The 69,849-nt window shown below is 45.9% G+C and overlaps 3 protein-coding genes across 7 annotated transcripts in view; 1 reads left to right on the top strand and 2 right to left on the bottom strand.

Annotated features, from left to right (window-relative positions):
- The window catches only part of PPP1R3F (protein phosphatase 1 regulatory subunit 3F), a 23,673-nt gene extending 3,654 nt beyond the window's left edge, over positions 1-20,019 (bottom strand). The window contains exons 1-3 of one of the 4 annotated variants that reach the window (XM_049872544.1): positions 18,863-20,019; positions 8,945-8,982; positions 8,620-8,699 (exon numbers count right to left, since the gene is read on the bottom strand). In XM_049872544.1, the coding sequence (XP_049728501.1) occupies positions 8,620-8,699; positions 8,945-8,982; positions 18,863-19,854 (1,110 nt within the window). In that variant the 5' untranslated portion in view covers positions 19,855-20,019. Of the gene's footprint in view, positions 1-8,619; positions 8,703-8,926; positions 8,983-18,862 lie in introns of all 4 variants that reach the window. The other 3 variants (XM_049872543.1, XM_049872542.1, XM_049872541.1) reach the window with 3 other exon arrangements.
- A 5,019-nt stretch (positions 20,020-25,038) lies between these two features.
- Positions 25,039-38,379, top strand: FOXP3 (forkhead box P3). The gene is made up of 12 exons (XM_049872345.1): positions 25,039-25,088; positions 31,644-31,875; positions 32,607-32,711; positions 32,811-32,949; positions 33,363-33,450; positions 33,524-33,622; positions 34,696-34,783; positions 34,941-35,021; positions 35,688-35,838; positions 36,481-36,557; positions 37,936-38,037; positions 38,230-38,379. Exons 2-12 carry the CDS (start codon positions 31,666-31,668, stop codon positions 38,377-38,379), a joined length of 1,290 nt encoding a protein of 429 aa, XP_049728302.1. The 5' UTR covers positions 25,039-25,088; positions 31,644-31,665.
- Positions 38,380-38,613: 234 nt separating this feature from the next.
- CCDC22 (coiled-coil domain containing 22) lies at positions 38,614-59,369 on the bottom strand. 2 transcript variants are annotated; one of them, XM_049872344.1, is made up of 17 exons: positions 59,135-59,369; positions 57,932-58,109; positions 45,857-45,989; positions 44,956-45,062; positions 44,746-44,812; positions 44,480-44,619; positions 43,011-43,205; positions 42,377-42,439; positions 42,168-42,287; positions 41,441-41,560; positions 41,243-41,359; positions 41,037-41,138; positions 40,846-40,953; positions 40,495-40,590; positions 40,180-40,239; positions 40,026-40,100; positions 38,614-39,574 (listed from the first exon to the last, which is right to left on the bottom strand). In XM_049872344.1, exons 1-17 carry the CDS (start codon positions 59,182-59,184, stop codon positions 39,461-39,463), a joined length of 1,845 nt encoding a protein of 614 aa, XP_049728301.1. In that variant the 5' UTR covers positions 59,185-59,369; the 3' UTR covers positions 38,614-39,460. The 2 variants fall into 2 exon arrangements, with proteins under 2 accessions (XP_049728301.1, XP_049728300.1); XM_049872343.1 differs by having other exon boundaries at positions 44,480-44,658; positions 59,135-59,368.
- Between the last annotated feature and the right edge of the window lie 10,480 nt (positions 59,370-69,849).

Genomic DNA, 69,849 nt, shown 5'->3' on the forward strand with positions numbered 1-69,849 from the left:
AGATAAAGTAGGGTTGGACACATGCTGATATTTGTTGAAGCTGGGTAATGGGTATATATTGGCTCATTACGCTCATTTTCTCTACCTTTATACGTTTGAATTTTTTATAATAAAAAGCTTACATACATGCACAGACACACATACATTAACATACATCTCCACTACTGGTGGACTCTGGCTACTTCTCTCTACCTTCCCTGCCACCACGGTCATCACTTGCCTGAACTGCTGAAGTAGCCACCTCCTCACCTGTCTCCTACTTCCACCCTAAACCCTACTGTCTATTTTCCACACATTAGCCAGAGGGATCCTGTAAATCCTAAATCATATCACATCCCTCCTCTGCTCACAAATCTCCTGTGACACCCCCTCACTCACAGTAAAAAATCAAAGTCCTCACCATGGCCCACAAGGCCCTATGCGATCTGTTCCCTGCCACCTCTCTGACCCCACCTCTTATCACTCTCCCCCTACTGACTCTGCTCCAGGCACAGTGGCCTCTTCACTGTTCCTCGCACACAGTAGTCATGGCTCAACCTCAGGAACTGTGCACTTGCCTGGAATGTTCTCCTACTTTTCCACATGGCTCACTCTTCTCACCTTTTTCGGATCTTTGCTCAAAGTTTGCTTATCACTAAGGCCTTCCCTGGCTACCCTATTTAAAGTTGCAAAACCTCCCCCTAACATACATACTCCCTATCCCCTTTTCCTGATTTTTTTCATTAGCACTCATCATCATCTAAAATACCATATATTTTAACTATTCATTTTATTATGTCTCACTCCACTAAAATGTAAGTCCTATCAAGACAGGGTTTTTATCCACTACTGTATTTCTAGTGTCCAAAACAGTGCTTGGCACAGAGCAAGCACTCAGTAAATATTTGATAACAAATGAAACTTCTATAAGCCCACAAGTGTGTCCTTTATCACCACTCTTATTCAACATTGTATTGGAAGTCCTGGCAAGAGCAATAAGGTAAGAAAAGGAAATAAAGGGTATCCATGTTGGTAAGGGAAAAGTAAAACTATCCCTATTCATAGATGATATGATCCTATACATAGAAAATCCAAAGGACTCCACAAGAAAGCTATTGGAACTAATAGAAGCATTCAGGAAAGTACCAGGATACAAGATTAACATACAAAGATCAGTTGGATTTCTCTACATCAACAAAGACAATTGTGAAAAGGAAATCAGGAAAACAATACCATTTACAATAGCCCCCCAAAAGATGAAATACTTAGGAATAAATCTAACCAGAAATGTAAAAGACTTACACAAAGAAAACTACAAAACACTACTGTGAGAAACCAAAAGAGAGCTACATAAATAGAAAAACATACAATATTCTTGGACAGGAAGACTTAACATTGTGAAAGTCAATATTACCCAAAAGCAATATATAGACATAATGAAATCCCAATCCAAATCCCAACAGCATTCGTCACCAAGATGGAAAAACTAATCACTAACTTTATATGGAAGGGAAAGAGGTCCTGAATAAGTAAAGCTTTATTTAAAAAAAGAAGAACAAAGTAGGAGGCCTCACACTACCTGATCTCAGAACCTACTATATAGTCACAGTAGTTAAAAACTGGTACAATAGACACATAGAGCAATGGAACAAACTTAAGAACTCAGACATAAATCCATCTGCCTGTAGACAGCTGATCTTCGACAAAGGACCAAAGTTTATTGAATGGGGAAGAGACAGTCTCTTCAACAAATGGTGCTGTCAAAATTGGATATCTACTATTTCTAGAAAAATGAAACAGGATCCATACCTCACACCATACACAAAAATGAACTCAAAATGAGCACAATAAAAATTATTAAAAAAAAAACTAACTCAAAATGGATCAAAGACCTAACTAAATATAAAACCTAAAACTATAAAGATCGTGGAGGAAAATCAGGGACAATGCTAGGGGCCCTAATATACGGCATAAATAGAATACCAAACATAACTAAAAGAAGATGAAATAAATAAATGGGACTTCTCAAAAATTAAACCCTTATAAAGACAACACACAATACAGGAGAGGTCAGCACAACTCGACTAAACCAAAAGCAAAGAAGTTTCCTGAATAAACTGAATGCTTCAAAGGCCAGTGTAGCAGGGGCAGGGGTTTGGGGACCATGGTTTCAGGGGACATCTAAGTCAACTGGAATAATAAAATCTATTAAGAAAACATTCTGCATTGCACTTTGGAGAGTGGCGCCTGGGGCCTTAAATGCTAGCAAGCGGCCATCTAAGATGCATCAATTGGTCTCAACCCACCTAGAGCAAAGGAGAATGACGAACACCAAAGACACAAGGTACTTATGAGCCCAAGAGACAGAAAGGGCCACATAAACCAGAGACTACATCAGCCAGAGGCCAGAAGAACTAGATGGCACCCAGCTACAACCGATGACTGCCCTGACAGGGAACACAACAGAGAAACCCTGAGGAAGTAGGAGAGCAGTGGGATGCAGACCCCAAATTCTCGTAAAAAGACCAAACTTAATGGTCTGACTGAGACGAGAAGGACTCCAGAAGTCATGGTTCCCAGACCTTCTGTTAGCCCAAGAGAGGAACCATTCCCAAGACCAACTCTTCAGACAGGGTTTGGACTGGACAATGGGATAGAAAATGATGCTGATGAAGAATGAGCTTCTTGGATCAAGTAGACACACGAGACTATGTTGGCAGAGCGGGTCAAAAGCTGGCAGAATAAACAGAGAGTGGAGGGAAGGAGTGTGCTGTCTCATTACGGGGAGGGCAACTAGGAGTACACAGCAAGGTGTATATAAATTTTTGTATGAGAGTCCGACTTGATTTGTAAACTTTCACTTAAAGCACAATAAAAATTAAATTAAAAAAAATTAAACCCTTATGCTCAACAAGACTTTCCCAAAAGTGTAAAAAGAGAACCTACAGGTTGGGAAAAAAATTTTGTCTATGACATATCCCACAAGGGTCTAATCTCTAAAATTTATAGAAAACATTAACACCTCAAAAAAAAACAAGACAAATAATCCAATTAAAAAATGGGCAAAGCATATGAACAGACACTTCACCAGAGAAGACATTCAAGCTGCTAACAAACATATGAAGAAATGCCCGTGATCATGAGCAATTAAACCAAAAAAACCAAACCCAGTGCTGTCGAGTCGATTCCGACTCATAGCGACCCTATAGGACAGAGTAGAACTGCCCCATAGAGTTTCCAGGGAGCGCCTGGCAGATTTGAACTGCTGACCTCTTGGTTAGCAGCCGTAGCACTTAACCACTAAGCCACCACGGTCTCCCATGAGCAATTAGATGTAAATCAAAACTACAGTGAGATACCATCTCACCCCAACATTACTGGCATAAATCAAAAAAACAGAAAATAACAAATGCTGGTGAAGATGTGAGGAGATTGGAACTCTTATACACTGCTGGTGGGAATGCAAAATGGTACAACCACTGTGGAAAATGTTATGGTGCCTCCTCAAAAAGCTAGGAAATAGAAATATCTTATGATCCAGCAATCCCACTCCTAGGTATATACCCTAAAGAAATAAGAGCCATGACACGAATAGACATGTTCACTGCAGCATTATTCACAAGAGCAAAAAGGTGGAAGCAACCTAAGTGCTCATCAACAGATGAATGGATTAATAAACTGTGATATATACACACAATGGAATACTACACAACAATAAAGAATAATGACAAATCCTCAAAACATCTCACAACATGGATGAACTTGTAGGGCATTATGCTGAGTTGAATCAGTCAATTGCAAGAAGACAATTATTGTATACCCGTTGCTGTCAAGTCAACTTCGACTCACAGCGACCCAACAGGGCACAGTAGAACTGCTCCATAGGGTTTCCAAGAAGTACCTAGTGGATTCGAGCTGCCAACCCTTTGGTTAGCAGCCATAGCTCTTAACCACTACGCCACAATTACTGTGTAAGACTGCTATTATAAAGTAACAACAGAACGTTTACACACAGGGGAAAAAAAAAACCTCTTTGATGGTTACCAGGGATGGGAGGGGAAAGGAGGGAAAATTACCACAGAGATAGTAGACACCTGTTAATATTGGTGAAGGGAAAAGCAATTTACAATATGGGAGAAGTCAGCACAACACAACCAAGGCAAGAGAGGACACAGAGGAACTCAAGAATAAAGGTCAATTAGGGTAACTACTATAGTATAGACAATCCTGCAACAATAGAAGCAACAAACAATAATCTACAAATGGACACATAGATAGATAGATATGCCAAGAGGTGAGGAAGGGCATAAGGAAACACACCCACCGGCAGATACAGGTTCTGTGGTGGAAATTTCTAAATACATGACTGTAGGTGCTCCTCATATATTAATATAAACAATAGAGCACACAAGTGGCACAGTCAGGGAAACCTCTTAGACATAACTAAACACCTCACAGGATGAAGTTCCTAGGTTCAAAGGCAAAGGACCAGACTTGGGGGACATCTATGTCAATTGGCACAACATAGTTCTTAAAGACAATATTCTACATCTTACTTTGGTGAGTAGCGTCTGAGGTCTTAAAGGCTTGTGAGCAGCCATCTAAGATACAACTCTCTGTCTCTTCTAGTCCAGAGCAAAGGAGAGGGAAAAAAACTAAAGACTCAGGGAAGCAATTAGTCCAAAGGACTAATGAACTACATGAACCTACACAATCCTAAGACCAGGAGAATTAGATGGTCCCTGGCTACCAATACCAACCACTCTGACTGGGATTACAACAGAGGGTCCTGGACAGAGCAGGAGAAAAATGCAGAACAAAAGATCAAATTTACAAAAAAGACCAGACTTACTGGTCTGACAGAGACTAGAAGAACCCTGGAGACTATGGTCCCCGGACATCCTCATAACTCAGAATTGAAGCCACTCCAGAAGTTCACCTTTCAGCCAAAGATTAGGCAGGCCTGTAAAACAAACATGGGTCTGTCAGTTTGTCATACTGCAGGGGCTTGTGCATTGCTGTGATGCTGGAAGCTATGCCACTGGTATTCAAATACCAGCACAGTCACCCATAACAGACAGGTTTCAGCTGTTTCCAGACTAAGACAGACTAGGAAGAAGGACCCAGCAGTCTACTTCTGAAAATATTTTACCAAGTGAAAACCCTTATGAATAGCAGCAGAACATTGTTTGATATAATGCTGGAAGATGAGCCCCTCAGGTTGGAAGGCACTCAAGATACAACTGGGGAAGAGGTGCCTCCTCAAAGTATAGTCGACCGACCCTAATGACATGGATGGAGCCAAGCTTTCGAGATCTTCATTTGCCGATGTGGCTCGACCCAAAATGAGAAGAAACAGCTGCAAACATCCAATAATAATTGGAACAAAGTTCAAAGTATGAATCTAGGAAAACTGGAAGTTGTCAAAAGTGAAATGGAATGCATAAACATTGATATCCTAGGCATTTAGTGACCTGAAATGGACTGGAAATGGCCCTTTTGAATCGGACGATCATATGGTCTACTTACTATGCCAGGAACGAAAACTTGAAGAGGGAGGGCGTTGCGTTCATCATTAATAATTATATTTCAAGATCTATCGCTGTCAGTGATAGGATAATATTCATATGGCTACAAGGAAGACCAGTTAATATGACCATTATTCAAATTTACCTACCAACCACTAAGGCCAAAGATGAAGATATTGAAGATTTTTACCAACTTCTGCAGTCTGAAATTGATCGAACATACAATCAGTATGCATTGATAATTACTGGAGATTGGAATGCGAAAGTTGGACATTCAAAGAAGACGGTTTGGTAGTTGGAAAATATGGCCTTGATGATAGAAACAATGCTGGAGATTGCATGATAAAATTTTGCAAGACCAACGACTTCTTCATTGCAAATACCATCTCTTACCAACATAAATTGTGACTATACACATGGACCTCACCAGGCAGAAGACACAGGAATCAAATCAACTACATCTGTGGAAAGAGACAATGGAAAAGCTCAATATCATCAGTCAGAACAAGGCCAGGGGCCAATTGCAGAAAAGACCATCAATTGCTCATAGGCAAGTTCAAGTTGAAACTGAAGAAAATTAGAACAAGTCCACGAGAGCCAAAGTACAACCTTGAGTATATCCCACCTGAATTTACAGACCATCTCAAGAACAGATTTGACAAGTTGAACACTAACAACCAAAGACCAGACGAGTTGTGGAATGACATCAAGGACATCATACATGAAGAAAGCAAGAGGTCATTAAAAAGACAGGAAAGAAAGCAAAGAGTAAAACGGATGTCAGAAGAGACTCTGAAACTTGCTCTTGAACATCAAGTAGCTAAAGCGAAAGGAAGAAATGATGGAGTAAAAGAGTTGAACAGAAGATTTCAAAGACAAAGTATTATAATGGCATGTGCAAAGACCTGGAGATGGAAAACCAAAAGGGAAGAACATGCTCTGTATTTCTCAAGCTAAAGGAACTAAAGAAAAAATTCTAGCCTCGAGTTGCAATACTGAAGGATTCTACGGGAAAAATATTAAACAACTCAGGAAGTATCAAAAGAAGATGGAAGGAATACACAGTTACTATACGAAAAAGAATTGGTCAACATTCAACCGTTTCAGGAGGTACCATGTGAGCAGGAACCAATGATACTGAAGGAAGAAGTTCAAGCTGCACTGAAGGTACTGGCGAAAAACAAGGCTCCAGGAATTGATGGAATACCAATTGAGATGTTTTAACAAATGGATGCAGCACTGGAAGGGCTCGCTCGTTTAGGCCAAGAAATTTGCAAGACAGCTACCTGGCCAACCAACTGGAAGAGATCTATATTTATGCCTATTCCCAAGAAAGGTGATCCCACCAAATGTGGAAATTATCAAAAAACATCATTAATATCACACACAAGTAAAATTTTGCTGAAGATCATTCAAAAGCAGCTGCAGCAGCATATCAACAGGGAACGGCTGGATTCAGAAGGGGATGCAGAACCAGGGATATCGTTGCTCATGTCAGATGGATTCTGGCTGAAAGCAGAGAATACCAGAAAGATGTCTACCTGTGTTTTACTGACTATGCAAAGGCATTCAACTGTGTGGATCATAACAAATTATGGATAACACTGCAAAGAATGGGAACTCCAGAACACTTAAATATACTCACGAGGAACCTGTACATAGAACAAGAGGCAGTTGCTCAAACAGAACAAGAGGATACTTCATGGTTTAAAGTCAGGAAAGGTGTGCATCAGGGTTATATCCTTTCACCATACCTATTCAATCTGTATGCTGAGCAAATAATCCAAGAAGCTGGACTATATGAAGAAGGATGGTGCATTAGGATTGGAGGAAGACTCATTAACAACCTGCGTTATGCAGATGACACAACCTTGCTGGCTGAAAGTGAAGAGGACTTGAAGCACTTACTGATAAAAATCAAAGACCACAGCCTTCAGTATGGATTACACCTCAACACAAAGAAAACAAAAATCCTCACAACTGGACTGATGAGCAACATCATGATAAATGGGGAAAAGATTGAAGTTGTCAAGAATTTCATCTTAGTTGGATCCACAATCAACACCCATGGAAGTACCATTCAAGAAATCAAAAGACGCATTGCATTGGGCAAATCTGGTGCAAAAGACCTCTTGAAAGTGTTTAAAAGCAAAGATGTCACCTTTAATTAAGGTGTGCCTGACCCAAGCCATGGTGTTTTCAATCGCCTCCTATGCATGTAAAAGCTGGACAAGGAAAAAGGAAGACCGAAGAAGAATTGACGCCTTTGAATTGTGGTGTTGGAGAAGAATACTGAATATACCACGGACTGCCAAAAGAACAAACAAATCTGTCTTAGAAGAAGTACAATCAGAATGCTCGTTAGAATCAAGGATGGCAAGACTACATCTCACATACTCTGAACATGTTGTCAGGAGGGATCAGTCCCTGGAGAAGGATATAATGCTTGGTAACATAGAGGGTCAGCAAAAAAGAGGAAGACCCTCAATGAGTTGGATTGACACAGTGGCTTCAACAATGGGCTTAAGCATAAAAACGATTGTGAGGATGGCGCAGGACCAGAAAGCGTTTCATTCTGTTGTACATAGGTCACAATGAGTTGGAATCAACTCCACGGCACCACACAACAACATAAAACAAACAATAACACTCTGAGGAACATGCTTCTTAGATCGATCAAGTATAAGAGATCAAATGGGCAACACCTGCCCAAAAACAAAGATGAGAAAGCAGGAAAGGACAGGAAAACTGGATAAATGGACATGGGGAACCCTGGGTAGAAAGGGAATGGGGAGAGTGCTGACAATACAAGATTGCAACCAATGTCACAAAATAATTTGTGTATAAATTTTTGAATGAGAACCTAATTTGCTCTGTAAACTTTCACCTAAAGCACAATAAAGAAAAATCTTAACACAAAAAAAAAATTTCTATAAGCCCAGGTGAATAATTGCATTCTACCCCTTACCCATGAGGTTCTGATTTCTGTGACCTCCCTCTAACCTAGGGTGGACCCAGAGTGAGTCAGCTCCTACCACCCAGCTACCCAGCTGTGGCCATACTGTGAGCCTCCTACTGAGCTGCCCCCCAGAGGCTACAAAGGCCTGCTTACCTGAAGTGTCATCTGGGGCCATGGACGTAGAGGGGTGGGGGCCACCAGGGGACCCACTGACTCCTGGACATCAGGATACTCTGCTGAAGAAAAGAGAAAGGCAGCATCGGGGCAAGGCAGATTTACAAGCAGGCCTGATTTGGTTACGTAAATCTGCTATTTTAGCCAATCAGCAGTTTTGCCTCTGAAGCCTTCTATGAGTCGAAGGCAAGCGATCCCTCTTAATTTTTATAGAAATAAAAAAGGCGGTGGGGGGGAAGAAATGGTAAATATGAGCTAAAACTCCCACAGCTTGCCAATTGCTTACCCACAGCAGGGACATTACCATCTATGCTCTTCATCCTCAGCTCTTCCTCGTGAGGCCTGTGGGGCAAAGAAGAGAGTGCATGGGTCTGACACCCTGAAGGGTCAGTTCTGCTACCACTAGCACCTTCTGAGCCTCTGAGGTGGCACCATCTTCACCTGACAGCTGCTGTTTTCTTTTCTGCTGTGTCTTTTTATCGCCTGATTATAAACCTCCTACATACTCATCATTGTAGAAAATTTGTAAAATACAGGGAAGTATAAAGAAGGAAAAAAAATCACATATCAGCCATAGGCTACCAACATATCATTTTTAAAAATTTCATTCCAGGCATTCTACGCATTTTCTAAAATCATTTAGATTCTACGTAGATTCATATGTGGTTTTGTCCACTGAAGAAGAAACATCATTATACTTTTGTAAACATTTTACTTTTTTAGACTGAGCAGCTAGGTTTTTTTCCCTTCTTTTTGCTATCACAAATCAAGCTTCCACAAGCATCTTTGGGTACAATTTTATCAATATTTTGCATCATTTCTTTAGGATATATTCCTGCCTGTGGAGCAAACCACCTTTTCCAAGAAAAGGCAGGGGCAGAAGGCTGTGGGGCACAAGCAGCAGCAGAGAGGAGGGAAAGCAAATGGAGAGTGGGAAGGGGTCAGCAAGAAAAGGAAGTAACCTGAGATCAGAGTCATGGGCTCCTACTCCCCACCCCCAATATCAGCCTGGCAAGTCACTTGATCTTCCTCAGCCTCACCTTCCTCAACTGTAAAATGAAGCACGGGGGAGCCAAAAGAAATGAGGGTGTAAAACCCCTAACATCAGGGCCTGGCCTGGAGCAGGGACTGAATCAACAGTAGATATTTATTGGTCTTGTTTCCTCCTTCACCAGGCAATTCAGATGCCAAGACCTGAGTGACCTAAGCCAAGGGTATTTCAGCCACATCCTGCCAGGGGTGAGGGCACAGGCATGTGTGGAAATCACTGCTCTTATTCTCACAACTGAGTATCAAATATCTAGAGATGAAGGCAAATGAGGGAAGCATTAACTAAAACATGTTCAGAGAGCTGAGAGGAGGTGAGGCAATTGCTCAGATCCTGTTCTTCATAAAAGTCAACATGATGATGTTGACGTTTCTGGAAATGGTTGAAACCTTGCGAAAACTCGTAATTAATTACCTTCATAGAAACAGGATATCACTAAAAAACCCTTATATATAGTATGCAGTCAGCACTGTTCTAAGTGCTCTACATTTATTACTCTTCACAACAACCCAATGAGATAAAACCCAACCCAGTGCCGTCAAGTCGGGTACTTATAATTATCTGAAGTAGGCAGTACTATTATCCCCATCTTACAGGTGATGCAACTGAGGCTGAGTAAATGTCTCAAGGTTATGTAGCCAGGATCCAAATCCAGGCCTTCTGGCTCCCAAGTCCATGTTCGTAACCAACAAACTCCTGCTTCTTGGAGGAGGGAACTGGGATCTTACCCCAACCCCATCTATAATCCTTTCTAGGAGCAGAGGGAGGCATCAATAATAGGCTCCCTCCTCCCGCCTTCATGCAGTACTTCCTTTGGACCTGATTTTTCCCCACATATTTACTCCCAGTTTCCCTGCCTTCTTGAGACATGTGGCTAGGAGACAACTAGACACAGAAGAAGCTGCAAGAACTGCTTTTTATTAGTAGACTAGGGGAGAAAGCTTGAACCACGTACACGGGCGTAACGTACAGAAGCATTGGAAGGGACCGTCCATCTTTCTCTGTGGACCAGAGCTCACACATACCACCAAGCCCAAGCCCATTGCCATCAAGTAGATTCCGACTCATAGGGACCCTATAGGACAGAGTAGAACTCCCCATAGAGTTTCCAAGGAGCACATGGTGGATTTGAACTGCTGACCTTTTGGTTAGCAGCCGTAGCCACTGCACTACCAGGTTTTCCACACATACCACCAGCGTTATCTAAATCAGACTACTACAGGGCCTGGAGTAAGGGACTCTGAGAGCCCAGCCAGCTCCTGTACATCACAGATGAGAAACGGGGGCTCACAGCAAGAGGTCCTGTACCAGTCACTCAGTGGATTTAAAATCCAGGTCTTTGGATTTATGACTAAGCACGATTTCTACTGGGCTGCTTACTGACTCATTTTGTTGGTGTAGTGTAGTCCTTCATTACTGAAAATATCATCTTCCTAGGATCTTCTAAATCAAGCCTCTTCAAGAAGACCCACAGACAGAAAGCCAGCCCTTGCTCCCAGGGACACCAGGCTCACCTTCCCCTGCCATCTGGCCCAGTTCTAACATGTACAACAACCAGGTTTCTAAAAGCCACTACAGAGTCATAGATGCATGTGAAAGAGAAATGCGAAACTCAGGAAGTAGCCAGCCAACATGAAAAGAACTCCACAATTCAACTGGAGGAAGAAGAGAGAAAAAAAGCAAATGCCAAATAAATTCTTCCTCTCCCAGAGCATCTCTTTAACAGAAGAGGAGAGAGAAAGGAGGGGGACATCCAAACATCAGGTCAAGCGATTCGGCCAATCCCAAGATCCATGAATGAGCAGAAGTAAACAGGTCACTCTCCCCTTCTCCAAAGTCACAGAGATGAAAGCAGGAGGCACATTTATTATTGTTCACTTCTTCCAACGTGGGCCCTTCTCACTGATACAAGTCATTTGAAAACCTTCACATATATCACTCAGAGCAACACCCTTCCCTTTTTACAAACGTGGTATCTGAGGCTCAAGGAACTGAGTCTCTATATCCACTAACTACATACCACACTGCTAACATCTAAAGACAGCTCCATTTTGAAAAGAGTTTGAAATTGTGGGTTAAAAAATAAAACCCACTAAATATCCCTGAATTGCCTTTTACGGTACAAATTCCGGGGCAGCTATAACTTTAATCAAAATGAGGATAGTAAGAGAAATCAAGTAAAAACGTATACTGACTCACTAATCAGTAACAGAGAAGAGGGGTTCTTACAAAAATGGGGAGAGAGGAGATTAAGAACAAAACTGTACCTACTGTGCGTGCCTATTGATTTTCAAGAAGGAAACCTGATCTTTGGCACCAGTCACACAAATGCTACATGGCATCTCCTCAAGGGCAGTGGGCAGCAGTGGGCCAAGAGAGCATGGTACCAGTGTACACAGACCTGGGCACATTTTGGACACGAATTAGCCTTCTCAGATGGTGCTTGGGAAGATTAATCAAAATGGTGCGGCCACAGAAGGAGCCATCTCAGGCCTGCACACCAGTCTCCTGAGCATGACAATTCCTCCTGCCATCAGGAAACTTGAAGGCTGCTGACCTAAGACAGTACAGGAGAAAACCAGGCAGTGAGAGCAAAGAGGTGCCATCGCCCCCAGTCTTGGCCAGCCAAGACAGAACAGAAAGGTGAATTGCCAGAGACAGAGAGTGAGCCAGCAAGAGAAGCAAACCCCATGGAGAGAAGCAAAGCAGACTTTTGGAGCAGTCACTTCACTGCCCTCACCGCCACAGCCGCCCAAGGCCTCTCTTAACACCCTCAACATTCATGTTTTCAAAGAACTTCGCCAGCCCAAAGTGGGTCATGAGCTGAAACCCAAAGGGAAACTCAGCAGACCCCAGCAACTCTGTAGTCAACCTGAAGATAATGCTGACTCCCTGAGGGACAGGTAGCTTCAGAGACCTGCCCCACAATACTCAGAATCCTGGTTACCCTGAGCCATCTTTCTGAAAAGAACAGGGTTTGAAGGTGGCTGTGAAAACCACCACCAAATTACGTGGGGCATTGCTTTGCCCGCCCCAACAGTCTGTGTCAGCCTCGACTCCAAGATTCGCAGACAGTTCAGGGGTGGGGGGAGAGTTTATTGTGCTATAAGCTTCTTTCACCACAGTGCCTTAATTATTTTGGCCATGTCCCACAGTAAGAAATACCTTTTACATCACAACCCAGCACACCCATACATGTGTAAATATATATACATGTAACTGAAAAAAGTTCAAAAACAGTATTTACCTTTACTATATTTTCTCTTTTATATGTGACACACTGATATTTCCTGTTATTCCTTTTTAGTATTTGTTTGATCCAGTATATTGGTTTCGCATTTCAATAAAGGGTCATGACATGCAATTCTGAACAACCCCCGTTTCACCACCTAGCAGCTGTGTAACCTCAGGCAAGTTACTTAACCTCTCTATGCCTGTTTCCTCATCAGTAAAGAGAGGATAATAGCAATACCTACCTCAGAAAGTTGAGAGGACTGAGTAAATACTGGAAATTCACCTGCAAAGTGATTAGCACACAGTAATCCCCTCCAAATTCGCACTGAGGGAATAGGAGGCTCTGAAAAGGAAAGCAACCTGCCCAGCACTGCCCAACTGGTAAGACATATCACCCAGCCTCGTGCAGCAGTTAAAAGCTGGGGCGCTAGAGCAGGACCACCCTGGCTCTGCCACTTTCTTAGCATGTGTCCCCATCCCACGTCCTTAACTATGATGCCCTACCGGTTTTCTGCAGAATAAAGGAGGATCACTTTCACAGTAAATTCGTACTCTCCCAACAACTAAGATAATCTCTGACCCGTCCTGTTTCAACTTTGGTTATTCTGGGTTTCCAATTTAGATATCAAGTTGGGTCCTATCCATTCCCTTCCAAGCGTACCTAAAAAATACTGAGGCTTTACTGTGCATCAGCCCCAGTGCCTGGCCCTGAAGACACAATGGTGAGCACACCCATCTATGAAGCTTACAATTTACTGTTGAGAGAAACATTTAAAAAAAAACTCACACTCATTCTTTCAGCAAACATTTATTGAGCACCTGTTAAGTGCCAAGCACCATGGCAGGCCCTGTAAGAATACAGTAGTGAACAAAAGTAGACCATGTCCCTACCCCTCACGGAGCTTACAGTCTAGCAGGGCAGAAAGATAGTCATCCAAAAATCCCCTAATGAAAGTCTAACTACAGTCCACGCCCTTAGAAACAGAAAGAATTCCCTAGAACAGGGAGCCTTGGCCCAGACTGCAGGGTCAGGGAGGGCTTAAGGATCCACAGGAGGAAAATGAGCTGGGGGTGGGTAGGGCAGTAACAGCCTGTTCAGCAACACCGTGGGGAAAGTGATGAATTCCATCTTAAACAAGGTGAGTTTGAGCCATCTTTGGGACATCAGCCAAGTGGACACACCAAATTTGCATATATGAGGCTGAAGGAAACAGCATGGAGAAAGAGAGGGACAGAGAGGTAAGAGGAAAAGCAGCAGAGTGTGGTCCCACAGATGGCAAAGAAGAGAGTGTTTTTAAGTAGGAGTGGTAAACCACTTCAAGACGAAAATCAAACTATGTGGAATTTGGCAGACGCAGGGCGCTGAAGAATACATGGAGATGAGGATGTGAGGAAGGCAAGTGCAGACAATTCTTTATGGGTGGGGGAGGGTGACTAGGTGCTGTCCTGGAGCAGCGGGAAGAAAACATGGGGCCAAAGAATACTTTTTTAAGACAGTAGAGACGTTAGCATATATAAAGAACGGTCAATAGGGAGGATGGAAGTGAAGAGGGCAATTGAAAACATGCCCGGAAAGAAAGGGTAATCTGTCAGGTTCTAGAACAATGGCAGAAAATGGGACCTAGAGCACAAGTGGAGGGGCTGCTCTCAGGGAGGAAAAGGGACCCCTTCTCACCTCCAATACAGAGGAGGGAATTCAGTTTGCAAACTGTGGGGAGTTCCATTCCTTATGGATTCTATTTGTTTTGTGAAGTAGCAGATGAAGTCTGAAGGTAAAGAATATTTGAGACACATAAGAGACAACAGTGGATCTGAAAAATACAGTAGGACTGCCAGGCAGGTGGAAAATGATCCTGATTTTGTAGTGATGTTAATCTGCTCTGCTGTATGACAGTCTCTAACAGGGCTTGTCTGCTTAGCTGTCACCAGTACTATGAAAAAAACTGGGGGTCTGAGGAGGTTGGAATGGACAGACTTCCCTAAGGAAGTCCTCTTCAAACTGAAGGATCAACACAAGCTGACGCAGGGGAGTTAAGACAAACATTCCTGGTGAAGAAAACAATAAGCAAAGGCCTTGTGCAGGAAGGAGCAAGGTCCCTTGGTAACAGAAAAACCACAGTGACAGGAGCTTAGAAGGCAGAGAGTGGTGTAAGCAGACACTAGAAGCAGGTGGAGGGCAGATGGGAAGGGGGCAAGAGGAGTGCTCGAAGGCCATAGTGAGGCTTTCCTGGTCTTTATTTTTAAGAAAAATAGGATACTTCCCAACGGTTTTAAACCAAGGCAGACAAGGAGTGCTCCTTCCCACACCAGCCCTGAGACTTTGGACTCTGGAAGCCTCAGTCTGTTCATCCAGGAAAAAGGGATAAAAATGGTCTATTTCACAGGGAATGTTGGCAGAATTAAATGAGACTTTGCATCAAAGTACTCAGCAAAGTATTTAGCAAAGAGCAGGGTCTCTGCCAGTTTTCTTACAACCAAACCTTCTATACCTGCTCTTCCCACCCAGTCCCACCACATAGCCCTTTGATGTCATAGGACCGGTCTGCATGTCTTTTTTCCTTCTTGAACCTAGCACTGGGCTCAGAACATAAATGCTTGTTGATGGGTTAACTCTAAGCTTAAGGATTACCAAACCTGGTCCAGCAACCCAAGGAATGCAGCCATTTGGGTTTCTGAGATGTTCCTCAGTGCCTACCACAGAGCGTCTCTCATGCCCCCACCTAATGTAGCTGTGCCCAGCACACAGTGGGCCTGCAGCCAACATTTCCTGAATGTGAAGCCCTCTACAATGGGGCTCCCATAAGTAAAGAATATCCCCTTAGATCCTCCACCATTTCCCAAGAGGGTTGGGTCACAGGAGGCAGCTGTTCTTCAACAGTACTCTAAGTCACCAGCAGCACACAGGTTTTAAAAGAACATTAAGTTAAAATATACTCGCCAAGAAAGCCACCAACCTACAAAGAAAACCTTATCGCTGATCTTGCAATGAGCACCAACCTCCACTTTGCAAGAGCTGAGATCAAAAGATAAAGAAGCTATCAAAAAACCATCTGCCCACTTAAAATAATATCACAAGTCATGTTGGGAACCACAGACCTGGGGCGATACCAAAACAATTGTCTGAACGGGCTGCTTCAATTTCTCCTTAAAACCACCCATGTATTTTTAAAGAAAAACACCCTCTCCACCCACCATGGCCCTGCAAGGTTTTGATTTCTCTGTTCCCTTCCCTTCACACTCTTTAAAATGACCAAACTCTGGTACCCAAATTATCATGTATTACAGTCAGGGCTCCCACGACAGCTAGCTGGGATGATGACGTGGGAAAAGTAATAGAAATGAAGACAATTGTGGGAGTGGGGAGCTGGAAATGCTCTATATCTTAATCTGCATGGTTGTTACAGAAGTACATACATATGAAAAAAAATCCACTGAGCCATATACTTTAGTACATGTTACTGTACATATAAAACAAAACGGTGGGGGAAATGAAGGTGAAAGGAAAGCATGACATGCTGGGAACACCAGGCATGAAATCCAGAATCTGCAGGAATCCTGTCAGGCGTTCAAGAAGATCAGCAGTAAAAACTTCCCTACCATCTTTTACTTGGTCCTGTCACTCACTCGCTGAGTAACCTCGAGCAAGTTTGTTCACCTCTCCGAGCTACATCAGTTTCCCCCTCTATTAAACGGGGATAATCATAACACCTACACCACACAGCATGCACAGCAGGACTCAGTGGGAATGAACTTGTAGCTATTAGTAGATCAGTAAACGCTGGCCACTACTATCTTTTGCAGATACCGCTATACTTCAGTTAACCTGTCCCATGTTTGCTGTGTCTAATCCAACCAAAATGACTATCATTCCTCTTAGACAGATGAGGAAACAGGCAAGACCACACAGCTGGTGATGAGCAGAGTTTAGGAGGGGAATCCAGGAAACTGCATGTAACTCCCCACATAGTTATACAGTGAAACCTGTGAGAGCCAGAACTAAACAGGACTGTTTTGTTTTTGAGTCTCTGCCTTTGACAGAGTGCAGTCTTACCACTTGCCTATCACTATTAGAAGATATTTGAGTGTTCCTTCTCTGACAAGTGTCTGCCTTACACAGGTTCCGACTTTCGCAGGTTTTACTGTACTAGTCAACACCTATATGCCACTACGAGCCAGGCTTGGTTTTGAGTGCTTTTACTCATATCCTATGAGGCAGGTACTATAATTATCTCCATTTTACAGATGAGGGCATTGACGCACAGCGTAATTAAATGACTTGGCCAAGGTCACAAAGCCTTGTGGCACGGCTGGGATGTGAATCCAGGCAATCTGATGCCAGGATTCACACCTTTACCACCATAAGGAAAGTCATGCTGCCTGCACCCCTGAGACTAAGTCTCAGGTTAAGGTGGGGGCTCACAGGTCAGTAAGTGGGTGTTTGCCAGCTTGCTTACCTACCCAGGCACATCTGCCCACAAGCCCAGAGCTGGATCTTTCTGAACCACTTGCAGCCTACAAAGGCCCTGCCAGGACCAAAAGAACAGCAGATTCCACAAACATCTTGCTGCAGCCAGCTTCGGATCACAAGCATATACAAGGCCCAAATAGCACATTCTCATTACCAATCCTCCTTGGTGGCTGCAGTGGTTAAGAGCAAGGCTGCTAACCAAAAGGTCTGCAATTCGAATCCACCAGGTGCTCTTTGGAAACCATATGGGGCAGTTATATTCGTCCTATGTGGTCACTATGAGTCGGAATCAACTCAAAGGCAATGGGTTAATCCTCCCAGGAGCAGGTTAATGTATGCATTTCCCACATGTGCAGGGAGAACCTGCTTAACCCAGGAACCAGGCTAGACTTGGGTGACCCCAAAAAGAATCAGGTTAGCTACTGTCCTTAAGGAACTCATAGCTTGATGGAGGAAACCTAGAATCTCAGATCAGGGCCTCCTGGAGGTGTAACTGGTTCTTTCTCCCAGACCCCGAATGATCACATATAGTATGGCAAAACACAGGGGACAGAAGCTTCAAGTCCAGGCCCCATGTGGTTCTGATTCTGCCAGAGCCACTGCTTCCCTGTGAGAGCATGGGCTCAGGTTCTTACCTCCACAGGAGGCCTCAAAGCATAACAGTAAGGAGAATGCACAGGCTTCAAGGTCAAGCGCCATCACTTCCTCAACCAATCGCTCCACCTCTGGAACCTTGGTTTCTTGCTCTGTCAAATGGGGATCAGAATTCCTACACACTACACTGGGAAGGCCCTTGATTCACACTATCATGTCACTGAAGTTCTCTCCAGGGTACCCATTGGCCATCATTTACACCAAGCTCACTCACACCTCAGGACCTTTACACTTACTGTTCCCTCTGCCTAGAACACCCTTGCCCCCATGTGTATATAGCCGCTCTTCTTTATCATTCAGGACTCAGTTTAAATGGTATCTCCTCACAAAAGTGCCCTTTTTTCTCCAAACTCTCTCCCCCCCTATCTGTGCATAACTTCTCTTTATCATCCACAACTCACCTCCTCAAACACCCTTCCTGAACAACCTGCATAAAGCAACAATTCCCTCCCAGTCTATACCCTTACCCTATTTTATTTTCCTCTCCACAGTTAACCTTATCCCTATTTGTCTTATCTTGTTTGTTGTTTTTTTAAACTGTCTCCTATAAGAGCCTGTATGATCCTTGAGGGCAGGGAAGATGTCTGTCTTGTTCAGGGCTTTTTACCATGGAACTCAACAAATACTTATTGAAATGAGTGAAACCCCAACAATTAAAACCGTGCCAGCACATGTCTGGCCTCCATTACTCTTTGACTGACTGACTGCGCCCTCCTCCCTGTCCTGGGGAGCACGCCTGAGGAGTTTCTGGGCCAGGATGCTTGTCCTCCATTCTAACAGAACTCTGCGTGGGCGGAGGTGGCGCTGGCAGACATTACCTGCGCCTCACCGGCTTCATGCAGCTCTTCAGCTGCCTGGCCTCAGCCTCCACCGGACCCTGGCACTCAGGCTGTGGCTCCAGCTGCTGCTGCTGCTGGGGCAGCCCTTCGGCATCAGTGGGTGTGGGAGCGGGTGCGATCCGGAGTAGAACTGTATAGTTGCGGCCGTGGTTGTTGGCCCAGAAAGTGCCCTCAGGGGTCTCATAGCGCACCACGAAGTCCAGGCGCGCCCCATCGCCCGCGCCCTCAGCAAAGGGCAGCTGGAAGGCAAAGCGGTCAGTGCGGCCGCCGTCATCGGGCGAGGAGGCAGACACCTGGCCAGGGCCCAGGCCAAGGCCCGGATCCAGGATGGGATCTCCTGGCGCTGTTCCTCCCGTTCCTGCCCCCGGCGGGCTGCGCGGTACATATCGCGCTGGGTGGTCGTAAAAGGAAGCCCAGCCGTCGTGTGAAGCCCGCACGTGCACCGCCTTCTCGAACGAGCGGTTCAGCACACGTACCAACCCGCGCAATACCGGCGGGCGCCCCCCAGGCACCCACACCCCGGCACCCCCGGGTACTGCTCCAGGAGGCGGCAGCAGCGCCTCCAGCTCCACCATGACGCGCCCCAAGCGCTCCAGACGGCCCAGCGCGGGCGGCAGCGAAAATGTGGGCACCAGATAAAACCCCCGGTCAGCGGGGATGGGGAACTGCGGCGAGGGCTCGGGGCAAGGCTCCTCTTCCTCCTCCCCTTCATCCCCATCCTCGCCATCGTCGTCCTCGTCAACCACGCCGCCGCCGCCATCTTGCCCGGTCGCCGCCATCTTGCCCACCCCGGGCCCGCCCCACGGCCGGTAGCGGCGCAGTTGCGCCAGCGGCAGCCCCAGGGCCTCGTCGGCGAACAGCACTCTCCGCGGGGCCGCCGCCGCCTCGGCCGAGGTGCGGGGCTCCCCCGTGGCTGGCGAGGGGGGCGCGGGATGCCGCAGCAAGGGCTCCACAGGGGCCGTGCGCGCCATATTGGCGGCGGCGGCGGCGGCGGCGGCGGCGGCACCGACGGCACCGGCGGCGGGACCACCGGGGGCAGGGCCTGAAGGGGAGGGCAGCCAATGAGAAGGCCAGCGCGGGAGGGGTATGGCTCACTGGGGGCGGAGGCGGTCAGATGAAGACAGTATAGCAGGCAGCCAATGGGGAGCTGCGTGCGGGCTACGTAACGGCGAAATGAGGGCGGGAGTAGCACGAAGCCAATGGGGATGCCCGAAAGTGGACGGTATAGGAGATGGGATGATTAGGGAATCAATGGAGAGGCGGGAATGGAGTGGTCGGAAACGGAATGAAAAGAGCAGAAGTGGGACAGCCAATGGAAAGTCTGAGAGGGAGTGGTATGTGGGCGGCGGGGAAAGTGGACCGGCTACAGGCGATGGAGGCAGCAGGGAGTGAATGGAGAGGCCCAAAAAGTAAGAGATCGGTGAGTTGCATAGGCAGTGGGATGGAAGCTAGAGACAGCGAACAGCCAATGGGGAGCCGCGCCTAGTTGGCGTAGAGGCGGGATGACGATGATGGCTGCTGCCGGCCAATGGGGAGTCTTGTGAGCGTGCACTTCTCTTTGAAGAGGTGGTGACAGAATGGAACTACCAATAGGGAGGCTAGAAGTAGCCCAAGAGGCGATGTGTGAGCGGCCACAGTGGCTGGACCAGAGGGAGCAGAGCCAATGGGGGTGGCGGATGGAGGGGGAGTGAGGCCGAGAGAAGGCGGAGAGCCAATGGGGGACCCATTGTGAGGGCAATGAGCCTTCAAGGGGCAGTGCTAGGACGGAATGAACCAATTCGGAGACAGAAAGTGTAACGGAGGAAGGGAAGTCGTGGAGGTGGGACGGGAAACAGCACACGCAACGGGGCCGGGGAGGGTGTGGACGGTGTAGGAAGGGATGAATAGCCAATGAGAAGGACATGGTGCTTCAGCAGAACCGGGACTATTGGGTGGTCGGGGCGATGGAACCTAGGATGCAGGCAGCCAATTGGAAGAGCATACCCCTTGTGGTTGACCTTAGCTTCTCCCCAGCCTTCCACAACTCCGCATTGCACCTGGCCCATGAATGCCCACAGACCCTGAGGGTCTGGACTGCACATTAGTGTGAGACCTAAGAAAGCAAAGAGGGCTGGTTGATTGAACACGGGAAATCCAGGGTGGAAAGGAGTGTGCTGTCACATTATAGGGAGAACAACTAGGGTCACATAACAATGTGTGTATACATTTTTGCATGAGAAACTAACTTGAACTGTAAACTTTCGCTGAAAGTACAATTAAAAAAAAGAAGAAAGCAAAAACAGTCCCCCTGTCCCAGTTACTGGGTTACCCCTTCCTACCTCCCAGCCTTTGCTTGAATGGTGCCACCATCGGAGAATGCTCCCAGCATTCTTCAGGACTGGAGGCCATTGTTGAATGAATGGCCAAATTGAGATTTTGGCGGATTAGCTTCTTCTTACTTCAGCTCAGCAAACACTGATCCTGACTGTATGCTGCCAGGAGTTAACTGGGCATGTTGGTAAACACTGGTTAAATCACAAATCAAAGCCCTGCCCTCTCTGCCCAGCCCTGCACTCCACACTCCACAGTGGCCTCACTACCCTTCTTTGTGTCCCCTGTCTTTGCTCCCACTGGTTCCTCTTCAGAGAGTGATGTTCCTCCTACTTCCTCCACCTAGCATACGCCTACTACCCCTTTGAGATCTCACCTCCTGTGGGAACTGAGTTGTAGCTTTTGTCTACTGTTGGGCCAAACGCGTCCATTCATACATTTCCCTCCCTTCTGTGAGGATTTCTTGAACACCTACTATATGACAGTTTCTGAGCATGCTTTTATCTCATCTAACCCTCACAGGGTCCCTAGATGGGAAGCGATCCCCCAGCAGACTTCTACCTCCTCAGGTCTGTGGATGGGGTCACAGGTTAGGAAGAAATATGTTCAACTGCAAGTAACAGGAAACTCACAAAATAAGGAGGACTTATCCAAGATAGAACGTAGGCAGTCCAAGAACTCATTCTTGCCCACCCTTTTTGGGTACTGTCAGTGTCTTGGTTTGGCCCCAAGACTCATCCGTCAGCAAATTCTATCAGCTCCCCATTGACAATAGATCCAGAATCCAAACCGTCCTTACCACCTCCACTGCCAGCACCATCACCACTCACCTGGGCTACGCAGTAGCCTCCTCCTCATTGGGCCCCCTGCTTCCACCCTTGCCCTCCAGGTTCCATTCTACACTCAACAGCCAGGGGATCCTGTTAAATCCTAAGTCAGATCCTGTCCCTCTGCTCAGAACCTTCCCATAGCTCCTACCTCACTCCGAATAAAAGCCCAAGTCCCTACCATGGTCAACAAGGTCCTGCATGGCCTAACCCCCTAGTCTCCTTTCTAACCTCACCTCCTACCCTCTCCCTCTTAACCACACCAGCCTCCTTAGTAGGCCTTGAACGAATCAGGCACACTCCCACCTCAGGGCCTTTGCACGGTTTCCTCTGGAGTTACCCAGGTATCTACAAGGCGCCCTCCCTTACCTCCTTCAAGTCTTTGTCAAAGGTCCCCTTCTCTGGGGACTTTCTCTGACCTCTCTGTTTAATCCTGCCCTCTCTTTCCCTACTCTCAGCCCTTTCAATCCCCTTCCCCAAAGCCATCCACAAGGGAGGGTACAGTCCACTATAGAGAGGAAGCGGTGACCTCTACCCCTTTCTGCCCACCTGGTCCCCCAGCCCTCATTCTCAAGGCTCCTGGCTCTTGCAACATCACCATTGCCCCTCCCTGGCTTTCGCCCTGCTCAAGTAGCCTCCTGGGACTCTGGATCCCCACCCTCACTCAGTTTTTCTCCTACCTCTCTGGCCACTCCCTCTCAAGGAGGAAGTGATAGTAAGGGAGAGACAGTCTGGACAGGGTGTAAGGAGGATGCAGCCCACATTCCTGAGACCCTGAGAGAGAAAACCAACTCCCTCCCCTGGGATGAGACAGGTCCTGGGACAGGGAACAAAGCCTCGGCTTCTGCAGCTGGCCTGGTTTATAGTTACACAGGAAGTGTAAGGAATGTTCAGACACAAGTCCATGAAGAGCAGGGAGTCATTAACCTTGGGGGCATCCCTACAGTTGGCTCCCCAGGGTTCCTTCTTGATAAGCACACCCCACACCTCCTCCTTTACTCCCTCCCACATGCCACAACATCTGTTAAGTACCTACTGTACACAGAGTCCCTTCAGGTCCCCAAGCTGGGGATCTTATCTGAACCTTGGTGCCTCCCCTGGCTGCCCAGCACACACGGACCATCCTTGCGTCTCAGAAGTACCCCACCAACTCAGAAGCTTGCACCAGTGAAAGTTTTGTTTTGAACTAATGGTAGAAGGGGTTCGGTTGGCTGATTTTTTTTTAGGTCTTTTTTTTTTCTATTCACCTTTTTTCCCCTTGTTTTCACAAAGCCAGACCATCAGGCCCACTCTGGACTTTTTCAGGAGAGTGAGTCTGAGTTTAGGAAAGGCTCTCCTTTTTTTCAGGGTTTGGGAGGTGAGGGAGGAAAAGAGGACAGGCTCAGAGGTGAAGGGGTGGACCTTGGCTACTAGGTGTGTACTATGTGAATAAAAAGCTGTTTCCAATTTCTCTTCCCCAGGCCTGAAGCCAGTCTCGAAGAAGGGTTGGAGTGAATGTTGGATGACTAGAACCCTGGGCCATGCAGGGTGTTGGGGAGGCAAGGGCTGGGAGTCTCAGCCATGGGCTGTCCGGAGAAGCCCATGGGGCTGGTCTCACATGTTGATCATTGGTTGGAGGGGTTGCCCGCCGTGGTGAGGAAATGCAATCGCCAATTCTTGGACAACCTTAAAACTTCACAAGCTTCAAGCCTCAGAGGACTCTCCAAATCCAAGAACCTGCCAGTCATGGCATCCTAGAATTTAAAACTTGAGACCGTTGGGCTCAGGGAAACCTGGGGCTTTCAAAGCCTGGCATCGAGGAAGGCAGGTCCCCCACTCTCCAGCGCTATGATCTTGGGCAAGTTACTTGACTACTTTGCATCTCTGTTTTCCCATTCTGAATAATGGCAATGATAATGAGATGGACCTCACAGGGCCACGAGGAGGATTAAATATCATCATTTGTAAGAAATGTTCAGCGCTGTGTCTGGCACATGAAAACTTCAAGATAAACATCAGCTATGGGGATGATGGCATACATTTGGAATCCCAAATCCTTGGAAACTGGGATTTTTTGAAGCAGAAACTGCAAAGGCTGAGGGCCTCAGAAGCATCAGGGCCTCAGAAGCCTTCATGCGAGAGGGCTGGGTCTCAAGGGGCCTCTGGGACTCATGCGAATGGATGTATTAATTCTGGGAGCCTGGTTGGGACCTTCCCAGTAGGGTAGCCACCAGGTCAGAGCTCTCGGGCCCTAAGACACAATGAAGCAAGGCTTTTCTCTCTTTCCTCACTCAGTGACTCTCAGTGGATTTGGGGAATCAGTAATTCTGAGACTCTTCTATTCCATGAATTGTGGGGGGTGGAGGTGAACTCCCTTGCCTCTTTCTCCATGAAATAACGTATATGCATGCCCCTCATCCTCTGTGGAAAGATGGGTGGCAGGAGCTTCCAGAGTTCCCCCTACCTGGGCAGTGAGAGTGAGAATGACCATATCAATTTCACCTATGGAGAAACTGAGGCGAGGCCTCTGGAAACCCAAACCTATTCTGTTTCTTTCCTTGGTGTTTCCTGGGCCTCGGTTCCTCTCTTTCCTCACAGACCCTCACATATTCCCTCACAGGTGTGTCTCTACTGGTCCCAGGATATCCCTGTGATTTATTTGGGTTGTTTTCCCTTGCTGTTTTTTTTTTTTCTCTGTACATACTTTTGTTTCAAAAACTGGAGTTTTCTCATGAGCCCTGCTATCTCATTGATACTTCTCACCTCTGTGGTGAGGGGAAGAAATCATATTTTCAGATGACTCGTAAAGGGCAAAGAAAAAACCCAAAATTTCAAAATTTCCATTTAAGTCTCATAATCAAGAAGCGGAGAAACAGAGAGAAAACTACAAGAACCCCCCCCCAACACACACCCCGTGATTATCAGCACACTCACTCATCAAAAAAAAAAAAATTGGATTATTAGAAGAGAGAGGTCTGTGGCTTCCACGCCGTGGTTTTTCTTCTCGGTATAAAAGCAAAGTTGTTTTTGATATGTGACAGTTTCCCACAAGCCAGGCTGATCCTTTTCTGTCAGTCCACATCACCAAGGTGAGTGCCCTCCGTTCGCCCCCACCAGATGTGGGCCCTGTTGGAGGAGATAACAGTGAGGTAGGCATTGGGGGGTCAGGGGCCCTCCAGTACAGTCAAAATGTGCACAGCTACTGTATTCCTGGTCAGGTAAGGTATTTTTAAAAAAATAATAGTATTAAATGCCAGAAGACTGATCGTTGAATTACTTAATGCTTGGGAAGAGGCAAAAATAAATAAATTGATGGACTGATACATAGATAGATAGGTAGGATTTTTAAAATACATCAAGTGTGAATTTCAGAGCTTTGAACAAATTGCAACCCTGTCCAGATGTAACTGGAAATTCCAACTGCATCTCCTCTTCTCTCGAGTCCCCCATCCCTCAGTCTCTCTGCACACTCTCTCTTGCTCTTTCGTGTTTCTCTGCCCCCTCTTTCTGTCTCCGTCTCTGTTTCTCTCACTCAGACTCTCCATCCCTCTGTCTCTGTTTTCCCTGTCTCCATCTTTACCACACACCGTCTATCTTTTTTCTTCCATCTCTCTCCCAAGCTGTCTTTCCCTTTCTCTAATCTTTCCTTCCCCCACCTGCCTCCCCACCCATCAGCCAGCACAGAGATTTGTACACTGTTGAAGCTTTGTGTTGAGTATCTTGGAGGAGAGCATTTACATTTTACAAAAATGATTATCAACTCTGCTCCAGTAGAAGGAGGATTGTAAGCTGTCAACTTAGGCTGAGCGCTTATCTGAACTTCTGCTTGCATCATGAGAGAAGACCCTCCTGGGAGGCACTTCATGCCCTTGTCAAATATGATTTAGGTGTGAGGTCTTGCCCCAGGACTGTATGTGTGTGGTCAGAATCCATGTCCAGGAAAAGAGCAGGCCATTCAGGGCAGGGTGAGCTCCCCATCTTTGCAGGCTTAGCTCATTAAGTGTTAGGTATGATTATTTTTTTAACCAAATTAGAATAACACTGTATACTGGGTTTCTTCCTGCTTTTTCAGTTAATAGTAGCATTTTTGTAGATGATTAAAAATTTCATGATTGTTAAGAACGTCCACACATTGGCGTGAACCATGATTGGTTCGGCCAAGTGCCAATTGTTGGACATTTGCGTTGTTTCTAGTTTTTCCCCATAAACACTTCAAATTAGTTTCTTGGATTCTTGAAAATTAAGTTGCTGCATCAAAGGGTATGTGCATTTTTAAGGTTTCTGACCCTTTTCTGCCAAATTGTTCTTCCAAACGGTTGTCCTGTTTTATGTTCCTTCTACTGAATTGACTCGATGGCACTGGGTGTTTTTTTACTCTAGCTAACCCTGGGTGGGTATTACCATATTTTAATACTTTACCAACATGATAGGTAAGAACAAGTATTACTGCATTGTATAAATTTGCATTCTTTGATTACTTTTACTGTTTATTGGCCATTTGTACTTTTTTTTTTTAGTTGTCTGTGCATGTCCTTATTCCTAATAGGGTGTTCATATTTTTTTCTTATTCATTTGCCACAGCTCTTTATTTGGAAAGGATATTAACCTTCCATCAGCCATAGGTATATAGCAAATATTTCCCCCCAATTCATCATTTGCTTGTTCTATTTGTTTATGGTGCTTTTGTGATGCTTATGATGTTTTTATGTAGTCAAATAGGTTAGTCTTTTCATCTGTGGTTTCTGTCTTGGTTTTGTGCTTAGAAAGTCCTTTCCCACTTGAAAAATGAGATAAATGTTCACCTGTGTTGGCTTCTAGTCTCTTTTATGGCTTCATTTTTTCCATTTACTGTAGAGGTTCAGAGTGTGGGTACTAGAGCCAGACTGTCTGGGACAAACCCAACTTCACCCCAAGCTATCTGTGTGATTTTTAGCAAGGTACTTAACCTCTCTGTGCCTCCATTTCCTCATATGTACTGTGAGGATAATAATAGTACCTACCTCAAAGGGTTGTTGTGAGGATTAAATCTATTAATCATGTTAAGTGCTTAGCACAGGACCTGGCATACAGTAAACCTAATTATTTCTGTCTTTAATGGATCTGGAATTTATTTTAGAGTATATGATGGTGGTGACATTTCAAACTGGGCAAGGAAGGGTTGGTGGGAAAATGGACTGATTATTCGATACCTTTATTTTCTCCCTAATTATCCCAGAAACCTGTTGCCATCGAATCAATTCCAACTCATAGCGACCCTATAGGACAGAGCAGAACTGCCCCGTAGGATTTCCAAGGAGTGGCTGCTAGATTTGAACTGCCTACCTTTTGGTTAGCAACCGAGCTCTTAACCACTGTGCCACCAGGGCTCCATTGAAACAATCCATCCTCCACCATTCTCCAGCCTGAAATGTCACATTCATCACAAACTAGATTCCCTTAATATGTGGGTCTGTGTCCAAGCTTTCCACTCTGTTCTGTCACTCAGTGACTGTTCTTGTGCCAGGGCCACACTGTTTTGCTGATTGCTGCTTTGCAATATAATACCTGGCTGTGATTGTCCCCAGCATCTTGTCCTTCATTATTTTAGGCAGCATCAGTTCCTCCAGCCAGAAACCAGAAGCTGTTCTTTTTTGTGGCATTCATTTTTTTTTTCTCTCTCTCTCCCTCCCTCCCTATCTGTCCCTCACTGACTGTATCTCCATCTCTCTGTGTCACTGTCTCTCTGTGTTGTTTCTGTCTCTCTTGTTCTGTCTCTGTTTCTCATTTCATTCTCTGTCTCCCTCTTTGCGTGTATTTCTATATCTTTCTGCTCCTGTGAGTTTCTCTGCCTTTCACACTGTTTCTCTCAATGTCTCTCACTATCTCATTCTTTCTGTTTCTCACTATATGTCTGTCTCTCTCCCACCCTGTGTCCACTTCCATTTTTCTCTGTCTCTCTGTCTCTCTCTGTTTTTTTCTCTGTGCCCTCACATGTCTGTCTTTCCGTCTTTCTCTTCTCTTTCCTGCTTTATTCTGTCTCTCTTTGTGTATGGATGTCTCTCAGCCAGTCCTCTGGATAGAAAGGCAGCTGTAAACTCAAAGCCCTGCAGACACCTATCAACTTTCTCACACAAAGAGTGGAAGGCCCTGACCCCCATCTACCTCAAACCTTTCTCCTCCTGAGTGTACAGAGGGGCAAATTGTGGCCCAGACAGGCAGAAGAGCTTTCTCAAAGCCTCACAGAGATTCAATAGTAGAGTTGATACCCAAACCCAGACCTCAGGACTCTGCCTTTCTCCCCAACTATGGGCCTCAGTTTACCTCTCAGCACCCATTAGGGTGGTGGGGGACCTGGGCTGCCCCCAGATGCTGCCATTTTCTTTTCTGCCTTCTCCCAGGTTGAGCCCTGACTCAGGCAGGAGGATCCATGTTACAGCATAGGGTCTGGCCTCACAAGATCTGGGCTTGGTGGGTTCCTGGGGACCCATGGTTCAGAAGGCCTAGTTGTCCAGAAGGTGACAATAATGGAAGGATGTAAGTCAGTTAGACAGTCTGTCTGTGGGTCTGGCATCGACAGAGCTCAGCTGTATCCCCAGAGCTGGTGCCAGTATCTGGGACCTCTATCCCAGAGCCCCTCCAGGGAACCTGGTGGTGGGGTCTGTACTGACAAAGGCCAGGGTTTGTTCTGCTCCCACCATGAGGCCCTGGCTGAAAGCGCCCCTGCCTTAACCTTCCCTCCCTCCCTCCTCTCTGGTGGGGTAGCTATGAGTTTGGGAAAGTTGTCCCAGATTGGGCAGGGAGACTGAGGCCTTAACGGTGTCCACTTGCTGACGCTCTGCTAAGCATTTCATGTGCATTAACTTTGAAAGACGGGCACTATTATTGTCCCAACTTACATTTGAGGGGCCTGAGGAGAGTTAAAGCTAGTGGCGGGCAGAGCCAGACCCCAGGCTGTGGGAAGTAGAGGGGAGATCCTGACCCTCCTGCCTTCACAGAGCTCATGAGGGAGGCTGAGAGGGGGCTTGCTGCAATTACAAGCCTGGTAGACAGGCGGCCCTAGGAAGTAATGGCCTTCCTGTCCTTCTGGAGTTCCTGTGAGTTTGGACACCAGGGACCTTGGCCTACAGATACTGAAAAGTTGGACCCACGGACTCCATGGAGTCTGTGATTTGGCGATTCTTGAGTCTTTTGAATCTAAGAAATGATGTTCTATGATTCTGAGGCTCTGGAGTTGTACCATTTGAGGACCCCAAGGGTCCCAGTATCTGTGAGGGCCTGCATGGTACCTCCAAAGCTTCAAACCTTAGGCCTCTCCATGGCCCCAAGAAGGGCCACAGGTGTACAGGATCCAAAGCTTGTCACAGTGGCCAGATGGATGTCACCCACCACATCCGCCAACACCCACGTCACCCACCTGGGCCAAGCTGGCTGCAGGATGGGCCAGCCAATTCTCGGAACGAAACCCATGGGGTGGGGTGTCTTCCCCCTTCTCTTCCTCCTTAGTGCGGATGAAGCCCAGCGCATCCGGCCACCATGACGTCAATGGCAGAAAAATCTGGGGAAGTCAGGGGCTGTGACAACAGGGCCCAGATGCAGACCCCGATACGAGAACACAGTGTGTCCCAGAAACATCCCCCATGCAGCTTCTGAGAAACCTAGTCAGAAAGGGACGCCCCAACAGACAGTGCAGGAAGCTGGCTGCTCAGCCTGGCCCTCCAAGTACCCCATCAGACAGACCATATCCAGGTCTTTTTTTCCTGAGGATGTATCTGTGCTTCCCCGAGTCAGGCCATTCCAGATATGTTTGGGGACATCTCATAAGCTCTGCCAAGCTTCCAGGCAGTTTTAGAAGTGACCACAGGCCAGCCGTGTAAGCCAGGCCAGAGTGCTGGCAGCACCCATTCACTCAATCAATCATTCACTCATCTCCTCATAGTCACCAGCATCCTCCCAGGCCTTTGTTCTGAGCCTGCATAGCCCCAGATCCTTGATTCTCACACAGTAATATTCTAACTCCTTGAGAGACTAAAGGCTTAATACCTGGATTCTCACACCTACCTCCCTCAGCTCCACAGCTCTGACAACCCCTATGAGGGGACAGCAAAGAAAAGAAGGCGCAATTACGCCCTCAGAACCCTCCTTGTGCTCGCCTGGGCTACTGTCAGCAGCTGCATGCCCAACCAAGTGCTGTGGGGTGGCATGGGGAGTTTCACACACACACATCGAGAAGGGGGCTTGTGAAATGTGCACATGCACACACTTCATGGAGAAAGAAGTGGAGATCACAAGTCACCATGGACTGTGGAACTCTGTACCTGGGCATCCTCTTCAGTAAAATGGGGTTGGAATGGACTGTACTTCCAGCTCTGATTTCCTCTCAGACTAGGATTATAGGATCCTGAGAAACCGAGGCCCTGCCTATTGGGGAGGGTAAGGTTCTAAGACTCTGAAGAAGGGTCTGGAGCCATTATGGAAGGCTTCCTGGATGAGGATGATGTAAGAGGAGGCCTTTCGTGACTTGGACAGAAGTGGAGAACTGGGCATTCCAGGCAGGGGGACTAGCATGAGCAAAGGCTTGGGGGCAGAGATTGGAGTAAACTCTGGTGAGGGCTGGGTCGAGAGCCCACAGGCCCACCCTGGCTCAAGAGATAGCCTCTCTCCCCTTCTCTGGAACCTGCCATGCTGGCTCCTTACAGAGCAGGAGTCCAGGGATGATCAGACCCTGACCTCTCTCTGAGCTCCAGACTCCAGTCAACATCTCCACTTGCATATTTAACACCAGACTCGTTGTGTCGGTCCACACATGGACCAACTCCCTCCAAACCTGCTCCTCCCACCTCCCCACTTCAGTTAATGTCAGCTTTGTCCTTCCAGCTGCTTAGGCTAAAACCCAGAAGTCACCTTGACCTTCCCTCTCTCACCCCCCACACCCAAGCTGCTAGCAAATTCTGTTGACTCCACTTTCAAAATATACCCAGAATCCACCTACTTCTCACATCTCCACTTCCCCCATCCCAGTCTGGGCCACCATCACTGCTTACCTGGACTTGCAGTGGCCTCCCCACTAGTCCCCCTGCTTCTGCCCTCACCATCCTAGAGTCTGTCCCCCTCACAGCAGCCAGAAGAGTCTTCTAAGTCCAGGCCCCCCTCCACTTCCAGATATGCTGAAGTCACTGGGGTAAAATGCCCCATAAGAAAGTCAGATCAGCCCCAAAGAGGATCAACAAAGGTGTGTGCCTAGAATGCACTGCCCTGTGCAGGGTGCAGGGAGGACCAAAGGCTGAGGCTTGAAGAGAGGCCTCAAGTGAGGATGGGAAGGAGCTGAGACCTACCCTGGCTAAGGCTCCACCAGCCACCCCCAGTCCCTCACTGCCCCCACGGAGGATATGTCCAAACCAGATCTGTGCAAGCATGAACAGGCAAGCAGTGTGCTGGGCCCATGCCCGTCTGCACATGGAGCATGTGTGGAGACACACATGTACCTGTGTTTCTGGCACCAACATGTGAATGCATGTATATACATGACCGGAGCTGGGGTTCAGCTGTGGGAGCCTCCAGGACATGCCCCAGCCAATGCCTGCTCTGACCAGAAGGGGCGTCCATGTGGTTCAAGTGGTTCAGTATTTTGTGTATATTTGTAACTCCCTACTCCTTTGTCTCCACAGCCTGCCTTCAGACAAGGACCCAATGCCTAACCCCAGGCCAGCCAAGCCCTTGGCCCCTTCCTTGGCCCTCAGCCCATCCCTGGGGTCCTTGTCCAGCTGGAGGGCTGCACCCAAGGCCTCAGACCTACTGGGGACCAGGGGACCAGGGGAAACCTTCCAGGGCCGGGACCTCCGAGGCGGGGCCCACACCTCCTCCTCATCCTTGAACCCCATGCCACCATCACAGCTGCAGGTGAGGCCCAGGGCCCAGTATGGGGCAGGCAGGGTGGGGTACCTGGGCCTACAGGTGCCGACCTTTACTGTGGCACTGGGCGGGGGGCCCGGCTGGGGCACAGGAAGTGGTTTCTGGGTCCCAGGCAAGTCTGTGACTTATGCAGATGTTGCAGAGCCAAGAAAGTCCCCACTTGCCAGGCCTCAGAGATTCAAGGCTCTCCCCGACCTCCCAATCCCTGTCTCAGGAGAAGAAACTATCATGGTCCCATGGACACAGCCATGTGTCCCCATTCCCATGTGACAGAGAAGGCTGTCACAAGGGGGTGAAGTGATGGGATTAAGGTCAATTCTACCACTTATTAGCTGTGTAATCTTGAAAAAGTCACTCAGCCTCTCTGAGCCTCAGTTTCCATGTATGTAAAATGGGGATGATCAGAGTACATATCATGTGGGGTTAAAGAAACTATCATGGTCCCATGGACACAGCCATGTGTCCCCATTCCCATGTGACAGAGAAGGCTGTCACAAGGGGGTGAAGTGATGGGATTAAGGTCAATTCTACCACTTATTAGCTGTGTAATCTTGAAAAAGTCACTCAGCCTCTCTGAGCCTCAGTTTCCATGTATGTAAAATGGGGATGATCAGAGTACATATCATGTGGGGTTATGGTGAAGAGTATATGAATTAGATGTGTAGAACAGTGAGGATGAGGGTGACATCTCACCCACCTGCTTCCCCCCCCCCCCCCAGCTGCCTACAGTTCCCCTAGTCATGGTGGCACCCTCCAGGGCACGACTGGGCCCCTCGCCCCATTCACAGGCACTCCTCCAGGAGAGACCACACTTCGTGCATCAGGTACGGCCTCTGAACAGGCAGAGGGGAGGAAGCAAGTGGTTGAGCTGTGCGGAGGGGGCCCCAAGCCAGGCTGAACCACAGCTCATATATGCCCCCCAGCTCTCAACAGTGGATGCCCATGCCCGGACTCCTGTGCTGCAAGTGCACCCACTGGAAAGTCCAGCCATGATCAGCCTCCCGCCACCCACCACTGCCACCGGAGTCTTCTCTCTCAAGGCCCGGCCTGGCCTGCCACCTGGTAACACCACAAACCACACCCCTGTGGCTTCACAGAACCCCTGAGTCCCCAAATCCTTGAACATGAGTGTTGGAGGCTTTTCTGAGTTGTGGCCCTCAGGAGGTCAGAGGGGTCAAGTCTTAGAGTCTTGGAAACTCCAACCTCTGAAAAATGTCAGGCTCAGAACCTTAAAGATACAGAATGTCAAAATCACAGAACCGCAGATCTTTGCAGTTAGTCAAAATGTCAGCACTGGCAAATGGCAGTATTTGAGCTGCTCCGTCTGAAGCCTTGGAATTTTGGTACAGGAGAGCCCCCCTGGAGCCAGGGCCTATGAGGCTCAGGAGGGTAGAAAGCTCAGAACGAGAGGCTTTGTGGGCTGAGCTCCAGAGCCTGGCACATGGCCCCTACAGATGCCCTGTCCCCACTCACAGGGATCAACGTGGCCAGCCTGGAGTGGTTGTCCAGGGAACCGGCGCTGCTGTGCACCCTCCCCAGCCCCGGGGCACCCAGGAAGGACAGGTCAGTAGGCAGGACTGGGAAGGACCCTCGCCCTACCTACCACCCTCTCCCCTGACACCCTCTGTCCCCCCAGCACCCTCATGCCACAGAGCTCCTACCCACTGCTGTCAAATGGTGTCTGCAAGTGGCCTGGATGTGAGAAGGTCTTTGAGCAGCCAGAGGACTTCCTCAAGTGAGTGGTCCAGCTCCACCCCAGTTTGAGGGGTTCCTGACTTGAAGGGGGGGTATCTGAAGTGCAGGTCTCAACTCAGGCCTCATCCTGATACACAGTAAGATGAAGGAGGTAAAAGCTGAGACCAAGCACAAGCCTGGTGTCAAGTCAATCCGGACTCATAGTGACCCTGTAGGGCAGAGTAGAATTGCCCCCATAGGGTTTTCAAGGCTGTAATCTCTTCAGAAGCAGGCTGCCACATCTTTCTCCCACAGAGTAGCTGGTGGGTTCAAACCACCGACCTTTTGGTTAGCAGCCAAGCACTTAACCACTGTGCCACTGGGGGTCCTTCAAAAGTTGGGGTCCAGTCTCAGCTCCATCACTCACTGGCTGTGTGACCTTGGATAAGTTACTTACTTAGCTTGTCTGGCCCTCAGTTTTCTCATCCGTGTAATGGAGCATAATAATAGAGGAGTGTACTGTTATTTACCTCCATTTTACAGGTGAGGACAGTGAGGCCAAATAGGTTAAGTGTCTTGACCAAGATCATCCAGTTCCTAAGTAACAGAGCTAGGATTTGAACCCAGGCAGCCTAACTCCAGAATCCACACTCCTAACAGCTTGGCCCTGCCACCTCTCATGTTAGCACACCAGCCTTATTGAAGCTCCGAAGTCCCAGCTCCTCATGATGGCTGTTGCTACACCCTCTCTCCAGCCCCATCACACACACAGATACATCTTCTTCAGTCATATCCAACAATTAGCAGCAACTCCATGTATTCTACTCCTTTCCACAACCAGGCCTTTTCACCTCAACCCCTCTACCTGAAATGCTCTTCCCACTCTCACCCACCTGGCCCACTCTCAGCAAGCCAACATCATCTCCAGCAAGCTCAGGGCCTGGCACATTGTAGGTGCCATGTGGCATGTGTTGAAGGAATGACAGGTGTGAGAGGGAGACTGAGGTAGAGGGGTTGAGGGGACTGAGGCTCTGAGGAGCAAGCTTCTAGAGAGCTTGGGCCCTTCCCACTCTAAGCATTGAGTCAGGAGGCCAGGCCTGTATGGTCACCTACATGGAATCTCCCCCTATCCAGGCACTGCCAGGTGGACCATCTCCTGGATGAGAAGGGCAGGGCGCAGTGTCTCCTCCAGAAGGAAATGGTGCAGTCTCTGGAGCAGCAGGTTATGCTGGGGGGATGGATGAACTGGCCACCCTTGCCCAGGATGAGGGTTGGCATAAAGGGAGGAGGCAGGGCACTCCCAGGGAAGACCACAGCCTGGGCAAGATTTGGCAGATAAGGGCTAGGTTGAAGCCTCACTTGTGCGCCCATCCTTACAGCTGGTAATGGAGAAGGAGAAGCTGGGCGCCATGCAGGCCCACTTGGCTGGGAAGATGGCACTGACCAAGGCTCCATCTGCGGTGAGCGGCCCCAGGCCATAGGCTGCACAGACTGCTGAAGGGCAGGGGACTTACCATCACATGCAGACCCCGGGGAATCCATGGCCCGTGACCCCAGCTCCAAGCATGCCAGACCTAGAAAGCTGCCACCTTCCACTTACAAACCCTCTGACCCAGAGATCCCAAAAATGTGGGATTCCTTGTTCAAAGTTCAAGAAGACAACAGCAGAGCATTAAGCAAAGCAGAGGGCCTTCTGAGCGCAGGGCCCTGTGCAACCACACAAGTTGCATGCCTAGGAAGCCGGCTCTAGGTGCCAGGAGCTATTTCTGAGCACTTACTGGTGTTAGCCTATTCAGTCTTCACAATGACACCGTGAGGTAGGCACCACTATCATCACTAATTCAAAGATGAGGAAAACTGAGGCCAGGGATGTCTAGGTGACTTTCCAAGGTCTCACAGTTCAGTGGTAGAGGACTGAGATGCAAGCCAGGCTTGTGGTCCCAGCATCAGTGCTCTATACACTCCAGTGTTCATGCTCGAACTAACAAATAAGGCTCAGGCTGTTTCATGGGATTCCAAGTCAAACTAAAAGTGAGAAGAGGACACCCTTGATTTCAAAGACATTTATTAAAAAGTAAAAGTGGCAAGTTGAAGCCTCTTGATGACCAGGCTCTCCCCTCCCCCAGGCATCCTCTGACAAGAGCTCCTGCTGCACTGTAGCTGCAGGCACCACGGGCAGTGCCCTCCCCGCCTGGCCTGGCCCTGGGGAGGCCCCCAACGGCCTGTTTGCTGTGCGCAGGCACCTCTGGGGCAGCCATGGAAATAGTACATTCCCAGGTAAGAATGGTCCATGCCTTACATGGTGCTCCCCAAGCTCCCAATCCTGATGAATGGTACAGAGGTGGGGAAGAAAGGGGCTCTGTGCTATTTTTCCCCCAGACCAGGGTCCAGCCTTTGGGAAAAAGTATCTCTCTACAAAAGCTTCCTCTCAGGATTTTCACAACCTTAAAGCCCCCATTATGGTCTCCAGCGTCTAGCCCTGCCTCCCTTTGAGGTTTTGGGCCATGCCTCACCCACTCAGTCTTCAGCTACTCCATCCAGCCACCAGAAAGAAGGAAACTAGCTGAGTCATTCCTACAGGCCCTCCTTCCCTCCTCCCTGCCAGGCCTGGGCTGTGTACTTAAACAGGATCAAAGCCCTCAAGTTCCATTCTGGCTCCCCACTTAATCAGTTACATGCCTATGGTGTGCAAGGGACTTTGCTTCTTTTAAACCTTGGGGAGAATCCATTTTGCAGCGTAAATGATAGAATTTATGTCAGGTGCTCAGCAAAACAGTAACTGTGCTCACTGGAGCCTGCGTGAATGGTGGGATTTCAGGCCCATAGACACTGCACTGGAGAGCAGGGGAGGGAAGGAAAGAGAGGGGAGAGGGAGCCAGAAGATCCTGGATGGGGCCTGATCCTTGCACTCTGTGACAGAGTTCTTCCACAACATGGACTACTTCAAGTTCCACAACATGCGGCCCCCTTTCACTTATGCTACTCTCATCCGCTGGGTAAGCAGGGCAGCTCAGGCCCAAGGTGGAAGAGAAAGAATGGGTGGGGAACCTGTCTCCCAAACTCCTGGCCTCACTCTGACCACCCCTCAGGCTCCTGTATTACCAAACCCCAGTCCCAAGGAGCCCCAAGCAGTGCCTCAAATGTGATCCTCATGCTGGCTTCACCCCAGATCTGCCCACCAGCCCTGACCTAAACCACCATCCGCCAGTGCAAATCAAATTTGCGCCTAAACCCACCCCTTTCCTGAGGTCCTGATACCTAACCCCCTCCAGGACCTATAAAATAGCTTAACAACTAACCCCATCTCTGTCCCTGGCCCTAAACCCACTCCAGGTATTACCTTAACTCCTTCCATACCCCTTAACTCCATCCTTTACCTCAACCCAACCCTGTACATTTGCCCAGCCCGAATGTACCCCAATATGTCCGTACATTCTCCAGCTGGATCCCATCCCTAACCCCTTCCTTTTAACACCTATCTGACCTTTAACCTCACTCCATTTGGCCCCCCACATCTGAATCTCCCTAATGCCCTACCAGAACCTTCACCAGAGCCCGTCTGGACCTTCATTCTAGCCCCACATCTAACCTCAAACCTGAACCTTAACCTAACCCCTACCCCATGCCATATATTGCACCTATCTCTGAATTGAGCCCCCAATCTAAGCCCATCCTGACTCATAGCCTCATTGCAATCATAATCACTGACCCTTTACTTAATCCTATCCCTAAATCCAAACTGATCAAATTCTCTGACCCTCCTTTAGCCTCACCCCACACCTAACCCCAGCCCTGACCCTTAATCTAACCCCACAAGCTCATTCTTGACCCTGAACCTAACCACATGCCAACCGCATACAGTAATTCTGTAACTAGGCCCATCTCTGACTCCTGACCTAATCCCAACCTCACATCCAGTCCTATCTCATCCCCCCAACCAGACTCTTAACTAACCCCTTCCCTGACCTTTAACTCCACCTGGCCCATTACCCCTTCCAAATCCTTGACCCTACTCTAGACCTTTAACCTTCCCAAACCCTGAAACCTCACCCCCATAAAAAGACCCAACTCCAACCCCATCACAGACCTTTAACCTGATCCCAGCCCTAACCCTTAACCTAACCCCACTCCCAATCTCAGCTGATTCTTTACCTAATCTACTGTCCCCGACCCCATGCCTCATCCCACATCTAATTCTGTCCCCAACCCCACACTTTATCCCATATGTAACCCTGTCCCTGATCCTTCACTTCATACCATCTCCCTCCCTACCCTCCCTCTGCCCCCACAGGCAGTCCAGGGTAGGCCCCTGCCTCTTTCAACCCCTACTTTGGAAAACTGACTCCCCTCACCCCCACATTCCCCAATCCCCAGGCCATCCTGGAGGCTCCTGAGAAGCAGCGGACACTCAATGAGATCTACCACTGGTTCACACGCATGTTCGCCTTCTTCAGAAACCACCCTGCTACCTGGAAGGTGAGCTCCTCTGGAGGTGGCAGTGGTTGTGATGGCCTTGAATATCCACTGCAGTGTGGGCAGGGTCGGGCTGGATGGCATGTTGGGAAGGGGCAGGAGGTCGGTTGTTGGTAGGGGGCTGCTGAGCCCAGAGGATGGCTGCCCAGCTGTTCCCCCTGCTACCGGCCCGGCTGGCTGGTCCTCCTTTCACAGAATGCCATTCGCCACAACCTGAGCCTACACAAGTGCTTTGTGCGGGTGGAGAGTGAGAAGGGGGCTGTGTGGACCGTGGATGAGTTCGAGTTCCGCAAGAAGAGGAGCCAGAGGCCCAGCAGGTGCTCCAACCCCATACCTGGCCCCTGATCTCAGAACCAAGGAAAAAAGGAAGGACAGGGGCCAAAATCAGGGGTGGAGGGGGCAGGGGTAACAGGCCCTGGCTATGTCCACAAAGACCAACAAGTGAAGTTTCTACTGTCTTGCCTGCCAGGGACCCTACTTCCCAGCGGACCACCCCTCCTGGATCACATCCTCTGCACCAAGGCTGCTCAGAGGGGCCCCAGCCCCAGCCCCAGCCTTCAATCCCCACCCCACCCCCTGTGACAGGCTCTCCAGCCAAACTGAGCCTTCACAACCAATTATACACATAGCCCACCTCAGTCACTCTCAGAGACCATCTCAGGGCTGGAGAAGTCCACAGACAGTCACAGATCGCAATCCTGTCACTTGGACTCAATAACTCCCAAACACAAAGGGGCTGCCTCAGTACTCAGAAAACCTCAATGCTGCAGTCACACCAACAAACAAGCACACAGGATCAGTCCTGTCACACACACACAGCCCAAAACATACACACATACCCCAAAACATACACACACAGCCAGCCTGCTGTATCACACAGTGGCTCACCCAGACACATGGAAGCAGCCTTAGGATACTCATGGTCTCCAGTCTGGGAAAGTCACACAGACATACCACCTATCATGTGTGGTCTCATGCAAGGTTCCTGCACACGCACTGAGTCACAAACCCAGCCCACTGGAATGCACCTGCATATCTCTCATTCTCTCACACACACACACACAGCACCCCAGTGTTCTCACAAGTCCCACCAGACAGACAGCTGCCCACCCCACGGCCCTTGCCCTGTGCCATGTGTCCCCAATCCATGCCTCAGCTTAGACTGCACACAGAGCCCCTCGTTTATTTGGGATCCAAGACCCCAATCCTCTCCCCAATAAACTGCAGCCTGGCTCCCACATTCTGGACAATCACCCCAGATAAGGGCTGGGATCAGGTGGGCGGGGGGCAGGCTGGGGTCTGGGTCCAAGACTATACAGCAGGAGGAACTGGACAACAGAGGGAACAGCTAGGGCAAGCACTGGCCACCACGCCAACACCCCAAAGCCCCACCTAAGGCTGGGGGAAGACCTGTGCTAAGGATTCCTCAGGCCTCACGGACCCGCCCCAGGAGGCCAGCATTCTCCTGGCGGAGGGCTCGGTAGTCCTCACGGATCTTCTCCAGGTTGCTGAGGGTCTTCTTGCCCATCTCTGTCTCAATCTAAGACAATGTGAATATGCATTCCCTTAGCATCCAGGGCCCCATTCCTAGCTCCTGATTGCCACAGCCCCCCTTCTTTATGGCCACTCTGGGCCCCCTCGCCTGCTCCTACAATCCCCTCAAACACCAGCCTGCTTTGTCCCACCACCAGGCATTTGCACGTGTCAGTCCCTCTACCTAAAGCACCGTTTGCTACATGGTAGGGTTTGCCATCACATATTCAAGCTGAAGTCACTGCCAATGGTCCTGAGGCAGGTGTGAGGACCACTGTGGGAAAAGCTGGGGCTCAGAGTAGGCCACTGGCTTGTCCCAGGTCAGACACACAGCTACTAAGGGGCAAGGCGGAGACTCTAGCTGTAGGCTGTATCTGGTCCCACAGCCTCTCCCAGCATAAACTATCCAAATAGCTGTCCCTGCCTGCTTTGGGTTCCTTTCCAGTCCCAGGCCTCACCTGCTCCTCAAGGTCTCGAACCTCCCGCATAATAGTGCCTGTGTCCTCGATGGTCTGGATAAGCTGGCTACAGTTCTGGGGACAGCAGGAGCAGAAGGCTTTAACCCCACCATGGGTCCTCCCCGTCCACCCCCAGGTGGGCCTCTCCCCTCACCTCATGCAGGGCAGCTAGATACTTGTAGGCCTTCCGAACAGCATCATCCTTCTTGGCATCCTAACCAGACAGAGGGGACCTTCACGTTATCAGTAGGCTGACCCTGCCCGCCTACATACTACGTTACCTCCACACCCCACAAAGCCACCTTCTCTCACCCCTGACTTCCTGCTCCATGGAGCAATGCCAGGACAGGGTATCAGCATACCCACAAGGCTCACACAGGGCTCAGACCAAATCCAGCCAGGAAGCAGATGGGCAGGCAGTAGCCCAGTCCCACCCTGACCCTTGCACCCTGCTGGGCCTGCCCCACACCTTGAACACCAGCTCATCAGTCACTGCAAATGTCCGGTCCAGTTTCCCAGAGAGGGAGTTGATTTCCTTCTGAAGCTCCTTCGTGTCAGACAGGATCTGGCAGAAACCAGGGTGGCCACGAGCCCATGTCAGGCAGCGTGGCCAGCCAGCTGGGGGTACTCGTGCATATACTCACAACAAGACAGGAGCTGTGTCACTATGTCACTGTATCAGGGGAGGCAGGGGTGGATTGTGTGTGGCTGTACAGCTCTGCCTACCAGAGGATGTGAGGCCCTGTGTGGCTTTGCTATACACATTTGCCCCATGGGCATGTCTGCCCATATGACCCAAGCCATGGCCATGGTAGCACACCTTAGTGATCTCTTCCTTCTGTTTCCGGATGTTGCCCACAATCTCCAGGATGCGCTGAGTATAGGCCAGCCTGGACACATCTCTGGGCAGAGTTGCCAGCTCTGACACCTAGGCAGGGACACAGCAGGTACTCCCCCAGAACCAACACCCTACCCAGCATCAGCCACCGGAGGTCCTCGCACGGGTCTCACCAGCTGCTTATAGACCTCCTCCTTCCTTCGGGCCTCTTCAGCAGCTACTCGAACACTCTGGTGCAGCTCCTGGATCTCTGCCAGCCTTCGGGATGATTCCAGCTATCCAGGACCCCATGGGCAGGGGCGGTGAGCAGAGCACTGAGATGGCTCCCTAGGGAGGGACCAAGCCTGCCCCAACTATGCCCTAGGATCCCACAACCTACCTCTCTGTGATCCTGGAGCCTCCGTAGGTGGCGGTATTCAGCAAGGAGTGGGACTCGGTGCTTTTCCCACTGACCCGCCAAGTGGATGACCCGCTGGGCACTACTCTCTACCACAAGCTGGGTGGAGTGGGTGGGGGTACATGTCACACAGCCCAGGCCCCTACAGCCCCAATCCTCCCAGCCCAGACCCAGCCCCACCTGCAGCTTGGAAAGGTTGGCAGCTCCATCAGGCAGCAGCTCCACTGCCCGGCTCTTCAGGCGCAGGGCCTGCTCTTGTTCTGCTGTGCTGAGCTCACTTTGCCAACACTCGGTCTCCACCTGCACCATGAGACCCACTCCAAGTCAGTGGGGGAACCCAGTCACACACTCCATCCCACCACCCTACTGAGCCCAGAATACTCTGGCCTACCCTGACACCTCGCAGATGACTACAAACTTGTCTACCCCCTATATGCCCATCAAACCCCTCCTGATAAGGACTGGTACCTGCAGGCCCCTCTAACCCCTACAGATCCACACTGGCCCCTAGGATCCTCTAAAAAGTGCCCACAAGCCCCTGACCTTATAGATCCATCTTGCCTCCAAAGATGCCTACAGACCCTTCTAACTCCCATAGACCCTCAAACTCCTCATGATCCTCACAGACACCTATGAGGCCTGACTGAGGCCCACAGGCCCTCTAACCCCTATAGATCTACCAACCTGTAGAACTGGAAGCCTCCCTGACCCTTAAAACTGCCCTCATGCCCACAAATTCCTCTGAACCCTAAAGACCCCCACAAGTCCCTCACGTACCCCCACAAACCCTTCTGATACCTGCAGACCTCTACAGACTACCTCTCAGCCCCCTCAAGTTCCACTAACCCCTCTAGGCCCTACTTCTGGCCCCACTCCAGCCCAGCAGCCCCTCCCCCATGGCCTCTACCTGCACAAGGCTGACTCCCAGAGTCCTCATGTTGGCTTCAACCTCTTCAATGTTGTGGTTCATTCCCTCTAGCTGCTCCTGAAGGGACTCTAGCTCCTGTTCTTGAGCTGCCCCTGTGTCCTAGGAGGCACAGGCCAGTGGGTGGGGGGGTGTCAGACCAAACTGGTAGACTGGCAAGGGCCTGGACCTACCCCACCCACTCTGCTCACCTGTTCAGGCAGCTGGGAGCTCGCCAGCATGTCAGACACCTGGGCTGCCTGAGCCTCAGGCTCCTGGGGGAATGAAAAGGGAGCATCGTACCTGTCAGGGAAGCCTCTGCCACACAAAGCCAAGCCTCAGCCACCCCACCAAGCACTCTCCCAGCACCATACCCACTCATGTTGACACTGTCAGACTGTGACTATATGAGGATAGACACTATTGGCAACCTCAGACTAAAGTGGCTGCACATAGAGACTTCCCTGGCCCTGATACAGCAACTGCCCCATCTCTGAAGCCCAAATGCCCTGAGAAGTACAGGGGCCCTGCTGGGTGAACACACAAGAAGAGAAGATATGCCCAGGGAAAACAAACACAAGAAACTGTGTGGGGAAAGGTGGTCTTTGCACAAAAAGCACCCCTACAACTCTTACAAGGTCCCCACTCATCCACCCTTTCTCCGCTGAAGTCTCCTGAGAAGCCAGGAGAACCTTCTGGGTGTCCACCTCCAGTGAGGAAAGGACTTGTCCAAGCGGAACATGGGAGCCTGTGTGGATAGAGCTGTGGAAGTGGCATATAAAGCAACCCTCCATCCCTGCCTCAGCTCCTCACAGCATGCCCCATCTCCACACAGGCCCCACCAACCAGATGGAAAGCGAACTTCTCTGAATGCATGAAGTGGGAGCCCTTGGGGGCACCAGTCCTGGACCCAGCACCCCAGGCCTGCAGCAGCTCTCCCAGGTCTTGGGCTTGTGAAGGGACTCTAAGAGGACCCCAGCTTTGGCGCAGGTGCTCAGCCAGGTACTTCTGCAGCCGCTGGCGCTGCACTTGTGTATCCTCCTGGAAACAGAGAGCACAGTGAAACAGGAGGGCATAGAGGTCTGCTGGACACCCAGGGCCCTGCCTCCTCCAGAAAACCCACCTGACAAGGGCTACAAATAAGCTCATATTCACCCTCAAGCCTTTCCCACCTAGGCTGGCCTCTGACTCACCCCCCTGTCCCTCTAGTCTAGGCTCTTTTCAAGGACAGGGGTCTCCCTCGCAGCCACACTTCTCTCCACCCATATGCTCCCCACGCTGGAAGAGGATGCGACAAGGGAGAGAAGAAGGCATGGACCTCCCAATCAGAGAGACCTTGATAGGATTTACGGGGACAGAGTCAGAAAGAGTGGAAGACAGAGAGAGGCAAGACAGAGAGACAAGAACAGAGGCAGTTTTGAGACAACTAGGGAAATCTGATTATGAACTCAGTATTAGATACTATTGAGGGATCATTGGTAATTTTGTTAGGTGTGAAAATGGCCCAGTGGTTATGTTAAAAAATGAATGTCGTTATGCATTAAGATATGCATTCTTAAGTATTTAAAGTTGAAATGACATGATGTCTGGGATTTGCTTTAAAATAATACAGCCAAAAAAAAAAGTTTGGGGAGAATAGATGAAAAAAGACTGGCAAAATGCTTATAGTTGAAGGTGGATGATAGATATTTGAAAATGCCTATAATTTCAAAAAGGAGAAAGAGATAAAGATGGAACAAATGGCAGCCTGCATAGGGAGAAAGGGGTAAGAAACAAGAAGAGGCAGATACAGAGGCAGAAAGGAAAAAGTAGATAGATACAGAGGTGTATAGAAGGAGATGAGGAGACAGAGAGCAGAAGGAGAGAGACAGAGGGGCAGCCAAAACACAGAACAAAGACAGTGACAGGAAAAGATAGTGCAGAGATTTAGAGACAGAAAAAATGAGTCTCAATGACACTTGCAGAGACAGAAAAAGTGAGAGACTCGGGGAAAAGAAGGTGGGAGTAACAGGGAGGAAGGTAACAGTCCTGACAGCCCTGGTTGCTAGGAACTTGGTATGTGTGATTTCATTCTAACCACTACCCCATTTTTCCAAATAGGAAACTGAGGTTCTGAGGAGGAATACTGACTTGTCCAAGGTCCTTAGTCTTTCTGACTCCAATGTCCCAGTTCTTTCAGGGAGTATGGTGGGGGAAAACAATGGAAGAGAGGTACAAAGTAGGGAGAGGAGTGAGGCAAAGGAGCCATGGGAGACAAAATGGGAGCAGCAGTGAACAGGAGCCTCTGCAGCATGGAGCCATGCATTAGGCTGTACCTGGGGTGGGGGACGGGATGCCCGGCGTAGCCAGTTCTCATCCCCTGGGCGGTCCCAGACCATCTGCTGGCAGAGCTGGATGGCGTGGCATTCGAGGAGTGAGGCTGCCCTCTGAGCAGGCTGGGGCACCTGGGTGGGGGCTGGTGGCAGCAGGGGACTCCCCTGGAACTCCCGTGGCTCTGGGGGCAAGCACAGACTCAGCCAGCCCTCCCCCTTCGTGGTGAAGCCAGGCCCACCTCTACCCCTCCCCACAGCCCCACACTCACCTCCTCTGGAACTCAACTCCGGCATGATCAGCCTGCTGGCACGGAGAGGATTCTGGGGGGCTGAGCCCTGGGGGAGAGGCAGAGTCAAAGCCTCCAGGATGAAGTGTGGCAGAGGATACCAATGGGAGGGGGCCAAATACCTGAGTACCCAGATGGGGACAAGGAAGACAGGGCAGAGACACGGCGAGATCAGGAGTTAGAGAGACCTACCTGGATGAGCTGGAGCTTGGGAGTGCGAAGGAGGGGCGGGACCCAGGGCAGAGCCAGTTGGTCCCGGATTTGGCTCCCAATGGCTCGGAGGAGAATAGCAGAGTCACCTATGGGAGTAGCAGGGAGTGTTAATCAGGTGACAACACTGTAACTCCAAAAATGTATATTCTGGGAACCGAGCCATCATCCCCTGCCCAGAGATACATATCAATATAACTATCATTATCAAACATTTATTGAGCACCTACTATGTACCAGTCATTGTTCTAGACACTGAGGATATCTCAGTGAAAAAACATAAATGTCCTTGCTCTCATGGTAGAGCCAGGATTCTAATAGAGGAGAGAGACTATACTAATAGTTATAATACTATCACTGGATAGAATACTATCAAGTGGTAATAAGCAAAGGAGGATAAGGGCTGTTGAGAGGAAGGAGTAATTTTTTTTTTTTTTTTTAGTAAGAGGGAGGCCTCCCCAAGGTGACATCTGAACAGAAACCTCAAAGAAGTGAGGGGGTGAACCATGAGGATATTTGGGGGAGGAATAATCCAGCAAATACCAAGGCCCTCGGGCTGGAGTATGCTTGGCCTGTTTGAGGAGTGTTAATGAGGACAATGTGATTAAAGTGGATTAAGTAAAGTGGACAGAGTAGGAAGTGAGGTCAGAGAAGCCCCTCTAAGCACCAACTCATCACCTGGGTCAGTCCAACCCCCAGCCCCTTTCCCCTGCCCCACATCCCCTCCCTAACTCCCAACCCTCCCACCTAGGTCTCCCTAAGACACATGCCCCCCCCACACACCCATCAATCATTTTCCACGTCCACCTCGTGCAGCCCCCAGAACACACAGGAACAACCCCTTCTCCCCTCATGCACCCCCCCTGCCCCAGGCGCCCTGAACCTGCAGGCTGATCTGCGTCCTCAGAAGCATCAGTAGGCAGACGCTCAGCCAAGAAGAGAAGCAGGTCCCGGAGGTCAGGCTCACTGGGATATAAAAAGTTCTGATAGCCAAGCTCCAAGGGATAGCCCAGGTCCTAGGGGTTGGGGGTGGGGGGATGGGAACATATCAGCCAGGCAAGCAGGATCCTCCTGCCCCAGGAGCCCTGGGTCCAGGCCACAAATGCACACTCTCATTAACCACCACCACCTTCTGAACCTTCCCCTGGCTCCTCAAGGCCTCCAGGCCACTGAGGTGAGCCACAAAGTTATTATACTTATGCTACAGAGGATAACAAATAAGATTAAGGCTCTGGCCTTTCTAACTATGATTCAAAATCCAAAAGCCATGAAAGAGAAGATGGGTTTTTCTGAACACGTGAGAAGAAATATAAATTTTAAAGAAAAAATACAATAAGCAAAATCAAGAGAGTAAACTACAAGTTGGGAAAAAATATTCAGAGCTCATATTATAGGCAAAGAGCTAATCGACATATTATATAAAGAAAAAAAAATATATAAAGAGCACCTAAAATTAAGAACAAAGGCCAGCAACATAACAGAAAAATAGGTAAAAGATATGAACAGACAGTTCACAGAAAAGGAAATGAAAATGGCCCTTAAGCATATGAAATATGTCTAACCTTGCTTACAACAGAAATGCAAGCTAAAAGTACACCGAGATTTTAAGGTGATGAAAATGTTCTCTAATTGACTGTGGTGATGGTTGTGCAACTCTGTAAATATACTAAAAACCACTTACTTGTACACGTCAAATAAGTGAATTGTGTTGTATGTGAATTATATCTCAATAAAGCTGTTACCAAAAAAAAAAAAAGAATAGAAAAAAAGCACACTGAGATACTTCAAACAAGTGATCAAACGTAGCATCATGGCACAACCTGACATTATATACTTTTGATTATATACTCCTCATTATATACTGGGAAGGAGATAAAATCACTCCTGTGGTAGTCCTGCCAAAAATCTGAACTTAATCATGAGAAAACAATTAAACCAAGTCAGATTGTGGGGCATTCTGCAAAACAAGAAGCCTGGACTCTTCAAAAATATCTGTCATCATGAAAGAAAAAAAAAAAAAGACACGAGAACTGCTCAAGATTTAAGATTAAATAGACGCCACAACAAAATAAAATGTATGTTCCCTGACTGGATCTTGTATTTTTTTTTAAGCTATGCAGCATATTTCTGGGGCACCCGGGGAATTAAAAAATGTAGTACATATTGTTGTTGCTGTTTGCCATCAAGACGGTTCAGACTCATAGCGACCCTATAGGACAGAGCAGAACCGCCCCATAGGGTTTTCAAGGCTGTAATCTTTACCAAAGCAGATTACCACATCTTTCTCCCATGAAGCTGCTGGTGAGTTCGAACCGTTGACCTTTCAGCTAACAGGTAAGGGCATAACCACGGTACTACCAGGGCGCCTTTATATATTGTTGTTGTTGTTAGGTGCCATAGAGTCGGTTCTGACTCAGCGACCCCATGTACAAGAGAATGAACACTGCCTGGTCCTGCACCATCCTCACAATTATTGGTTTCAGCCCATTGTTGCAGCCACTGTGTCAATCTACCTCGTTCAGGGTCTTCCTCTTTTTTGCTGACCCTCTACATAGCACGATGTCCTTCTCCAGGGGCTCGTCCCTCCTAATAACATGTCCAAAGTATGTGAGACATAGTCTCACCATCTTTGCTTCTAAGAAGCATTCTGGCTGTACTTCATAAGTTTGTTCTTCTGGCAGTCAATGGTATATTCAATATTCTTTGCCAACACCATAATTCAAAGGCATCAATTCTTCTTCGGTCTTCCTTATTCACTGCCCAGCTTTCGCATGCATATGAGGCGGTTGCAAACACCGTGGCCTAAGCCAGCCGTACCTTAGTGCTCAAGGAGCCATCTTTGCTTTTTAACACTTTAAAGAGGTCTTTTGCAGTAGATTTGCCCAATGCAATACATTGTTTGATTTCCTGACAGCTGCTTCCATGGTCATTGATTGTGCAGCCAAGTAAAATGAAATCCTTGACAATGTCAATCTTTTCTCCATTTATTGTGATGTTGCTTATTGGTCCAGTTGTGAGGATTTTGTTTTCTTTATGTTGAAGTGTAATGCATACTGAAGGCTGTCGTCTTTGATGTCATCACAAAGTGCTTCAAGTCCTCTTCACTTTCAGCAAGCAAGGCTGTGTCATCTGCATATTGTAGGTTGTTAATGAGTCTTCCACCAATCCTGGTGCCATATTCTTCTTCATACAGTCCAGCTTCTTGGATTATTTGTTCAGCATACTGATTGAATAAGTATGGTGAAAGGATACAACCCTGACACACACCTTTCTTGTTTTAAACCATGCAGTATCCCCTTGTTCTGTTCGAATGACTGCTCTGCATGAGCACAATTTAGCATTCTGGATTTCCCATTCTTCCCAATGTTATCCATAATTTGTTATGATCCACACAGTCAAATGCCTTTGCATAGTCAATAAAACACAGGTAAACATCTTTCTGGTATTCTCTGCTTTCAGGCAGGATCCTTCTGACATCAGCAATGATATCCCTCATTCCATGTCCTCTTCTGAATCCAGCTTGACTTTTTGGCAGTTCCCAGTGGATGTACTGCTGCAACCACTTTTGAATGATGTTCAGCAAAATTTTACTTGCGTGTGATATTAATGATACCATTCGATAATTTCTGTATTCTGTTTAATCACCTTTCGAATGGGCACAAATATGGATCTCTTCCAGTCAGCTGGCCAGGTAGCTATCTTCCAAATTTTGTGGCATAGATGAGCGAGCACCTCCAGTACTGCATCCATTTGTTGAAACATCTCAATTGGTACTCTGGCAGTTCCTGGAGCCTTGTTTTTCGCCAATGCCTCCAGTGCAGCTTGGACTTCTTTCTTCAGTATCACTGGTTCTTGATCATATGCTACCTCCTGAAATGGTTGAACATCGACCAATTATTTTTGTATGTATTCCTTCCATCTGCTTTTGATACTTCCTGCATCATTCAATATTTTGCTCATAGAAGCCTTCAAAATTGCAACCCAAAGCTTGAATTTTTGCTTCGGTTCTTTCAGCTTGAGAACTGCAGAGCGTGTTCCTCCCTTTTGGTTTTCTAACTCCAGGTCTTTGCACATTTCATTATAATATTTTACTATGTTGTCTCAAGTTGCCCTTTGAAATCTTCTGTTCAGCTCTTTTACTTCATCATTTCTTCCATTCACTTTAGCTACTTTACTTTCAAGAGCAAATTTCAGAGTCTTTTCTGACATCCATTTTCGTCTTTCTTTCCTGTCTTTTTAATGACCTCTTGCTTTCTTCATCTATGATGTCCCTGATGTCTTCCCACAACTCATCTGGTCTTCGGTCATTAGTGTCCAGTGAGTCAAATCTATTCTTGAGATGGTCTCCAAATTCAGGTGAGATATGCTCAGGGTCGTATTTTGGCTCTCATGGACTTGTTTTAAATTTCTTCAGCTTCAACTTGAACTTGCACATGAGCAATTGATGGTCGGTTCCACAGTCGATCGTTGGCCTTATTCTGACAGATGATATTGCGCTTTTCCACAGATGTAGTTGACTCCTGTGTTTTCCATTCAGTGAGGTCCAAGTGTATAAAACCAAAAACCAAACCCACTGCCACTGAGTCAATTCCAACTCGTAGCGACCCTATAGGTCAGAGTAGAACTGCCCCATAGAGTTTCCAAGGAGTGCCTGGAGGATTCAAACTGCCGACCCTTCGGTTAGCAGCCGTAGCACCAGAGTTTCCGTCCAAGTGTATAGCTGCCGTTTATGTTGACGAAAAATGGTACTTGCAATGAAGAAGTCATTGGTCTTGCAAAATTCTATCATGTGATCTCTGGCATTGTTTCTATCACCAAGGCCATATTTTCCAACTACCGATCCCTTCTTCTTTGTTTCCAACTTTCGCATTCCAATCACCAGTAATTATTGATGTGCCTTGACTGCATGTTTCAACAATTTCAGACAGCAGATGTTGATAAAAATCTTCAATTTCTTCATCTTTGGCATTAGTGGTTGGTGCGTAAATTTAAATAATAGTCATATTAACTGGTCCTCCTTGTTAAGTATATGGACATTATCCTATCACTGAGTGTTGTACTTCAGGATAGATCTTGAAATGTTCTTTTTGACGATGAACGCTACACCATTCCTTTGTCACTCCCGGCATAGTAGACTACATGATTGCCTGATTCAAAATGGCTAATACCAGTCCATTTCAGCTCACTAATGCCTAGGATATCAATCTTTATGCGTTCCATTTCATTTTTGATGACTTTCAATTTTCCTAGATTTTCGTAGATACTTCATACATTCTACATTCTGATAGTTAATGGATGTTTGCAGCTGTTTCTTCTCATTTTGAGTCGTGCCACGTCAGCAAATGAAGGTCTCAAAAGCTTGACTCCATCCATGTCATTAAAATCGACTTTACTTTGAGGAGGCAGTTCTTTCCCAGTTGTATTTTGAGTGCCTTCCAACCTGAGGGACTCATTTTCTGGCACTATATCAGACAATGTTTATTATTCCATCGATATTAAATTTCATGGGTGTGATCATGGTATTGTGGTTATGCAAGAGAAGGTGACTCTACTTAGAAGAGGGACACTGATGTATGTGGGGATTAAATGTTATGATGTCTGCCACTTTCAAATGGTTCAACAAAAAATGTTTGTAGGGGTGTGTGTGTGTGTCCCTGCATGTATATATATAATACGTATATATATATATATATAATACGTATATATATATATATATAATAGATACATGTAGAGAGAGAAAGTAAATATAGCAAAATGTTAACAATGTGTAGGGAGCCAGGAGAAGGGTAAAGAGGTGTTCATTGTTCTATTCTTGCCATTTTTCTTTAAATTTGAAATTTTTCAAAGTACAAAGCTGGGGGAAGCTACACTGTGATATCATTTCTCACCTACTGACTGGGTAAAAATCCAAAAGTTTGATGATATGCTCAGAGACTGTGGAGAAACAGCCACTTCCTCATGCACTGCTGTTGGGAATACAAAAATTAAACACCCCTGGTGAGGGCAATTTCGCAAAATCTAAAAAACTATATAACATCTATGCTTCCAGCTACAATCCCACTTCTAGGAGTTTACCACAAAGATACACCTCCAACAATACAAAAATGTATATGCACAAGATTATTCATTACAGCATTATTTGCAAAATATCTAAATGTCCGAGCATAGTAGACCAACTGAAAATACAATGGAGTACTATGCAGGTATAAAAGAAAAAAAAATGAGTAAGATCTCCATTGTCTGATATGAAATGATTTCCAGGGTATATTGTTAGGTTAAAAAAAAAAAAGATGAAAAACTAGGTTATGTGCTATCTTTTGTGTAAAAAAGGAGGAAAATAAGAATATATATTCATATTTGCTTGTATCTACCTAAAGAAAACGCTGGAAAGATACGCAAGAGGTGAACAAAAATACCTTATAGCAGACAGGTAAGGGGAAGAAAGGAGTAAATGGTTTGGAGTGGGAATGAGGCTTCTCAAGGTATTGTGCTACTGCTACTTCTGGCACACCTCAGAGATTTATTTTACCCTTTCAGTAGTTAACCACCTTTTACCTAGTTAACAATTCTTTATGGTAAAATTTTCCTGTTCAAATTACTGCTGTAGTTTCTGTCTCCTGACTGGTCCCTGACTGATCTAGCCAGTCAACTCAAAATAATACAATATAAAACAATACAATTCAAAATAATATTTTTTAAAGAGTCTACACGGGTTTGGGGGTAAAAAAGATCTGGGTTAGAAATCCAGCCTGTCCTGCTTACTAGCTATGAGGCCTTGGGCTAGTTATTTAACCACTCAGAACCTCAGTTTCCTATCTGTAAAATGGGATTAATAATACCTTCCCTATGTGACTGCTTTAAGAAATAAAAGGGCCTGGCTCACGGTAAGGACAGAGGTACGGAAGCTCTTTATAATTGCCGCCGTAATAAGAGGTTCAGGAGCCCACCGACCAAACAGGCAATGTCTGTAAACTTCAGTCATTCATTCATTCACAGGCCCCTCATGGTTAATGTGTGGCATTTGCCTGACCATAAGGATTCCACTCTTAGGTGAATTAGCCCCTCATCCTCCCCTACTCCATGAAGTCCTGGTGGAGCAGCCAGTCCCAAAGCCTCCCTACCCTGGCTTGTAACCCTGGCAGGACACATCAGAGTCCTGGCTGGGGACACACAAATGGGCAGTAAGAGAAAGCAAGCCCTTTTCTGCCACGGCTGCTGGTGGTCTCGAGCTGCACTGGACTCTAAAAGCAGGCTTCCTGGGTTCAAGTCTGCTTTGCCTTTTACCAACTGTGTGGCCTCAGTCAAATCACTTAACCTTTCTGTGCTTCACTTTCCTCATCTGAAAAATGGGATATCAACAGTACCTACCTCAGAAGGCTTTAATTCTACTTCAGAGAATTAAATGAGTTAATACTATGTCACCACCATGCCTGATAGAGAGTACACACTCAAAAACCATTATTATTATATGTGTGTGTGTGCTGGGTCACAATGTAAGATGTATTTATTTCAGAGGGTCACAGTCAAAATGGTGTGAAAGCCACTGGCTTTCAAGCTACTTTACTTTAGATGTTTGACACTTGCAATCGAAGAGTTGTGACAGACACAAAAACTCATTCCAGGAATGGGTTGTGTGAAATGGCAGACATCAAAATATGAAGGCGGCTGAGTCGCAGAAACTGTTGCCAGGAGTAGGGCCCATGAAGAGGCAGACACCAGAATGTAGCAGTACTGAGATGAGGTTGGCCACAGGGACAGCACACAGCTGGGTTAAGAGAAACCCCTCTGCCTGCTGCTGGCAAACTGAGGCTGCTGGGGGCCAGGCAATAACACAACTTTTGACCACAGAAAAAGCTATATTCTCTGTCTCATACTAAAGTTAAAAAAAAAAAAAAACATTGCCATCAAGTCAATTATGACTCAAAGTAAGTGTGAGCAAAAGTAGGTAAACACCCAATCCAGTGGGAGACAGGACTGACAGAAGAGAACAGAGAGTAGTGGGAAGCCTGACTTCCACACCAGTCCCTCCTAAACACCTCCCATTATGCTCTCTCCTTGCCAAACAAAGGCCTTTATAAAGTGTCATCCTCAAGAATACACCCCACGGCCAGAAGGACAGACTGCCTACCTCATAAAGCCACCAAGAGCCCCAGACAGAAGAACCTGAGAGCTACGTGAACCTGAGGGCTAGGGGATGAGCAGCGCTCTGAGGTCTATTGCTAAGAGACAGAAACTGCGCAAGCAAAGTCCAAAAAATGAATGAACAACAACACAGTCCTAGAGCAAACATCATACACAATGGTGAAAGGGTAAATGGATCCCTTTAAGACCAGCAACCTAACACACTGTACCAGAAGTCTTTGGTAGCCCAGGAGAAACAAAAAGTGTAAGAACTGGAAAGGAAAAAACTAGACTGAAGTTACTCAGGGATTTTATAAAATTGTTTACAGTAAGTCTCTGGGTACTTGCCCTTAATGTTATGTAAATTTGCTCTCACTCTGAAATGACTGAACTGACTGAACCAACCCCCTACTCGCAACAAATTCTGCATCACAATCACTTTTAAATCACTGATAAGTACCAACTTATCTACAAATTCGACTTAGACACACTTCTGAATGGATCTTGTTCGTAACTCAGGGACTGCCTATACTTGCAAACTCCAAAAGAACCTACAACTATAGGATATAAAGTCACAATATGTAAAGGTCAATTGCATGTCAATGCCACAGTAAATGAAAGCTTTTAAAATATCAGCTATAACAGCAACAAAAAGATACCTAAAATACATCTAACAAAAGATGGGTGAAATCTTTATTTAAAAAAAAAAAAGATCTTTATATAAAAAATAATTTAAAGACTTTATAGTTGAGTAAGCGGGAGTATGGAGTAAGGTGTATATAAGCTTATATGTGACAGACTGACTTGATTTGTAAATGTTCACTTAAAGCTCAATAAAAATTATTTAAAAAAAAAGACTTTATGGAAAGATGTTAAAGAAGACCTCAGTCAAAAGAGAAGCATGTTACATTCATGATTAGGAAGGCTCAATATTTTCAAGATGTTAATCCTCCCCAAAATGAGCTAAAGATTCAAAGCAATCCCAATCAAAAATCCCAACAAAGCTTGTCATGAAATGTGACAAGCTAATTCTGAAACATATGCAGAAGAGAAAGGGGCCAAGGATAGCCAAGACCTGCCTGAAGAAGAATAACGAGGTAGGAAGGGATATGCCTTCTCAGATATTAAAACGTATTACAAAGCCATAGTAATTAAGACAAAGAGAAATTACTGCAGGAATTGAAACAACCAAAACAGAAAGCTCAGGAAAGCCCCACACATATCTAGAAACCAATTTAATGACACAGCTGCCACTACATATCAGCAGGAAAAGGCAGACTATCCAGTAAGTGGGACTGGGACAAATGGTTTAATTTCTTTTCTATAACACCTATCTTCTAACATATAATTTATTTACTGTTATGGATTGAACTGTATACCCCAAAATTATGTGTTGCAAATCCTAACCCCTAGACATGTGGATACAATCCTATCTAGGAATAGGATTTTCTTTGTTATGTTAATGAACCACATCAGTGTAGTGTATGTCTTAGGCTAATCACTTCTGAGCTATAAAATGAGCAGTTTAGGCACAGAAGCAAGTAAGGACAAACGGGAGAAGACTGATGCCACACAGAGACCACGAAGGAAACGAGGAGGAGCTGAAAGAGGCAAGGACCTTCCCCCAGAGCCAACAGAGAGAGAAAGCCTTCCCCTAGAGTTGGTGCCCTAAAATCAGACTTCTAGCCTCCTTCCTGTGAGAAAATAAATTCCTGTTCGTTAAAGTCACCCACTTGGTGTATTTCTGTTACAGCAGCACTTAGGGAACTAAAACACTTACTTATCGTGTTTATTTATATATTTGTCTCCCCCAGTGGAATCTCAGCTACATAAGGGCAGGGATTTTTGTCTCCTTTGTATATTGCTGTATCCCCAGTGCCTAGAACTATGTCTGACACACTGCAGGTGCTCAGTGAGTATTTACTGAATGAATGAACAGAAAACATATAACCAACAAAAGATTGGCACCCAGAATACGTAAAGAATTCCTATGAATTGGTAAGAAAAAACAACAAAAAACAGAAAAATAGACAAAAGACACCTACAATTATTTTACAGATGAGTAAACATGAATGGCTTATATGGAAGGATGTTAAATCTCATCAGTAATCAAGGAAATACAAATTAAAACTAAAGTAAGATTAAATGGATGGGATCCTGGAAGAGAAAAATGACATTAGGTAAAAACTAAGGAAGTCTGAATAATGTAGAGAGTTAATTAATGGTAATGTATCAATGTTAGTTTATTAATTGTGACAAACGTACCATCCTAATGTAAGATACTTGGGGAAACTAGGTGTGGGGTATATGGGAACTCTCTATACTATCTTCATAATTTTTCTGTAAATCTAAAACTATTCTGAAAGTTTGCTACAAAAAAAAAGAAACAAACTATAATGAGATACCAGTTCACACCTCGATGAGCAAAAATTAAAATGTGTAACAACATCTAATGCTGGTAGTAGGGCACATCCAATTTGAAAGACAGTTTGACTATTTACCTAGTGAAGTTGGAGATATGCACATATTATGAAACAGCAGTTCAACTCCCTCCCACATACAAATGCCAGAAAAACTCATGTATAAAAAACTCATAGTTTAACTTGACTAGTGAAGAATGTCTGCCTTGAGCATTGTACTCTTTTAAGATCTATCTATATGGAATCAAACTGATACCAGCAACTCAAAAAGATTAGACAGGAAACTTAGGGGGTCAAAACCAAAAACCAAACCCACTGCCGTTGAGTAGATTCCAACTCACAGCAACCCTATAGGACAGAGTAGAACTGCCCCATAGGGTTTCCAAGGAGCAGCTGGTGGATTTGAACTGCCGACCTTTTGGTTAGCAGCCGTAGCACTTAACCACTGTACCACCAGGGCTCCAATTAGGGGGCAATGAGTTTATTTTAATGAGGGAGGAACAATTCAGAAAAGGAGAGTGAGGATGGCTGTACAACTTAAAGAATGTAATCAATGTCACTGGTACATGTAGAAATTGTTGAATTCATGTATGTTTTTATGCTGTGTATATTCTCAATGACAACAAAAATACAATAATTTATTTACAACAACAAACTCATGCACAAGATTACCAGGACACACGTTTGAGAATGTTTATAGCAGCATGGTTTGTAATAGGGAAACAAAATAAGAAAACAAATAAACAAAACACATGCATGCATACAAAAAAAAAATTGGGAAAAAACAAATATCCTTCAGCAATAGAACAGATGAATAAAAATCCTGAGAGTATGGCCCCCGGATACCCTTTTAACTCAGTACTGAAGTCACTACTGAGGTTCACCCTTCAGCCAAAGATTAAACAGGCCCAAAAAACAAACAATAATACACGTAGTTCAACCATGTATACAGAACTAAATGGGCACACCAGCCCAGGGGCAAGGATGAGAAGGCAGGAGGGGAGAGGAAAGCTGGACGAATGGAAATGGGGAACCCAAGGTTGAGAAGGAGAGAGTGTTGACACATCGCGGGGTTGGCAGCCAATGTCACAAAACAATGTATGTATTAATTATTTAATGAGAAACTAACTTGCTCTGTAAACCTTCATCTAAAGCACAATTAAAAAATTTTTTTTCTTTAATGGATAAATAAATTCAGACAATCCAGATTATGGGACAGTCTACAAGGCAATTGGCCTGGACTTTTCAAAAATGTCATGAAAGGCAAAAAAGGCAGAGGACTCTTCTAGATTAAAGGAGACTAGAGGTGGGATAATAAAACACATGCATAATCCTTGATTGGATCCTGGATTAAAAAAAAATGTTATAAAGGATATTTTCAGGACACCTGGAGAAATCTGAATACGGACTGTGGATTAGAAAAGATTATTGTATCAATGGTAACTTTGGCAGGTGGATAATGGTATTGTGGTCATGGAAGAGGATGGCCTTGTTCTAAAAGATTAATGCTGAAGCACTGGAAGTGTCACCTCTGCAACTTACTTTCAAAAGGGTCGGCAAAAAAATGCCTATCTACATTTATATATGTAGAGAGAGAATGGGCAAAATGTTATCAACTGGTGAATCTAGGCAGAGTGTACGGGTGCAAAAAATTGGAAATTTTCTAAAAAGTTGGGGAGAAATATAACTTCATACAACGAAAAAGTACACAGCAATGACAAATGAATAACCATAGCTAATGTATCAACATTATTATCAATAAAAAATATTAGTTCAGCAGGCACTACTTGAGAGCTGGAAGAATAAGAAGTGCTGCTCAGGACTTGAGATATCTGAGGTATTCAATTTCACATGACGACCAGGTCCTGGGCGTGACAGTGGGTGGCCAGCAGAACTGGGACAGAGGACAAGTCCCAGGAAGTGAAGTTGTCATGGACCTGAAAGAACCCAGTGCGGGGAGTATTCTCCACATGGAGATTAAATCCACTGAGTAGGGTCAGAAAGAAACCATGAGAAGAAACTAAAGTCTTCAGTAACCGCAGAAAAATACCGAGGATGTTTGTGGCTAGTGACGATGATCATAATACCAGTGAACACTAATATAACATTTATCATGTGCCAGGCACTGTTCTTAAGAGTTCACATGGATCAACTCATTTAATCCTCACAACCTATTTTTATGATGTCCATTTCACAGACAAGAAAACTGAGGCCCAGAGGGTTAAGTTTCCACAGTTACCAAGTGCTGGAGCTAGGTCTGAACTACTCAGGTAGTTTGACCATAGAGCCAGCAGCCTTAACCAACAGTGAGCGCTAAGCCACAAGGCGAGACGGCAGAGGAGAAAGGAAGAGTTTTGAAGAAGTTTGGTGACTTTGTGAAAGAGGAAGGAAGATTTTACCGAGAGGACAACACTCACCATGCAGGCCTGTGCCAAGCTCATGGCCAGGCGAAACCTGGCAGACATGGCAAGAGGCAGCAGGGGGCTGAGGCCAGAGCCCACGTCAGGGTTGATCACTCGCAGACAGCGGACCACAGCCTCTACAACCAGCTCAGTGGTGAAGGCTCGAAGGGTCTGCACATCTGCAGGAACTGCCCTGAAGAAAAAGGGGGCAGGCTTGATTGGGGCAGTAGTCAGGCAACTGGGATCAGGCTGGGCTACCCTGCCCTCTGGAGAGCCTAACATCAGAGCGAGGGTGGGAAGGGTGCTCACAATTCAGGCAGGTCCTGGGTATTGATGACTACGACTTCAATTTGGAAAACTAAGAACCAGGAAAGCCCTCAGGTCCTAAGACCTGAGTGTAGGAAAATGGTTGATGGATGGGACCTGAGTTGAAAAAAATCTCAAACTTCCCCTATGCTTAAGAGCACCCATGTTTCTGGTGTCTGAAAAGGTCAAGGGGCCCAGGTGGCATGATCCCTAGGCTTCTGGGTCCCCAAATATGTTCGTTGTGTGTCAGGGCCCCTAGATAACTGAACCACTAGGGTTTTGAGGAGACTAGATGTTTTTAGATGTTGGGAGGCAAGGGTTTTCAGGGGCTGCAAATGTCAGGGTCTCTGGATGTCAAAGTCCCTGGATATCAAGACCTCCGAGTTTCAAGCAATCCAGAAGTCAGTCTCCCTAGATATTGGCGTCCTGGGTTTTCAGGGTCCTAGATCCCGTGTGTCAGGGTCACAAAAAGTTGAGATTTTAGGATTTTGTTGAGATTTGCCAGATTTTAGGATTCTGGGGTTTTAAACTGCCTGGTTTTCAGGGTACAGGTGACTTAGGATCTCCAGATATAAGGGTTCCAGGGTATTAAGCTTCCCAGTTGTTGAAATACTGGGACTTAGGCTTCCCAGATGTCAAGATCTACAGACTTCAGAGTCCTGGGTCTTGGGGGTTCCAAGGTTTTAATGTTTGGACGTGTTCCGGTCCCTTAGCTTTGGGTTTAGTTTGTATGGTGATAGAAAGGTCTGAGAGGCCCCCGATGACAGAGGGAGAGGGGCAGTGTCTTAGGTCCTGGAAGTTGGAGCCCTGGATGTCAAGGTCCGGGTTTTTAAGGACTCCAGATGACTGGATCGCAGGATTTTGGAGTCCCGAATGCAGGCATGGGGTGGGGGGCAGGGGCCGTGTCCTTACGTGCCGGCCTGGCGAAGGGAATGGATCAGAATCCGGTCCGCCTCCTCCATGATGTAGCCGGGTCCGAGTCGTGGGCCCTGGACCCGGTCCGAACGCCAGCAGCGCAGCTGTTGAGGCCCCCGCACCGCGCCCGCGGTCCACGAAGCGTTACCGGCCACACCGGCAGAGACGGGAAGTGTAGCTCAGTGAGAGAGCGCGGCGCACGCACGTTGCCTGAATCCCTAGTGTATGCGTCCGCACAGACTTAAGCGCGCAATGGCCTCTGGGAATTGTAGTTTTCCCGCCTGCAGCTCGAAGAGCTCTTCCGAGAGGTTAAGGAAGCATACCGTGCGTGTGTGTGTCTGTGTCTGTGTCTGTCCGTCTGTCCGTCTGCGCAGGCGCCCTCACGGGGCTTTAGTGAAAAGCTACTAGGTTTGAGTCTTAGCTCTGCAACTTACTAAATGTGCATCCACGGGCAGGTAACATATCTTCCCTGTGTCTTCGTTTCATTATCTGTAAAATAGCACTTGCTTCCTAGGATTAAAATAGTTAATTTATGTAAAGCACATTGTACTATGTACCTAACACGTACTAAAGTAAGAAAGCACTATCTATATATGTGATACCAGCCAACCAAACCCACTGCCTCCGAGTGGATTCTGACTCATAACGACCCTAAAGGACAGAGTAGAACTGCCCCATAGGGTTTCCAAGGTTGTAAATCTTTACGGAAGCAGAATGCCACATCTTTCTCCCCCAGAGCGGCTGGTGGGTTTGAACTGCCAACTATTAGGTTGGCAGCCAAGCATTTAACCACTGCACCACCAGGGCACCTTTGTATATGTGATAGCTACTACTAATCATGATTCAATAAATGCTTTATTTTAACATGCTATGCAAATCTGTAAGAAGTCCTGGTGGCGCAATGGTTAAGCCCTCAGCTGCTAACCAAAAGGTTGGCAGTTTGAACCCATTCAGTCGCTCCAAGACAGAAAGACCGGGGATATGCTCCCTTAAAAACGGCATCCTAGAAATTATGATTCAGGGCATATATGAAAAGCCAACAGCCAACATTATACTTAATGGAGAAAGACTTGAGAGCTTTTCCCTTGGAATCAGGAACAAGGAACAAGACGAGGGAGGGCACCCTCATAACTTCTATTCAGTATTGTATTACAAGTATTACAAGTCAGAGCAATAAGACAAGAAAAAGAAATAAAAGGTATCTAGATGGGAAAAGAAAAAAAAATAAAATTATCTCTATTTGCAGATGACATGATCCTAAAACACTGCAGAAAGAAATTAAAAAGACTTAAATAAATGGAAAGATCTTCCATTTCCATGGATTGGAAGACTTAATGTTGTTAAGATGTCAATACTACTCAAAGCAAATCTATAGATTCAATGCAATCCTGATCAAAATTCCAACAGCCTTCTTTACAGAAATGGAAAAACCAACCCTTAACTTCATATGGAATGGCGAAAGGCTCTGAATAGCTAAAGCAATGTTGAAAGAGAAGAACAAAGTAGGAAGACTCATGCTTCCTGATTTTAAAACATATTACAGCTATAGTAATCAAAACCGCCTGGTGCTGGTATAACGATAGACACATAGACCAATAAGTAGAATTCAGAGTCCAGAAATAAATGCACACTTCTATGGTCAACTGATTTTTGACAAGGGTGCTAAGCCTATTTTATGGGGAAAGAAGAGTCTGTTCAACAAATAGTGTCGGAAATATTGGATTTCCACATGCTGAAAAATGAAACAAGATCCATGCCTCACACCATACGCAAAAACAAATTCAAAATGGATTAAGGACCTAAATGTGCAAACTAAAATCATAAAATTCTTAGAAGAAAATGCAGGGACAACCCAAAGGACTAATGGAACACAACTACCACACCTTCCACAAGACCGAACCTAGCACAACGAGATGATATTCAGCTACCACCACTGGCTGCTCTGACAGGGATCACAATAGAGGGTTCCAGAGAGAGCTGGAGAAATATGTAGAACAAAATTCAAACTCACAAAAAAAGAACACACTTATTGATCTGAGAGAAACTGGAGAAACACCGAGAGTATGGCCCCTGGACACCCTTTTAACTCAGTACTGAAGTCACTCCTGAGGTTCACCTCTCAGCTAAAGATTAGACAGGCTCATAAAACAAACAATACTACATATAGCTCAAACATGTATACAGGACTAAATGGGTACACCAGCCCAGGGGCAAGGATGAGAAGAGAGGATGGAACAGGAAAGCTGGATGAATGGAAATGAGGAAATCAGGGTCGAGAAGGGGAGAGTGTTGACATGTCTCAGGGTGGGCAACCAATGTCACAAAACAACATGTGTATTTTTTAGGACTGATTTGCTCTGTAAACCTTCACATAAAGCACAATAAAAAAAAAGAAAAGAAAATGCAGGGACAATGCTGTCGGGCCTAGCTTTTATCAATGAACTATCTAATGTAATAAAAGCACAAATAGCAAAAGACAAAATAAATAAATGGGACCTCATAGAAATTTTAAAAAATTTGTTCATCAAAATAGCTTACAAAAAAAGTGAAAAGATAAGCAACTGGCTGGGAGAATATCTTTGGAAACCATTTATCTGATAAGAAGCTAATAACCAAAATATATATAAAACTTCAACAACAACAAAAAGACAACCCAATCAAAAGATGGGCAAAGGACTTGAACAAACATTTGCCAAAAAAGGACATACAGATGGCCAACAAACACATGAAAGGTTGCTCAACGTCATTAGCCATCAGAGAGATGCAAATCAAAACCACAATTAGATACCATTTCACTCCCATTAGGATGGCTAAAGAGCCCTAGTGGCGCAGTGGTTAAGCATTCAACTATTAAACAAAAGGTTGGCTGTTTGAGTTCACCAGCCACTCCTTGGAAACCCTATGGGGAAGTTCTACTATGTGAGTCAGAATCACTCGACAGCAATGGGTTTTGTTTTTTGTTTTTTTTTTAGGACGGCTAAGATAAAACAAAGGAAGGAAGGAAGAAAGAAAATAAACCTTGGCAAGGATGTGGGGAAATTGGAACCCTTACCTATGGCTGGTGGGGATGGAAAATGATACAGTCATTGTGGAAAACAGTGTGGCGGTTCCTCGAAAAACTAAAAATAGAACTACCATATGACCCAGCAACTCCACTCCTCAGTATATACCCAAAAGGCTTGAAAGAAGACACTCAAACAGAGACTTGTACACCAATGTTCATTGAAGCACTATTCACAATACCCAAAAGGTGGAAACAACTGAAATGTTCATCAAGACATGAATGGATAATCAAAATGTGGTACATACATACAACGGAATACTACTCAGCCAATAAGAGAAATGACGTCCTGATATGTGCTACAATACGAATGGAGCTTGAAGACATTATGCTGAGTGAAAGAAGTCAATCAGAAAAGGACAAATATTGTATTACCTCACTTATATAAAAAGACAAGAAAAAGAAAATGTATAGAGATCAAAGTTTATTAGGGGTTACCAGGAGTGGGAAGGAGGGGGAAAGGAGAAGGTAACGGTAAAGGAAAAATTGTATTGATTAAAGACAAAAGGGAAAAATTAGTCCAAAGGACTAATGGGCCACAACTACCACAATCTCCACAAGACTGAGCCCAGAACAAATCGATGGTGCCCAGTTACCACCACCGGCTGCTCTGGGAGGGACCACAATAGAGGGTCCCAGACAGACTGGGAAAAAAATGTAGAACAAAATTCAAATTCAAACAAACTGACAAAAACCAGACTTGCTGGTCTGACAGACTGGAGAAACCCTGAGAGTATGACCCCTGGACACCCTTTTAACTCAGTACCGAAGTCACATCTGGGGTTCATCCTTCAGCCAAAGATTAGACAGGTCTATAGGGTCAACGATAACACACTTGAGGAAAATGGTTCATAGTTCAATCACGTACGAGACTAGATGGGCACACCAGCCCAAAAGCAAAGACAAGAAGGCAGGAAGGGACAAGAAAACTGGACGAATGGATACAGGGAACCCAGGGTGGAGAAGGGAAGAGTGTTGATGTATTGCAGGGTTGGTAACCAATGTAACAAAACAATTTATATATTAACTGTATAATGAGAAACTAATTTGCTCTGTAAACTTTCACCTAAAGCAAATTTTAAAAATCACATTAAGGGTAGGGTTGCACAGCCGATTATTGCAACTGGGTCAAGAATTTATACACTTTTAAAAAGTTGAGTTGGCAAAAGTTGTGCGATGAATATACTTACAACAGTGACAAAAAAAGTAGCTGGTAAGGCTGCTTATGTACAACCAAATACCTCATGGGATTCGGTTACTTGGATTAAAGGTTTAGGATGATGGTTTCATGGGACATCTCAGCTAATTGGCCTAATAATGTGTTCGGTGCTTCTGTTCTACCTCCTAGTTCATTGAGTAGTGCCTGGGATTTTTAAAGCTTGCAAGCAGAGGCGGGGCCAAGATGGCATAGTAGTCAGATGCTTCCTATGGTCCCTCTTACAGCAAAGACCAGAAAAAACAAGTGAATCGGTCATATATGACAATCTAGGAGCCCTGAACATCAAAGGTAAAGTTGAGGAATAAGACTGAGTGGCAGGTGGAGGGAGTGACATTTCAGAAGCAGTGAGGAGTTGCCAGACCTGACCCGGCAGGAACCGGCACCCTGCAGGCCGGATCTGCTGGTATGCACAGTGAGGCAAGCATTTTCCACATCGAGAGAGAGAGACCGAGTGGTGGAGAGTCTACTCAAGCTTCCAGAACCAGTGAAAAGCGGTGCTCAACTGGCAAAAGATAAGTACATGCGTCTAACCTACCGCACAAATAAAAAACCACCCCCTTTGGGAAGAACCTCTCTCCAATTTACATGTCCCCTCCCTGCTCTGCACCATTTCCCAGACCAGCTTCACCTATTGCCGCATCCCCTAGGCCGGAAGCGGGACCTGTCCCATGCCCTGAGCCATTCTCCTGGCTTTGGAGAGGGAAAAAATTAACAAATAGGAAAAAATAATCCGCTGGCTCCCCTAAGCTGGGAACTCATGGCAGGCACAGCCCCTTTGCCTAGGCACAAGCATAAGGGGTCCACAGACTCTGAATGCCTTTCACCCCTGCATAGACCTATGTGAGCCCATTTCAAAAAGCATAGGCCCTCATTAGCACAGTACAGCAGGGTATATACCTGAAGCCTGTTTTCAACTGTATCAGCTATAAGGTGGAGTGGCAGATTCATGACACTCGACACCACTTTGCCCATTAAGCAGGGTCCTCACCTACCCACATCAGGGGCCTAAGAACTGGTGTCTCCACCCACGACACCTAGCCACCTGTGACACGGATCCAAGAATAAGTGGTGCCTCCCAGTCCTTACATCCAAAAGCCTTGAGTGCCCATAGTTAGGCTGCAAAACCCACCTACCTATGCACTGTAGGGAGCAGGGACATGCTTTGCTCTCAGACACTCAGGGGCAAGCTGTCAGCCCCCTGCCTTGCTCAGCGCATGACATCCTACTGTAGCCATATACCTGTGCCTACTCTAATCACCCCTGCCCATCTAGGACTCTAGGTGAGAGCCTGCACCACACACTTGGTAACCAACTACCTGGACACCTGAGCTGAATCCATAAAATAAAATAAATGGACTCGTGGGCTCACATACATAGTAACAGCTCTAAACACCTGGTGACAGGACATGAGAACTTCAAAGGTACCAATAATCAAACTAGCTTGCACGACCAGCCTCTTTGGGCATACCAAAACAAAACAAGAAGCTAGGACACAGTAAGCAAACAGAAAATAAATAAATATAATAACTTCTTGATGGCTCAGTGACAACAGTCAATATCAAATCACATAAACAGGCAGACCACGAGGGCTTCAGCAAGCTCCCAAAACAGAGAATTAAGAAACCTTCTGGAGGAAGATAATTTCTTGGAATTACCAGAGGTAGAATTCAGAAGATTAATATACAGAGCTCTTCAAAAGATCAGGAAGGAGATCAGACAAAACACAGAACAAGTCAAGGAACACGCAGACAAAGCAATAGAGGAACTTAAGAAGGTTATACAAGAGCATAATGACAAATTTAACAGACTGCAAGAATCCATAGAGAGACAGCAAACAGAAATCCAAAAGATTAACAATAAAATTTCAGAATTAGACAACTCAATAGAAAGTCATAGGAACAGAATTGAGGCAATGGAAGTCAGAATTAGTGAGATTGAAGATAAGGCACTTAACACCAACTTATTTGAGGAAAAATCAGATAAAAGAATTTAAAAAAATGAAGAAACCCGAAGAATTATGTGGGATTCTATAAATAGGAATAACCTACGTGTGATTGGAGTACCAGAACGGGGGGATAACAGAAAATCAGAGAGAATTGTTGAAGATTGTTGGCAGAAAACTTCCCTGATATCATGAAAGATGAGAAGATGTCTATCCAGAAGCTCATTCAACCCCACACAAGGTAGATCCCAAAAGAAAGTCGCCAAGACGTATTACAATCAAACTTGTCAAAACCAAAGACAAAGAGAATTTTAAGAGTGGCTAGGGATAAACAAAAAGTCATCCGCAAAGGAGAGTCAGTAAGACTAAGCTTGGACTCCTCAGCAGAAACTATGCAGGCAAGAAGGCAATAGGATGACATATGTAAAGCCTTGAAGAAAAAAAAAATTGCCAGCCAATAATTATATATCCAGGAAAACTGTCTCTCAAATATGATGGCGAAATTAGGGCATTTTCAGATAAACAGAAGGTTAGGGAACTTGTAAGTCCCAAACCAAAATTACAAGAAATACTGAAGGGAGTCCTCCAGTGAGAAAATCAATAACATCAGATAACAACCCAAGACTAGAAAACAATACAGAACAACCTGATATCAACCAGATAGGGAAGTCACAAATAAGTCAAAGCTTAAACAGTGAAAATGGTGAAACAGAGATGTCGGTATGTAAAAGATGACACCGTTAAAACAAAAAAGAAGTACTAAATAATGTAGTCATAGATCTCTGATATGGAGAGGAGGTCAAAGCGATGTAAGGAAATAAAAGATTGGTTTAAACTTAGAAATATAGAGGTAAATATTAAGGTAACCACAAAGGAAGCTAACAATCCTACACATCAAAATATAAAACAAGAAAAACATAAAGACTCAGCAAATATAAAACAAACAACAAAAAGGATGAAAAGAAAATACATAAAGAAAAATTACTCAGCACAGAAATTAAGGAAAACAAAGAAACTGTCATCAGCACACACACACACACACAAATCAAAATGGCAGCATTAAACTCATACCTATCAATAATTACCCTGAGTGTAAGCAGACTAAGTGCACCACTAAAGAGACAGAGAGTGGCAGAATGGATTAAAAAAAACACGATCCCTCTATATGCTGTCTACAAGAGACACACCTTAGACGTAAAGACACAAACAAACTGAAACTCGAAGGACAGAAAAAATATATCAAGCAAACAAAAATAAAAAAAGAGCAGGAGTGGCAATATTAATCTCAACAAAATAGATTTTAAAGTAAAATCGACCACAAAGAATAAGGAAGGACACTATATAATGACTAAAGGGTAAATACACTAGGAGGACATAACCATAATAAATATTTATGAACCCAATGACAGGGCTCCAAAATAGAGAAAACAAACTCTAACAGCACTGAAAAGAGAAATAAACAGCTCCACAATAAAGGTAGAAGACTTTAACACACCACCTTACTGAAGGACAGAACATCCAGAATGAAGTTCAATAAAGACACGGAAGATCTAAACGCCACAATCAACCAACTTGACCTCAAAGACATATACAGAACACTCCACCCAACAGGAGCCAAGTATACCTTCTCCTACAATACACATGGAACATTCTCCAGAATAGACCACATGTTAGGCCATAAAGCATACCTTAACAGAATCCAAAGTATCGAAATATTACAAAGCATCTTTTCTGATCATAAAACCATAAAAGTAGAAATCAATAACAGAAAAGCAAGGAAAAAAAATCAAACACATGGAAACTGAACAACAACTTGCTCAAAAACTACTGGGTTATAGAAGAAATTAAGGACAGAATAAAGAAATCTACAGAATCAAATGAGAATGAAAACACATCCTACCAGAACCTTTGGGACACAGCAAAAGCAGTCCTCAGAGGTCAATTTATAGAAGTAAATGCACACATCCAAAAAGAAGACAGGGCCATAATCAAAATATTAACCCTACAACTTGAACAAATAGAAAGAGACCAGCAAAAGAAACCCTTGAACACCAGAAGAAAGGGAATAACAAAAATTAAAGCAGAATTAAATGAAATAGAGAATAGAAAAAACGATTGAAAGAGTTAACAAGACCAAAAGCTGGTTCTTTGAAAAGATCAACAATATTGATAAACCACTGGCCAAACTGACAAAAGAAAAACAGCAGAGGAAGCAAATAACCCAAACAAGAAATGAGATGGACGATTTCATAACACACCCAACTGAAATTAAAAAATCATAACAGAATACTATGAAAAATTATACTCTAACAAATTTGAAAACCTAGAGGAAATGGAAACATTTCTAGAAACACACTACCTAAACTAACACAAACAAAGGTAGAACAACTAAATAAACCTATAACAAAAGAGGAGATTGAAAACGTAATTAAAAAACTCCCAACACAAAAAAGCCCTGGCCCTGACGGTTTCACTGGAGAATTCTACCAAACGTTCAGACAAGAATTAACACCACTACTACTAAAGGTATTTCCGAGCATAGAAAAGGATGGAATACTCCCAAACTCATTCTATGAAACCAGCATAACCCTGATACCAAAACCAGGTAAAGACACCATAGAAAAAGAAAATAACAGACCTATATCCCTCATGAACATAGATGCAAAAATCCTCAAAAAAAATCTAGCCAATAGAATTCAACAACATATCAATAATAATAATTCACCATGACCAAGGGGGATTCATACCAAGTACGCAGGGATGGTTCAACATTAGAAAAACAATCAATGTAATTCATCACACAAATAAAACAAAAGACAAGAACCACATGATCTTATCAATTAATGCAAAAAAGGCATTTGACAAAATCTAGCACTCATTCATGATAAAAAGTCTCAAAGGGAAATTCTTCAATATGATCAAGGGCATTTATAGAAAGCCAACATCCAACATCACCCTAAATGGAGAGAACCTGAAAGCATTCTCCTTAAGAAGGGGAACTAGACAAGGATGCCCTTTATCACCACCCTTATTCAACATTATGCTGGAGGTCCTAGCAAGAGCAATTAGGCTAGAAAAAGAAATAAAGGGCATTCAAATTGGTAAGGAAGAAGTAAAAGAATCTGTATTTGCAGATGACATGATCTTATACACAGAAACCCCCCCAAAAAAAAATCCACAAGAAAACTATTGGGACTAATAGAAGATTTCAACAGAGTATCAGGATACAAGATAAACATACAAAAATCAGTTGAATTCCTCTACACCAATAAAGAGAATGTCGAAGGGGAAATCACCAAATCAATACCATTTCCAATAGCCCCCAAGAAGATAAAATACTTAGGAATGAATCTAACCAGAGACGTAAAAGAAAACCACAAGACACTACTGCAAGAAACCAAAAAAAGGAAAAACATACCTTGCTCGTGGATAGGAAGGCTCAACATTGTGAAAATGTCAATTCTACCAAAAGCGACCTACAGACGATGCAATCCCAATCCAAATTGCAATGGCATTTTTTAATGAGATGGAGAAACAAATCACCAACTTTATATGGAAGGAGAAGAGGCCTGGGATAAGTAAAACACTACTAAAGAAAAAGAACAAAGTGGGAGGCCTCACACTACCTGATTTTAGAACCTACTGTACCACTACGGTAGTCAAAACAGCCTGGTGCTGGTACAACAACAGATACATAGACCAATGAGACAGAATTGAGAATTCAGACATAAATTCATCTGCCTAAGAGCAGCTGATATTTGACAAAAGCCCAAAATTCGTTAATTGGGGAAAGGACAGTCTTTTTAACAAATGTTGCTGGCATAACTGGATATCTACCTGAAAAAAGTGAAACAAGACCCACATCTCACACCATGCACAAAAACTAACTCAAAATGGATCAAAGACCTAAATATAAAATCTAAAACGGTAAAGATCATGGAAGAAAAACTAGGGACAACGCTAGGAGCCCTAATACATAGCATGTACAGCATACGAAACATTACTAACAATGCACAAACATCAGAAGAGAAACTAGATAACTTGGAGCTCCTAAAATTCAAACACTTATGCTCAATCAAAAGGCTTCATCAAAAGAGTAAAAAGAGAACCTACAGACCAGGAAAAAAATTTTGGCTACGAGAAATCCAATCAGCATCTAATCTCTAAAACCTACAAGATACTGCAAAACCTCAACAACAGAAAGACAAATAACCCAAGTGAAAATTGGGCAAATGATATGAACAGGCACTTCACCAAAGAAGACATTCAGGCAGACATATGAGAAAATGCTCTCTATCATTAGCCATTAGAGAAACGAAAATCGAAAGTACGATGAGTTACCATCTCACCTCAACAAGGCTAGCATTAATCCAAACAACACAAAATAATAAACGTTGGAGAGGTTGTGGAGAGACTGGAATACTTATACACTGCTGGTGGGAATGTAAAATGGTACAACCACTCTGGAAATTGATTTGGCGCTTCCTTAA

This window comes from Elephas maximus, chromosome X (assembly GCF_024166365.1).
Source record: "Elephas maximus indicus isolate mEleMax1 chromosome X, mEleMax1 primary haplotype, whole genome shotgun sequence".
Lineage (NCBI taxonomy): Eukaryota > Metazoa > Chordata > Mammalia > Proboscidea > Elephantidae > Elephas > Elephas maximus.

What these genes read in the sequence shown, in the direction of transcription:
- FOXP3 (XM_049872345.1), top strand. Translation starts at nt 31,666, where the DNA reads ATGCCTAACCCCAGGCCAGCCAAGCCCTTGGCCCCTTCCTTGGCCCTC. An exon ending in GACCACACTTCGTGCATCAG is followed by an intron (nt 32,712 to 32,810) that starts GTACGGCCTCTG and finishes TATGCCCCCCAG; the next exon opens with CTCTCAACAGTGGATGCCCA. An exon ending in TGACCAAGGCTCCATCTGCG is followed by an intron (nt 35,022 to 35,687) that starts GTGAGCGGCCCC and finishes CCCCTCCCCCAG; the next exon opens with GCATCCTCTGACAAGAGCTC.
- CCDC22 (XM_049872343.1), bottom strand. Translation starts at nt 59,184, where the DNA reads ATGGAGGAGGCGGACCGGATTCTGATCCATTCCCTTCGCCAGGCCGGC. An exon ending in GCTTGGCACAGGCCTGCATG is followed by an intron (nt 45,990 to 57,931) that starts GTGAGTGTTGTC and finishes CCCAACCCCTAG; the next exon opens with GACCTGGGCTATCCCTTGGA. An exon ending in AGAAGTTCGCTTTCCATCTG is followed by an intron (nt 42,440 to 43,010) that starts GTTGGTGGGGCC and finishes TCATTCCCCCAG; the next exon opens with GAGCCTGAGGCTCAGGCAGC.